Genomic DNA, 72089 nt, shown 5'->3' on the forward strand with positions numbered 1-72089 from the left:
CGGCTACTGTGCACACAATTCACAAACAGATAACATTTTTTTTTTTGTTTCCAGTGTACTTTGGGGGTTACAGCACCCTTTAATGGTCAAGTCAGCCAGCCCTTTACATATGACACAGGCGCATGCTTGGCACTACTTTGTTGATGCACGTGCGGCTACTGCGCACACAATTCACAAACACAGAAAATATTTTTTTAATTTGTTTGGAGTGTACTTTGGGGATTACAGCACCCTTTAATGGTCAATCCAGCCGGCCATTTACTTATGACCAAGACACATGCTTGGCGCTGCTCCTTTGTTGATGCATTTGCGGCTACTGCGCACACAATTCACAAACAAAGAAAATATTTTTTTATTTTGTTTGGAGTGTACTTTGGGGGTTACAGCACCCTTTAATGGTCAAGCCAGCTGGCCCTTTTCTTATGACACAGGCGCACGCTTGGCACTACTTTGTTGATGCACATGCGGATACTGCGCACACAATTCACAAACACAGAAAATATTTTTTTATTTTGTTTGGAGTGTACTTTGGGGGTTACAGCACCCTTTAACGGTCAAGCCAGCCGGCCCTTTACTTATGACACAGGCGCACGCGTGGCACTACTTTGTTGATGCAAGTGCGGCTACTGCTGACACAATTCACAAACACAGAAAATATTTTTAAATTTTATTTGGAGTGTACTTTGGGGGTTACAGCACCCTTTAACGTTCAAGCCAGCCGGGCCTTTACTTATGACACAGGCGCACGCTTGGCACTGCTCCTTTGTTGATGCATTTGCGGCTACCTCGCACACAATTCACAAAAAAAGAAAATATTTTTTTATTTTGTTTGGAGTGTACTTTGGGGGTTACAGCACCCTTTAATGGTCTAGCCAGCCGGCCTTTACTTAAGACACAGGCGCACACTTGGCACTGCTCCTTTGTTGATGCACGTGCGGCTACTGCGCACACAATTCACAAACACTGAAAATATTTTTTTATTTTGTTTGGAGTGTACTTTGGGGGACACAGCACCCTTTAACGGTCAAGTCAGATGGTCCTTTACTTATTACACAGGCGCACGCTTGGCACTGCTCCTTTGTTGATGCACGTGCGGCTACTGTGCACACAATTCACAAACAGAGAAATATTTTTTTTTAGTTTGCAGTGTACTTTGGGGGTTACAGCACCCTTTAATGGTCAAGTCAGCCGGCCCTTTACTTATGACACAGGCACATGCTTGGCACTACTTTGTTGATGCATGTGCGCCTACTGCGCACACAATTCACAAACACAGAAAATATTTTTTTATTTTGTTTGGAGTGTACTTTGGGGATTATAGCACCCTTTAATGGTCAAGCCAGCCGGCCTTTACTTATGACACAGGCACATTGGCGCTGCTCCTTTGTTGATGCACGTGCAGCTACTGCGCACACAATTCACAAACACAGAAAATATTTTTTTATTTTGTTTGGAGTGTACTTTGGGGGTTACAGCACCCTTTAATGGTCAAGCCAGCCGGCCCTTTACTTATGACACAGGAGCACGCTTGGCCCTACATTGTTGATGCACGTGCTGCTACTGCGCACACAATTCACAAACACTGAAAATATTTTTTAATTTTATTTGGAGTGTACTTTGGGGGTTACAGCACCCTTTAACTTTCAAGCCAGCCGGGCTTTTACTTATGACACAGGAGCACGCTTGGCGCTGCTCCTTTGTTGATGCATGTGCGGCTACTGCGCACACAATTCACAAACACAGAAAAAAATGTTTTTTATTTTGTTTGGAGTGTACTTTGGGGTTACAGCACCCTTTAACGGTCTAGCCAGCTGGCCCTTTACTTATGACACAGGCGCATGCTTGGCACTATTTAGTTGATGCACGTGCAGCTACTGCTGACACAATTCACAAACACAGAAAATATTTTTTAATTTTATTTGGAGTGCATTTTGGGGGTTACAGCACCCTTTAACGGTCAAGCCAGCCGGCCCTTTACTTATGACACAGGCACACTCTTGGTGCTGCTCCTTTGTTGATGTACGTGAGGCTACTGCGCACACAATTCACAAACAGAAAATATTTTTTTATTTTGTTTGGAGTGTACTTTGGGGGTTACAGCACCCTTTATCGGTCAAGCCAGCTGGCCCTTTACTTATGACACAGGCGCACGCTTGGCACTACTTTGTTGATGCATGTGTGGCTACTGTGCACACAATTCACAAACACAGAAAATATTTTTTAAATTTGTTTGGAGTGTACTTTGGGGGTTACAGCACCCTTTAACGGTCAAGCCAGATGGTCCTTTACTTATGACACAAAGGGCACGCTTGGCACTGCTCCTTTGTTGATGCACGTGCGGCTACTGCGCAAACAATTCACAAACACAGAAAATATTTTTTTATGTTGTTTGGAGTGTACTTTGGGGGTTACAGCACCCTTTAACGGTCAAGCCAGCTGGCCCTTTACTTATGACACAGGCGCACGCTTGGCACTACTTTGTTGATGCACGTGCGGCTAATGCGCACACAATTCACAAACACAGAAAATATTTTTTTATTTTGTTTGGAGTGTACTTTGGGGGTTACAGCACCCTTTAACGGTCAAGCCAGCCGGCCCTTTACTTATGACACAGGAGCACGCTTGGCACTACATTGTTGATGCACGTGCGGCTACTGCGCACACAATTCACAAACACAGAAAATATTTTTTCATTTTATATGGAGTGTACTTTGGGGGTTACAGCACCCTTTAACGTTCAAGCCAGCCGGGCCTTTACTTATGACATAGGCGCACGCTTGGCGCTGCTCCTTTGTTGATGCATGTGCGGCTACTGCGCACACAATTCACAAACACAGAAAATATTTTTTTATTTTGTTTGGAGTGTACTTTGGTGGTTACAGCACCCTTTAACGGTCAAGCCAGCCGGCCCTTTACTTATGACACAGGCGCACGCTTGGCACTACTTTGTTGATGCACGTGCGGCTACTGCGCACACAATTCACAAACACAGAAAATATTTTTTTAATTTGCTTGGAGTGTACTTTGGGGATTACAGCACCCTTTAATGGTCAAGCCAGCCAGCCTTTACTTATGACACAGGCGCACGCTTGGCGCTGCTCCTTTGTTGATGCAAGTACGGCTACTGCGCACACAATTCACAAACACAGAAAATATTTTTTTATTTTGTTTGGAGTGTACTTTGGGGGTTACAGCACCATTTATCGGTCAAGCCAGATGGTCCTTTACTTATGACACAGGCGCACGCTTGGCGCTTCTCCTTTGTTGATGCACGTGCGGCTACTGTGCACACAATTCACAAACAGATAACATTTTTTTTTTTGTTTCCAGTGTACTTTGGGGGTTACAGCACCCTTTAATGGTCAAGTCAGCCAGCCCTTTACATATGACACAGGCGCATGCTTGGCACTACTTTGTTGATGCACGTGCGGCTACTGCGCACACAATTCACAAACACAGAAAATATTTTTTTAATTTGTTTGGAGTGTACTTTGGGGATTACAGCACCCTTTAATGGTCAATCCAGCCGGCCATTTACTTATGACCAAGACACATGCTTGGCGCTTCTCCTTAGTTGATGCATGTGCGGCTACTGCACACACAATTCACAAACACAGATAATATTTTTTTATTTTGTTTGGAGTGTACTTTGGGGGTTACAGCATACTTTAACGGTCAAGCCAGCCAGCCCTTTACTTATGACACAGGCGCACGCTTGGCACTGCTCCTTTGTTGATGCACGTGCGGCCACTGTGCACACAATTCACAAACAGAGAAAAAAAATTTTTTTTGTTTGCAGTGTACTTTGGGGGTTACAGCACCCTTTAATAGTCAAGTCAGCTGGCCCTTTACTTATGACACAGGCACATGCTTGGCACTACTTTGTTGATGCACGTGCGGCTACTGTGCACACAATTCACAAACAGAGAAAATTTATTTTTTTTTGTTTGCAGTGTACTTTGGGGGCTACAGCACCCTTTAATGGTCAAGCCAGCCAGCCTTTAATTATGACACAGGCACATTGGCGCTGCTCCTTTGTTGATGCACGTGCGGCTACTGCGCACACAATTCACAAACAAAGAAAATATTTTTTTATTTTGTTTGTAGTGTACTTTGGGGGTTACAGCACACTTTAACGGTCAAGCCAGCTGGCCCTTTACTTATAACACAGGCGCACGCTTGGCACTACTTTGTTGATGCATGTGCGGCTACTGCGCACACAATTCACAAACACAGAAAATATTTTTTTATTTTGTTTGGAGTGTACTTTGGGAGTTACAGCATACTTTAATGGTCAAGCCAGCCAGCCCTTTACTTATGACACAGGTGCACGCTTGGCGCTGCTCCTTTGTTGATGCACATGCGGCTACTGCGCACACAATTCACAAACACAGAAAATATTTTTTTATTTTGTTTGGAGTGTACTTTGGGGGTTACAGCACCCTTTAACGGTCAAGCCAGCCGGCCCTTTACTTATGACACAGGAGCACGCTTGGCACTACATTGTTGATGCACGTGCGGCTACTGCGCACACAATTCACAGACACAGAAAATATTTTTTTGCTTAGCTTGGAGTGTACTTTGGGGATTACAGCACCCTTTAACGTTCAAGCCAGCCGCGCCTTTACTTATGACACAGGCGCATGCTTGGCGCTGCTCCTTTGTTGATGCATGTGCGGCTACTGCGCACACAATTCACAAACACAGAAAATATTTTCTTATTTTGTTTGGAGTGTACTTTGGTGGTTACAGCACCCTTTAACAGTCAAGCCAGCCTGTCCTTTACTTATGACACAGCTGCACGCTTGGCACTACTTTGTTGATGCACGTGCGGCTACTGCGCACACAATTCACAAAGACAGAAAATATTTTTTTAATTTGCTTGGAGTGTACTTTGGGGATTACAGCACCCGTTAATGGTCAAGCCAGCCAGCCTTTACTTATGACACAGGCGCACGCTTGGCGCTGCTCCTTTGTAGATGCAAGTACGGCTACTGCGCACACAATTCACAAACACAGAAAATATTTTTTTATTTTGTTTGGAGTGTACTTTGGGGGTTACAGCACCCCTTCATGGTCAAGCCAGCCGGCCCTTTACTTATGACACAGGTGCACGCTTGGCACTACTTTGTTGATGCACTTGCGGCTACTGCGCACACAATTCACAAACACAGAAAATATTTTTTTATTTTGTTTAGAGTGTACATTGGGGGTTACAGCACCCTTTAATGGTCAAGCCAGATGGTCCTTTACTTATGACACAGGCGCACGCTTGGCGCTGCTCCTTTGTTGATGCACGTGCTGCTACTGCGCACACAATTCACAAACACAGAAAATATTTTTTTATGTTGTTTGGAGTGTACTTTGGGGGTTACAGCACACTTTAACAGTCAAGCCAGCTGGCCCTTTACTTATGACACAGGCGCACGCTTGGCACTACTTTGTTGATGCACGTGCGGCTAATGCGCACACAATTCACAAACACAGAAAATATTTTTTAATTTTATTTGGAGTGTACTTTGGGGGTTACAGCACCCTTTAACATTCAAGCCAGCCGGACCTATACTTATGACACAGGCGCACGCTTGGCGCTGCTCCTTTGTTGATGCATGTGCGGCTACTGCGCACACAATTCACAAACACAGAAAAAATTTTTTTATTTTGTTTGGAGTGTACTTTGGAGGTTACAGCACCCTTTAACGGTCAAGCCAGCCAGCCCTTTACTTATGACACAGGCGCACGCTTGGCACTACTTTGTTGATATACGTGTGGCTACTGTGCACACAATTCACAAAGACAGAAAATATTTTTTTAATTTGTTTGGAGTGTACTTTGGGGATTACAGCACCCTTTAATGGTCAAGCCAGCCAATCATTACTTATGACACAGACGCACGCTTGGCGCTGCTCCATTGTTGATGCATGTGCGGCTACTGCGTACACAATTCACAATCACAGAAAATAATTTTTTATTTTGTTTGTAGTGTACTTTGGGGGTTACAGCACCCTTTAACGGTCAAGCCAGATGGTCCTTTACTTATGACACAGGCGCACGCTTGGCACTGCTCCTTTGTTGATGCACGTGCGGCTACTGAGCACACAATTCACAAACAGAGAAAAAAATTTTTTTTTGTATGCAGTGTACTTTGGGGGTTACAGCACACTTTAATAGTCAAGTCAGCCGGCTCTTTACTTATGACACAGGCGCATTGGCGCTGCTCCTTTGTTGATGCACGTGCGGCTACTGCGCACACAATTCACAAACACAGAAAATATTTTTTTATTTTGTTTGGAGTGTACTTTGGGGGTTACAGCACCCTTTAACGGTCAAGCCAGCCGGCCCTTTACTTATGACACAGGCGCACGCTTGGCACTACTTTGTTGATGCATGTGCGGCTACTGCGCACACAATTCACAAACACAGAAAATATTTTTTTATTTTGTTTGGAGTGTACTTTGGGGGTTACAGCATACTTTAACGGTCAAGCCAGCTGGCCCTTTACTTATGACACAGGTGCACGCTTGGCGCTGCTCCTTTGTTGATGCACGTGCGGCTACTGCGCACACAATTCACAAACACAGAAAATATTTTTTTATTTTGCTTGGATTGTACTTTGGAGGTTACAGCACCCTTTAACGGTCAAGCCAGCCAGCCCTTTACTTATGACACAGGAGCACGCTTGGCACTACATTGTTGATGCACGTGCGGCTACTGTGCACACAATTCACAAACACAGAAAATATTTTTTAATTTTATATGGAGTGTACTTTGGGGGTTACAGCACCCTTTAACGTTCAAGCCAGCCGGGCCTTTACTTATGACACAGGCGCACGCTTGGCGCTGCTCCTTTGTTGATGCATGTGCGGCTACTGCGCACACAATTCACAAACACAGAAAATATTTTTTTATTTTGTTTGGAGTGTACTTTGGTGGTTACAGCACCCTTTAATGGTCAAGCCAGCCAGCCTTTACTTATGACACAGGCGCACGCTTGGCACTATTTAGTTGATGCACGTGCAGCTACTGCTGACACAATTCACAAACAGAAAATATTTTTTAATTTTATTTGGAGTGTATTTTGGGGGTTACAGCACCCTTTAACGGTCAAGCCAGCCGGCCCATTACTTATGACACAGTCACACGCTTGGCACTGCTCGTTTGTTGATGCACGTGCGGCTACTGTGCACACAATTCACAAACAGAGACATTTTTTTTTTTTAGTTTGCAGTGTACTTTGGGGGTTACAGCACACTTTAACGGTCAAGCCAGCTGGCCATTTACTTATGACACAGGAGCACGCTTGGCACTACATTGTTGATGCACGTGCGGCTACTGCGCACACAATTCACAAACACAGAAAATATTTTTTTATTTTATTTGGTGTGTACTTTGGGGGTTACAGCACCCTTTAACGTTCAAGCCAGCCGGGCCTTTACTTATGACCCAGGCGCACGCTTGGCGCTGCTCCTTTGTTGATGCATGTGCGGGTACTGCGCACACAATTCAAAAACACAGAAAATATTTTTTATTTTGCTTGGAGTGTACTTTGGGGGTTTCAGCACCCTTTAACGGTCAAGCCAGCTGGCCCTTTACTTATGACACAGGCGCACGCTTGGCACTACTTTGTTGATGCATGTGCGGCTACTGCGCACGCAATTCACAAACACAGAAAATATTTTTTTAATTTGTTTGGAGTGTACTTTGGGGACTACAGCACCCTTTAATGGTCCAGCCAGCCGGCCTTTACTTATGACACCGGCACATTGGCGCTGCTCCTTTGTTGATGCATGTGCGGCTACTGCGCACACAATTCACAAACACAGAAAATATTTTTTTATTTTGTTTGGAGTGTACTTTGGGGGACACAGAACCCTTTAACGGTCAAGTCAGATGGTCCTTTACTTATGATACAGGCGCACGCTTGGCGCTGCTCTTTTGTTGATGCACGTGCGGCTACTGTGCACACAATTCACAAACACAGAAAATATTTTTTTATTTTGTTTGCAGTGTACTTTGGGAGTTACAGCACCCTTTAACGGTCAAGCCAGCTGGCCCTTTACTAATGACACAGGCGCACGCTTGGCACTACTTTGTTGATGCACGTGCGGCTACTGCGCACACAATTCACAAAGACAGAAAATATTTTTTTTAATTTGTTTGGAGTGTACTTTGGGGATTACAGCACACTTTAATGGTCAAGTCAGCCAACCCTTTACTTATGACACAGGTGCATGCTTGGCGTTGCTCCTTTGTTGATGCACGTGCTGCTACTGCGCACACAATTCACAAACACAGAAAATATTTTTTTATTTTGTTTGGTGTGTACTTTGGGGACACAGCACCCTTTAACGTTCAAACCAGATGGTCCTTTACTTATGACACAGGCGCACGCTTGGCGCTGCTCCTTTGTTGATGCATGTGCGGCTACTGCGTACACAATTCACAAACACAGAAAATAATTTTTTATTTTGTTTGTAGTGTACTTTGGGGGTTACAGCACCCTTTAACGGTCAAGCCAGATGGTCCTTTACTTATGACACAGGCGCACGCTTGGCACTGCTCCTTTGTTGATGCACGTGCGGCTACTGAGCACACAATTCACAAACAGAGAAAAATTTTTTTTTTTGTATGCAGTGTACTTAGGGGGTTACAGCACACTTTAATAGTCAAGTCAGCCGGCCCTTTACTTATGACACAGGCGCATGCTTGGCACTACTTTGTTGATGGACGTGCGGCTACTGTGCACACAATTCACAAACAGAGAAAATTTAATTTTTTTTGTTTGCAGTGTACTTTGGGGGTTACAGCACCCTTTAATGGTCAAGCCAGCAGGCCTTTACTTATGACACAGGCACGTTGGCGCTGCTCCTTTGTTGATGCACGTGCGGCTACTGCGCACACAATTCACAAACACAGAAAATATTTTTTTATTTTGTTTGGAGTGTACTTTGGGGGTTACAGCACCCTTTAATGGTCAAGCCAGCCGGCCCTTTACTTATGACACAGGCGCACGCTTGGCACTACTTTGTTGATGCATGTGCGGCTACTGCGCACACAATTCACAAACACAGAAAATATTTTTTTATTTTGTTTGGAGTGTACTTTGGGGGTTACAGCATACTTTAACGGTCAAGCCAGCCAGCCCTTTACTTATGACACAGGTGCACGCTTGGCGCTGCTCCTTTGTTGATGCACGTGCGGCTACTGCGCACACAATTCACAAACACAGAAAATATTTTTTTATTTTGCTTGGAGTGTACTTTGGGGGTTACAGCACCCTTTAACGGTCAAGCCAGCCAGCCCTTTTCTTATGACACAGGAGCACGCTTGGCACTACATTGTTGATGCACGTGCGGCTACTGTGCACACAATTCACAAACACAGAAAATATTTTTTAATTTTATATGGAGTGTACTTTGTGGGTTACAGCACCCTTTAACGTTCAAGCCAGCCGGGCCTTTACTTATGACACAGGCGCACGCTTGGCGCTGCTCCTTTGTTGATGCATGTGCGGCTACTGCGCACACAATTCACAAACACAGAAAATATTTTTTTATTTTGTTTGGAGTGTACTTTGGTGGTTACAGCACCCTTTAACAGTCAAGCCAGCCTGCCCTTTACTTATGACACAGGCGCACGCTTGGCACTACTTTGTTGATGCACGTGCGGCTACTGAACACACTTTTCACAAAGACAGAAAATATTTTTTTAATTTGCTTGGAGTGTACATTGGGGATTACAGCACCCTTTAATGGTCAAGCCAGCCAGCCTTTACTTATGACACAGGCGCACGCTTGGCACTATTTAGTTGATGCACGTGCAGCTACTGCTGACACAATTCACAAACAGAAAATATTTTTTAATTTTATTTGGAGTGTATTTTGGGGGTTACAGCACCCTTTAACGGTCAAGCCAGCCGGCCCTTTACTTATGACACAGTCACACGCTTGGCACTGCTCGTTTGTTGATGCACGTGCGGCTACTGTGCACACAATTCACAAACAGAGACATTTTTTTTTTTTAGTTTGCAGTGTACTTTGGGGGTTACAGCACACTTTAACGGTCAAGCCAGCTGGCCATTTACTTATGACACAGGAGCACGCTTGGCACTACATTGTTGATGCACGTGCGGCTACTGCGCACACAATTCACAAACACAGAAAATATTTTTTTATTTTATTTGGTGTGTACTTTGGGGGTTACAGCACCCTTTAACGTTCAAGCCAGCCGGGCCTTTACTTATGACCCAGGCGCACGCTTGGCGCTGCTCCTTTGTTGATGCATGTGCGGGTACTGTGCACACAATTCAAAAACACAGAAAATATTTTTTATTTTGCTTGGAGTGTACTTTGGGGGTTTCAGCACCCTTTAACGGTCAAGCCAGCTGGCCCTTTACTTATGACACAGGCGCACGCTTGGCACTACTTTGTTGATGCATGTGCGGCTACTGCGCACGCAATTCACAAACACAGAAAATATTTTTTTAATTTGTTTGGAGTGTACTTTGGGGACTACAGCACCCTTTAATGGTCAAGCCAGCCGGCCTTTACTTATGACACCGGCACATTGGCGCTGCTCCTTTGTTGATGCATGTGCGGCTACTGCGCACACAATTCACAAACACAGAAAATATTTTTTTATTTTGTTTGGAGTGTACTTTGGGGGACACAGAACCCTTTAACGGTCAAGTCAGATGGTCCTTTACTTATGATACAGGCGCACGCTTGGCGCTGCTCTTTTGTTGATGCACGTGCGGCTACTGTGCACACAATTCACAAACACAGAAAATATTTTTTTATTTTGTTTGCAGTGTACTTTGGGAGTTACAGCACCCTTTAACGGTCAAGCCAGCTGGCCCTTTACTTATGACACAGGCGCACGCTTGGCACTACTTTGTTGATGCACGTGCGGCTACTGCGCACACAATTCACAAAGACAGAAAATATTTTTTTAATTTGTTTGGAGTGTACTTTGGGGATTACAGCACACTTTAATGGTCAAGTCAGCCAACCCTTTACTTATGACACAGGTGCATGCTTGGCGTTGCTCCTTTGTTGATGCACGTGCTGCTACTGCGCACACAATTCACAAACACAGAAAATATTTTTTTATTTTGTTTGGTGTGTACTTTGGGGACACAGCACCCTTTAACGTTCAAACCAGATGGTCCTTTACTTATGACACAGGCGCACGCTTGGCGCTGCTCCTTTGTTGATGCATGTGCGGCTACTGCGTACACAATTCACAAACACAGAAAATAATTTTTTATTTTGTTTGTAGTGTACTTTGGGGGTTACAGCACCCTTTAACGGTCAAGCCAGATGGTCCTTTACTGATGACACAGGCGCACGCTTGGCACTGCTCCTTTGTTGATGCACGTGCGGCTACTGAGCACACAATTCACAAACAGAGAAATTTTTTTTTTTTTGTATGCAGTGTACTTAGGGGGTTACAGCACACTTTAATAGTCAAGTCAGCCGGCCCTTTACTTATGACACAGGCGCATGCTTGGCACTACTTTGTTGATGGACGTGCGGCTACTGTGCACACAATTCACAAACAGAGAAAATTTAATTTTTTTTGTTTGCAGTGTACTTTGGGGGTTACAGCACCCTTTAATGGTCAAGCCAGCAGGCCTTTACTTATGACACAGGCATGTTGGCGCTGCTCCTTTGTTGATGCACGTGCGGCTACTGCGCACACAATTCACAAACACAGAAAATATTTTTTTATTTTGTTTGGAGTGTACTTTGGGGGTTACAGCACCCTTTAATGGTCAAGCCAGCCGGCCCTTTACTTATGACACAGGCGCACGCTTGGCACTACTTTGTTGATGCATGTGCGGCTACTGCGCACACAATTCACAAACACAGAAAATATTTTTTTATTTTGTTTGGAGTGTACTTTGGGGGTTACAGCATACTTTAACGGTCAAGCCAGCCAGCCCTTTACTTATGACACAGGTGCACGCTTGGCGCTGCTCCTTTGTTGATGCACGTGCGGCTACTGCGCACACAATTCACAAACACAGAAAATATTTTTTTATTTTGCTTGGAGTGTACTTTGGGGGTTACAGCACCCTTTAACGGTCAAGCCAGCCAGCCCTTTTCTTATGACACAGGAGCACGCTTGGCACTACATTGTTGATGCACGTGCGGCTACTGTGCACACAATTCACAAACACAGAAAATATTTTTTAATTTTATATGGAGTGTACTTTGTGGGTTACAGCACCCTTTAACGTTCAAGCCAGCCGGGCCTTTACTTATGACACAGGCGCACGCTTGGCGCTGCTCCTTTGTTGATGCATGTGCGGCTACTGCGCACACAATTCACAAACACAGAAAATATTTTTTTATTTTGTTTGGAGTGTACTTTGGTGGTTACAGCACCCTTTAACAGTCAAGCCAGCCTGCCCTTTACTTATGACACAGGCGCACGCTTGGCACTACTTTGTTGATGCACGTGCGGCTACTGAACACACTTTTCACAAAGACAGAAAATATTTTTTTAATTTGCTTGGAGTGTACATTGGGGATTACAGCACCCTTTAATGGTCAAGCCAGCCAGCCTTTACTTATGACACAGGCGCACGCTTGGCACTATTTAGTTGATGCACGTGCAGCTACTGCTGACACAATTCACAAACAGAAAATATTTTTTAATTTTATTTGGAGTGTATTTTGGGGGTTACAGCACCCTTTAACGGTCAAGCCAGCCGGCCCTTTACTTATGACACAGTCACACGCTTGGCACTGCTCGTTTGTTGATGCACGTGCGGCTACTGTGCACACAATTCACAAACAGAGACATTTTTTTTTTTTAGTTTGCAGTGTACTTTGGGGGTTACAGCACACTTTAACGGTCAAGCCAGCTGGCCATTTACTTATGACACAGGAGCACGCTTGGCACTACATTGTTGATGCACGTGCGGCTACTGCGCACACAATTCACAAACACAGAAAATATTTTTTTATTTTATTTGGTGTGTACTTTGGGGGTTACAGCACCCTTTAACGTTCAAGCCAGTCGGGCCTTTACTTATGACCCAGGCGCACGCTTGGCGCTGCTCCTTTGTTGATGCATGTGCGGGTACTGTGCACACAATTCAAAAACACAGAAAATATTTTTTATTTTGCTTGGAGTGTACTTTGGGGGTTTCAGCACCCTTTAACGGTCAAGCCAGCTGGCCCTTTACTTATGACACAGGCGCACGCTTGGCACTACTTTGTTGATGCATGTGCGGCTACTGCGCACGCAATTCACAAACACAGAAAATATTTTTTTAATTTGTTTGGAGTGTACTTTGGGGACTACAGCACCCTTTAATGGTCAAGCCAGCCGGCCTTTACTTATGACACCGGCACATTGGCGCTGCTCCTTTGTTGATGCATGTGCGGCTACTGCGCACACAATTCACAAACACAGAAAATATTTTTTTATTTTGTTTGGAGTGTACTTTGGGGGACACAGAACCCTTTAACGGTCAAGTCAGATGGTCCTTTACTTATGATACAGGCGCACGCTTGGCGCTGCTCTTTTGTTGATGCACGTGCGGCTACTGTGCACACAATTCACAAACACAGAAAATATTTTTTTATTTTGTTTGCAGTGTACTTTGGGAGTTACAGCACCCTTTAACGGTCAAGCCAGCTGGCCCTTTACTTATGACACAGGCGCACGCTTGGCACTACTTTGTTGATGCACGTGCGGCTACTGCGCACACAATTCACAAAGACAGAAAATATTTTTTTAATTTGTTTGGAGTGTACTTTGGGGATTACAGCACACTTTAATGGTCAAGTCAGCCAACCCTTTACTTATGACACAGGTGCATGCTTGGCGTTGCTCCTTTGTTGATGCACGTGCTGCTACTGCGCACACAATTCACAAACACAGAAAATATTTTTTTATTTTGTTTGGTGTGTACTTTGGGGACACAGCACCCTTTAACGTTCAAACCAGATGGTCCTTTACTTATGACACAGGCGCACGCTTGGCGCTGCTCCTTTGTTGATGCATGTGCGGCTACTGCGTACACAATTCACAAACACAGAAAATAATTTTTTATTTTGTTTGTAGTGTACTTTGGGGGTTACAGCACCCTTTAACGGTCAAGCCAGATGGTCCTTTACTGATGACACAGGCGCACGCTTGGCACTGCTCCTTTGTTGATGCACGTGCGGCTACTGAGCACACAATTCACAAACAGAGAAATTTTTTTTTTTTTGTATGCAGTGTACTTAGGGGGTTACAGCACACTTTAATAGTCAAGTCAGCCGGCCCTTTACTTATGACACAGGCGCATGCTTGGCACTACTTTGTTGATGGACGTGCGGCTACTGTGCACACAATTCACAAACAGAGAAAATTTAATTTTTTTTGTTTGCAGTGTACTTTGGGGGTTACAGCACCCTTTAATGGTCAAGCCAGCAGGCCTTTACTTATGACACAGGCACGTTGGCGCTGCTCCTTTGTTGATGCATGTGCGGCTACTGCGCACACAATTCACAAACACAGAAAATATTTTTTTATTTTGTTTGGAGTGTACTTTGGGGGTTACAGCACCCTTTAACGGTCAAGCCAGCCGGCCCTTTACTTATGACACAGGCGCACGCTTGGCACTACTTTGTTGATGCATGTGCGGCTACTGCGCACACAATTCACAAACACAGAAAATATTTTTTTATTTTGTTTGGAGTGTACTTTGGGGGTTACAGCATACCTTAACGGTCAAGCCAGCCAGCCCTTTACTTATGACACAGGTGCACGCTTGGCGCTGCTCCTTTGTTGATGCACGTGCGGCTACTGCGCACACAATTCACAAACACAGAAAATATTTTTTTATTTTGCTTGGAGTGTACTTTGGGGGTTACAGCACCCTTTAACGGTCAAGCCAGCCAGCCCTTTACTTATGACACAGGAGCACGCTTGGCACTACATTGTTAATGCACGTGCGGCTACTGTGCACACAATTCACAAACACAGAAAATATTTTTTAATTTTATATGGAGTGTACTTTGGGGGTTACAGCACCCTTTAACGTTCAAGCCAGCCGGGCCTTTACTTATGACACAGGCGCACGCTTGGCGCTGCTCCTTTGTTGATGCATGTGCGGCTACTGCGCACACAATTCACAAACACAGAAAATATTTTTTTATTTTGTTTGGAGTGTACTTTGGTGGTTACAGCACCCTTTAACAGTCAAGCCAGCCTGCCCTTTACTTATGACACAGGCGCACGCTTGGCACTACTTTGTTGATGCACGTGCGGCTACTGAACACACTTTTCACAAAGACAGAAAATATTTTTTTAATTTGCTTGGAGTGTACATTGGGGATTACAGCACCCTTTAATGGTCAAGCCAGCCAGCCTTTACTTATGACACAGGCGCACGCTTGGCACTATTTAGTTGATGCACGTGCAGCTACTGCTGACACAATTCACAAACAGAAAATATTTTTTAATTTTATTTGGAGTGTATTTTGGGGGTTACAGCACCCTTTAACGGTCAAGCCAGCCGGCCCTTTACTTATGACACAGTCACACGCTTGGCACTGCTCGTTTGTTGATGCACGTGCTGCTACTGTGCACACAATTCACAAACAGAGACATTTTTTTTTTTTAGTTTGCAGTGTACTTTGGGGGTTTCAGCACCCTTTAACGGTCAAGCCAGCTGGCCCTTTACTTATGACACAGGCGCACGCTTGGCACTACTTTGTTGATGCATGTGCGGCTACTGCGCACACAATTCACAAACACAGAAAATATTTTTTTATTTTGTTTGAAGTGTACTTTGGGGGACACAGCACCCTTTAACGGTCAAGTCAGATGGTCCTTTACTTATGATACAGGCGCACGCTTGGCGCTGCTCTTTTGTTGATGCACGTGCGGCTACTGTGCACACAATTCACAAACACAGAAAATATTTTTTTATTTTGTTTGCAGTGTAGTTTGGGAGTTACAGCACCCTTTAACGGTCAAGCCAGCTGGCCCTTTACTTATGACACAGGCGCACGCTTGGCACTACTTTGTTGATGCACGTGCGGCTACTGCGCACACAATTCACAAAGACAGAAAATATTTTTTTAATTTGTTTGGAGTGTACTTTGGGGATTACAGCACACTTTAATGGTCAAGTCAGCCAACCCTTTACTTATGACACAGGTGCATGCTTGGCGTTGCTCCTTTGTTGATGCACGTGCGGCTACTGCGCACACAATTCACAAACACAGAAAATATTTTTTTATTTTGTTTGGTGTGTACTTTGGGGACACAGCACCCTTTAACGTTCAAACCAGATGGTCCTTTACTTATGACACAGGCGCACGCTTGGCGCTGCTCCTTTGTTGATGCACGTGCGGCTACTGTGCACACAATTCACAAACACAGAAAAAAAATTTTTATTTTGTTTGCAGTGTCCTTTGGGGGTTACAGCACCCTTTAACGGTCAAGTCAGCCGGCCCTTTACTTATGACACAGGCGCATGCTTGGCACTACTTTGTTGATGCACGTGCGGCTACTGCGCACACAATTCACAAACACAGAAAATATTTTTTTATTTTGCTTGGAGTGTACGTTGTGGATTACAGCACCCTTTATCGGTCAAGCCAGCTGGCCCTTTACTTATGACACAGGCGCACGCTTGGCACTACTTTGTTGTTGCATGTGCGGCTACTGCGCACACAATTCACAAACACAGAAAATATTTTTTTAATTTGTTTAGAGTGTACTTTGGGGATTACAGCACCCTTTAATGGTCAAGCCAGCTGGCCTTTACTGATGACACAGGCACATTGGCGCTGCTCCTTTGTTGATGCACGTGCGGCTACTGTGCACACAATTCACAAACAGAGAAAAAATTATTTTTTTGCTTGCAGTGTACTTTGGGGGTTACAGCACCCTTTAACGGTCAAGTCAGCCGGCCCTTTACTTATGACACAGGCGCATGCTTGTCACTATTTTGTTGATGCACGTGAGGCTACTGCGCACACAATTCACAAACACAGAAAATATTTTTTTATTTTGTTTGGAGTGTACTTTGGCGGTTACAGCTTACTTTAATGGTCAAGCCAGCCAGCAAATTACTTATGAAACAGGTGCACGCTTGGCGCTGCTCCTTTGTTGATGCACGTGCGGCTACTGTGCACACAATTCACAAACGCAGAAAATATTTTTTTATTTTGCTTGGAGTGTACTTTGGGGGTTACAGCACCCTTTAACGGTCAAGCAAGCCGGCCCTTTACTTATGACACAGGAGCACGCTTGGCACTACATTGTTGATGCACGTGCGGCAACTGTGCACACAATTCACAAACACAGAAAATATTTTTTAATTTTATATGGAGTGTACTTTGGGGGTTACAGCACCCTTTAACGTTCAAGCCAGCCAGGCCTTTACTTATGACACAGGCGCACGCTTGGCGCTGCTCCTTTGTTGATGCATGTGCGGCTACTGCGCACACAATTCACAAACACAGAAAATATTTTTTTATTTTGTTTGGAGTGTACTTTGGTGGTTACAGCACCCTTTAACAGTCAAGCCAGCCTGCCCTTTACTTATGACACATGCGCACGCTTGGCACTACTTTGTTGATGCACGTGCGGCTACTGCACACACTATTCACAAAGACAGAAAATATTTTTTTTAATTTGCTTGGAGTATACCTTGGGGATTACAGCACCCTTTAATGGTCAAGCCAGCCAGCCATTACTTATGACACAGGCGCATGCTTGGCGCTGCTCCTTTGTTGATGCAAGTACGGCTACTGCGCACACAATTCACAAACACAGAAAATATATATTTTTTTTGTTTGGAGAGTACTTTGGGTATTACAGCACCCTTTAACGGACAAGCCAGCCGGCCCATTACTTATGACACAGGCGCACGCTTGGCACTACTTTGTTGATGTACGTGCGGCTACTGTGCACACAATTCACAAACACAGAAAAAAAAAAAAAAATATTTTGTTTGGAGTGTACTTTGGGGGTTACAGCACCATTTAACGGTCAAGCCAGATGGTCCTTTACTTATAACACAAGTGCACGCTTGGCGCTGCTCCTTTGTTGATGCACGTGCGGCTACTGTGCACACAATTCACAAACAGATAACATTTTTTTTTTGTTTGCAGTGTACTTTGGGGTTTACAGCACCCTTTAACGGTCAAGTCAGCCGGCCCTTTACTTATGACACAGGCGCATGCTTGGCACTACTTTGTTGATGCTCGTGCAGCTACTGCGCACACAATTCACAAACACTGAAAATATTTTTTTATTTTGTTTGGAGTGTACTTTGGGGGTTACAGCACCCTTTAACGGTCAAGCCAGCCGGCCCTTTACTCATGACACAGGCGCACGCTTGGCACTACTTTGTTGATGCACGTGCAGCTACTGCTGACACAATTCACAAACACAGAAAATATTTTTTAATTTTATTTGGAGTGTACTTTGGGGGTTACAGCACCCCTTAACATTCAAGCCAGCCAGGCCTTTACTTATGACACAGGCGCACGCTTGGCGCTGCTCCTTTGTTGATGCATTTGCGGCTACTGTGCACACAATTCACAAACAAAGAAAATATTTTTTTATTTTGTTTGGAGTGTACTTTGGGGATTACAGCACCCTTTAATGGTCAAGCCAGCCGGCCCTTTTATTATGACACAGGCGCACGCTTGGCACTACTTTGTTGATGCACATGCGGTTACAGCGCACACAATTCACAAACATAGAAAAAAAATTTTTTATTTTGTTTGGAGTGTACTTTGGGGGTTACAGCACCCTTTAATGGTCAAGCCAGCCGGCCTTTACTTATGACACAGGCACATTGGCGCTGCTCCTTTGTTGATGCACGTGCGGCTACTGCGCACACAATTCACAAACACAGAAAATATTTTTTTATTTTGTTTGTAGTGTACTTTGGGGGACACAGCACCCTTTAACGGTCAAGTCAGATGGTCATTTACTTATGACACAGGCGCACGCTTGGCACTGCTCCTTTGTTGATGCACGTGCGGCTACTGTGCACACAATTCACAAACACAGAAAATATTTTTTTATTTTGTTTGCAGTGTACTTTGGGGGTTACAGCACCCTTTAACGGTCAAGCCAGCTGGCCCTTTACTTATGACAGGCGCACGCTTGGCACTACTTTGTTGATGCACGTGCGGCTACTGCGCACACAATTCACAAAGACAGAAAATATTTTTTTAATTTGTTTGGAGTGTACTTTGGGGATTACAGCACACTTTAATGGTAAAGTCAGCCAACCCTTTACTTATGACACAGGTGCATGCTTGGCGTTGCTCCTTTGTTGATGCACGTGCGGCTACTGCGCACACAATTCACAAACACAGAAAATATTTTTTTATTTTGTTTGGTGTGTACTTTGGGGACACAGCACCCTTTAAAGTTCAAACCAGATGGTCCTTTACTTATGACACAGGCGCACGCTTGGCGCTGCTCCTTTGTTGATGCACGTGCGGCTACTGTGCACACAATTCACAAACACAGAAAATTTTTTTTTATTTATTTTGTTTGCAGTGTACTTTGGGGGTTACAGCACCCTTTAACGGTCAAGTCAGCCGGCCCTTTACTTATGACACAGGCGCATGCTTGGCACTACTTTGTTGATGCACGTGCGGCTACTGCGCACACAATTCACAAACACAGAAAATATTTTTTTATTTTGCTTGGAGTGTACGTTGGGGATTACAGCACCCTTTATCGGTCAAGCCAGCTGGCCCTTTACTTATGACACAGGCGCACGCTTGGCACTACTTTGTTGTTGCATGTGCGGCTACTGCGCACACAATTCACAAACACAGCAAATATTTTTTTAATTTGTTTAGAGTGTACTTTGGGGATTACAGCACCCTTTAATGGTCAAGCCAGCTGGCCTTTACTGATGCCACAGGCACAATGGCGCTGCTCCTTTGTTGATGCACGTGCGGCTACTGTGCACACAATTCACAAACAGAGAAAAAATTATTTTTTTGCTTGCAGTGTACTTTGGGGGTTACAGCACCCTTTAACGGTCAAGTCAGCCGGCCCTTTACTTATGACACCGGCGCATGCTTGTCACTACTTTGTTGATGCACGTGCGGCTACTGCGCACACAATTCACAAACACAGAAAATATTTTTTTAATTTGTTTGGAGTGTACTTTGGGGATTACAGCACCCTTTAATGGTCAAGCCAGCCAGTCTTTACTTATGACACAGACGCACGCTTGGCGCTGCTCCTTTGTTGATGCATGTGCGGCTACTGCGCACACAATTCACAAACACAGAAAATATTTTTTTATTTTGTTTGGAGTGTACTTTGGGGGTTACAGCTTACTTTAATGGTCAAGCCAGCCAGCCCTTTACTTATGAAACAGGTGCACGCTTGGCGCTGCTCCTTTGTTGATGCACGTGCGGCTACTGTGCACACAATTCACAAACACAGAAAATATTTTTTTATTTTGCTTGGAGTGTACTTTGGGGATTACAGCACCCTTTAACGGTCAAGCAAGCCGGCCCTTTACTTATGACACAGGAGCACGCTTGGCACTACATTGTTGATGCACATGCGGCTACTGTGCACACAATTCACAAACGCAGAAAATATTTTTTAATTTTATATGGAGTGTACTTTGGGGGTTACAGCACCCTTTAACGTTCAAGCCAGCCGGGCCTTTACTTATGACACAGGCGCACGCTTGGCGCTGCTCCTTTGTTGATGTATGTGCGGCTACTGCGCACACAATTCACAAACACAGAAAATATTTTTTTATTTTGTTTGGAGTGTACTTTGGTGGTTACAGCACCCTTTAACAGTCAAGCCAGCCTGCCCTTTACTTATGACACAGGCGCACGCTTGGCACTACTTTGTTGATACACGTGCGGCAACTGCACACACTATTCACAAAGACAGAAAATATTTTTTTAATTTGCTTGGAGTATACCTTGGGGATTACAGCACCCTTTAATGGTCAAGCCAGCCAGCCATTACTTATGACACAGGCGCATGCTTGGCGCTGCTCCTTTGTTGATGCAAGTACGGCTACTGCGCACACAATTCACAAACACAGAAAATATTTTTTTATTTTGTTTGGAGTGTACTTTGGGTATTACAGCACCCTTTAACGGACAAGCCTGCCGGCCCATTACTTATGACACAGGCGCACGCTTGGCACTACTTTGTTGATGTACGTGCGGCTACTGTGCACACAATTCACAAACACAGAAATTTTTTTTTTTTTTATTTTGTTTGGAGTGTACTTTGGGGGTTACAGCACCATTTAACAGTCAAGCCAGATGGTCCTTTACTTATAACACAGGCGCACGCTTGCCGCTGCTCCTTTGTTGATGCACGTGCGGCTACTGTGCACACAATTCACAAACAGATAACATTTTTTTTTTGTTTGCAGTGTACTTTGGGGTTTACAGCACCCTTTAACGGTCAAGTCAGCCGGCCCTTTACTTATGACACAGGCGCATGCTTGGCACTACTTTGTTGATGCACGTGCAGCTACTGCGCACACAATTCACAAACACTGAAAATATTTTTTTATTTTGTTTGGAGTGTACTTTGGGGGTTACAGCACCCTTTAACGGTCAAGCCAGCCGGCCCTTTACTTATTACACAGGCGCACGCTTGGCACTACTTTGTTGATGCACGTGCAGCTACTACGCACACAATTCACAAACACAGAAAATATTTTTTTAATTTGTTTAGAGTGTACTTTGTGGATTACAGCACCCTTTAATGGTCAAGCCAGCCGGCCCTTTTCTTTTGACACAGGCGCACGCTTGGCACTACTTTGTTGATGCACGTGCGATTACTGCGGACACAATTCACAAACATAGAAAATATTTTTTTATTTTGTTTGGAGTGTACTTTGGGGGTTACAGCACCCTTTAACGTTCAAGCCAGCCGGGCCTTTACTTATGACCCAGGCGCACGCTTGGCGCTGCTCCTTTGTTGATGCATGTGCGGCTACTGCGCACACAATTCACAAACACAGAAAATATTTTTTATTTTGCTTGGAGTGTACTTTGGGGGTTTCAGCACCCTTTAACGGTCAAGCCAGCTGGCCCTTTACTTATGACACAGGCGCACACTTGGCACTACTTTGTTGATGCATGTGCAGCTACTGCGCACACGAATTCACAAACACAGAAAATAATTTTTTCATTTGTTTGGAGTGTACTTTGGGGACTACAGCACCCTTTAATGGTCAAGCCAGCTGGCTTTTACTTATGACACCGGCACATTGGCGCTGCTCCTTTGTTGATGCATGTGCGGCAACTGCGCACACAATTCACAAACACAGAAAATATTTTTTTATTTTGTTTGGAGTGTACTTTGGGGGACACAGCACCCTTTAACGGTCAAGTCAGATGGTCCTTTACTTATGACACAGGCGCACGCTTGGCGCTGCTCTTTTGTTGATGCACGTGCGGCTACTGTGCACACAATTCACAAACAGAGAAATTTTTTTTTTATAGTTTGCAGTGTACTTTGGGGGTTACAGCACCCTTTAACGGTCAAGTCAGCTGGCCCTTTACTTATGACACAGGCACAAGCTTGGCACTACTTTGTTGATGCACGTGCGGCTACTGCGCACACAATTCACAAACACAGAAAATATTTTTTTATTTTGTTTGGAGTGTAATTTGGGGATTACAGCACCCTTTAATGGTCAAGCCAGCCGGCCTTTACTTATGACACCGGCACATTGGCGCTGCTCCTTTGTTGATGCACGTGCGGCTACTGCGCACACAATTCACAAACACAGAAAATATTATTTTATTTTGTTTGTAGTGTACTTTGGGGGTTACAGTACCCTTTAACGGTCAAGCCAGCCGGCCCATTACTTATGACACAGGCGCACGCTTGGCACTACTTTGTTGATGCACGTGCTGCTACTACGCACACAATTCACAAACACAGAAAATATTTTTTTAATTTGTTTGGAGTGTACTTTGTGGATTACAGCACCCTTTAATGGTCAAGCCAGCTGGCCATTTACTTATGACCCAGGCGCATGCTTGGCGCTTCTCCTTTGTTGATGCACGTGCGGCTACTGCACACACAATTCACAAACACAGAAAATATTTTTTTATTTTGTTTGGAGTGTACTTTGGGGGTTACAGCACCCTTTAACGGTCAAGCCAGCCGGCCCTTTACTTATGACACAGGAGCACGCTTGGCACTACATTGTTGATGCACGTGCGGCTACTGCGCACACAATTCACAAACACAGAAAATATTTTTTTATTTTATTTGGTGTGTACTTTGGGGGTTACAGCACACTTTAACGTTCAAGCCAGCCGGGCCTTTACTTATGACCCAGGCGCACGCTTGGCGCTGCTCCTTTGTTGATGCATGTGCGGCTACTGCGCACACAATTCACAAACACAAAAAATATTTTTTATTTTGCTTGGAGTGTACTTTGGGGGTTTCAGCACCCTTTAACGGTCAAGCCAGCTGGCCCTTTACTTATGACACAGGCGCACGCTTGGCACTACTTTGTTGATGCATGTGCAGCTACTGCGCACGCAATTCACAAACACAGAAAATATTTTTTTATTTTGTTTGGAGTGTACTTTGGGGGACACAGCACCCTTTAACGGTCCAGTCAGATGGTCCTTTACTTATGACACAGGCGCACGCTTGGCGCTGCTCTTTTGTTGATACACGTGCGGCTACTGTGCACACAATTCACAAACACTGAAAATATTTTTTATTTTGTTTGCAGTGTACTTTGGGGGTTACAGCACCCTTTAACGGTCAAGCCAGCTGGCCCTTTACTTATGACACAGGCGCACGCTTGGCACTACTTTGTTGATGCACGTGCGGCTACTGCGCACACAATTCACAAAGACAGAAAATATTTTATTAATTTGTTTGGAGTGTACTTTTGGGATTACAGCACACTTTAATGGTCAAGTCAGCCAACCCTTTACTTATGACACAGGTGCATGCTTGGCGCTGCTCCTTTGTTGATGCACGTGCGGCTACTGCGCACACAATTCACAAACACAGAAAATATTTTTTTATTTTGTTTGGTGTGTACTTTGGGGACACAGCACCCTTTAACGTTCAAGCCAGATGGTCCTTTACTTATGACACAGGCGCACCCTGGCGCTGCTCCTTTGTTGATGCACGTGCGGCTACTGTGCACACAATTCACAAACACAGAAAAATTTTTTTTTTTTTGTTTGCAGTGTACTTTGGGGGTTACAGCACCCTTTAACGGTCAAGTCAGCCGGTCCTTTACTTATGACACAGGCGCATGCTTGCCACTACTTTGATGATGCACGTGCGGCTACTGCGCACACAATTCACAAACACAGAAAATATTTTTTTATTTTGCTTGAAGTGTACATTGGGGATTACAGCACCCTTTATCGGTCAAGCCAGCTGGCCCTTTACTTATGACACAGGCGCACGCTTGGCACTACTTTGTTGTTGCATGTGCGGCTACTGCGCACACAATTCACAAACACAGAAAATATTTTTTTAATTTGTTTAGAGTGTACTTTGGGGATTACAGCACCCTTTAATGGTCAAGCCAGCTGGCCTTTACTGATGACACAGGCACATTGGCGCTGCCCCTTTGTTGATGCACGTGCGGCTACTGTGCACACAATTCACAAACAGAGAAAAATTATTTTTTTGCTTGCAGTGTACTTTGGGGGTTACAGCACCCTTTAACGGTCAAGTCAGCCGGCCCTTTACTTATGACACAGGCTCATGCTTGGCACTACTTTGTTGATGCACGTGCGGCTACTGCGCACACAATTCACAAACACAGAAAATATTTTTTTAATTTGTTTGGAGTGTACTTTGGGGATTACAGCACCCTTTAATGGTCAAGCCAGCCAGTCTTTACTTATGACACAGACGCACGCTTGGCACTGCTCCTTTGTTGATGCATGTGCGGCTACTGCGTACACAATTCACAAACACAGAAAATATTTTTTTATTTTGTTTGGAGTGTACTTTGGGGGTTACAGCACCCATTAACGGTCAAGCCAGATGGTCCTTTACTTATGACACAGGCGCACGCTTGGCACTGCTCCTTTGTTGATGCACGTGCGGCTACTGTGCACACAATTCACAAACAGAGAAAAAAATTTTTTGTTTGTTTGCAGTGTACTTTGGGGGTTACAGCACCCTTTAATGGTCAAGCCAGCCGGCCTTTACTTATAACACAGGCACATTGGCGCTGCTCCTTTGTTGATGCACGTGCAGCTACTGCGCACACAATTCACAAACACAGAAAATATTTTTTTATTTTGTTTGTAGTGTACTTTGGGGGTTACAGTACCCTTTAACGGTCAAGCCAGCCGGCCCTTTACTTATGACACAGGCGCACGCTTGGCACTACTTTGTTGATGCACGTGCTGCTACTACGCACACAATTCACAAACACTGAAAATATTTTTTTAATTTGTTTGGAGTGTACTTTGTGGATTACAGCACCCTTTAAAGGTCAAGCCAGCTGGCCATTTACTTATGATCCAGGCGCATGCTTGGCGCTTCTCCTTTGTTGATGCACGTGCGGCTACTGCACACACAATTCACAAACACAGAAAATATTTTTTTATTTTGTTTGGAGTGTACTTTGGGGGTTACACCACCCTTTAATGGTCAAGCCAGCCGGCCCTTTACTTATGACACAGGAGCACGTTTGGCACTACTTTGTTGATGCATGTGCAGCTACTGCGCACGCAATTCACAAACACAGAAAATAATTTTTTAATTTGTTTGGAGTGTACTTTGGGGACTACAGCACCCTTTAATGGTCAAGCCAGCCGGCCTTTACTTATGACACCGGCACATTGGCGCTGCTTCTTTTTTCGATGCATGTGCGGCTACTGCGCACACAATTCACAAACACAGAAAATATTTTTTTATTTTGTTTGGAGTGTACTTTGGGGGACACAGCACCCTTTAACGGTCCAGTCAGATGGTCCTTTACTTATGACACAGGCGCACGCTTGGCGCTGCTCTTTTGTTGATGCACGTGCGGCTACTGTGCACACAATTCACAAACACAGAAAATATTTTTTATTTTGTTTGCAGTGTACTTTGGGGGTTACAGCACCCTTTAACGGTCAAGCCAGCTGGCCCTTTACTTATGACACAGGCGCACGCTTGGCACTACTTTGTTGATGCACGTGCGGCTACTGCGCACACAATTCACAAAGACAGAAAATATTTTTTTAATTTGTTTGGAGTGTACTTTTGGGATTACAGCACACTTTAATGGTCAAGTCAGCCAACCCTTTACTTATGACACAGGTGCATGCTTGGCGCTGCTCCTTTGTTGATGCACGTGCGGCTACTGCGCACACAATTCACAAACACAGAAAATATTTTTTTATTTTGTTTGGTGTGTACTTTGGGGACACAGCACCCTTTAACGTTCAAGCCAGATGGTCATTTACTTATGACACAGGCGCACGCTTGGCGCTGCTCCTTTGTTGATGCACGTGCGGCTACTGTGCACACAATTCACAAACACAGAAATTTTTTTTTTATTTTGTTTGCAGTGTACTTTGGGGGTTACAGCACCCTTTAACGGTCAAGTCAGCCGGTCCTTTACTTATGACACAGGCGCATGCTTGGCACTACTTTGATGATGCACGTGCGGCTACTGCGCACACAATTCACAAACACAGAAAATATTTTTTTATTTTGCTTGAAGTGTACGTTGGGGATTACAGCACCCTTTATCGGTCAAGCCAGCTGGCCCTTTACTTATGACACAGGCGCACGCTTGGCACTACTTTGTTGTTGCATGTGCGGCTACTGCGCACACAATTCACAAACACAGAAAATATTTTTTTAATTTGTTTAGAGTGTACTTTGGGGATTACAGCACCCTTTAATGGTCAAGCCAGCTGGCCTTTACTGATGACACAGGCACATTGGCGCTGCCCCTTTGTTGATGCACGTGCGGCTACTGTGCACACAATTCACAAACAGAGAAAAATTATTTTTTTGCTTGCAGTGTACTTTGGGGGTTACAGCACCCTTTAACGGTCAAGTCAGCCGGCCCTTTACTTATGACACAGGCTCATGCTTGGCACTACTTTGTTGATGCCCGTGCGGCTACTGCGCACACAATTCACAAACACAGAAAATATTTTTTTAATTTGTTTGGAGTGTACTTTGGGGATTACAGCACCCTTTAATGGTCAAGCCAGCCAGTCTTTACTTATGACACAGACGCACGTTTGGCAATGCTCCTTTGTTGATGCATGTGCGGCTACTGCGTACACAATTCACAAACACAGAAAATATTTTTTTATTTTGTTTGGAGTGTACTTTGGGGGTTACAGCACCCATTAACGGTCAAGCCAGATGGTCCTTTACTTATGACACAGGCGCACGCTTGGCACTGCTCCTTTGTTGATGCACGTGCGGCTACTGTGCACACAATTCACAAACAGAGAAAAAAATTTTTTGTTTGTTTGCAGTGTACTTTGGGGGTTACAGCACCCTTTAATGGTCAAGTCAGCCGGCCCTTTACTTATGACACAGGCGCATGCTTGGCACTACTTTGTTGATGCACGTGCGGCTACTGTGCACACAATTCACAAACAGAGAAAATTTATTTTTTTTTGTTTGCAGTGTACTTTGGGGGTTACAGCACCCTTTAATGGTCAAGCCAGCCAGCCTTTACTTATGACACAGGCACATTGGCGCTGCTCCTTTGTTGATGCACGTGCGGCTACTGCGCACACAATTCACAAACACAGAAAATATTTTTTTATTTTGTTTGTAGTGTACTTTGGGGGACACAGCACCCTTTAACGGTCAAGTCAGATGGTCCTTTACTTATGACACAGGCGTACGCTTGGCACTGCTCCTTTGTTGATGCACGTGCTGCTACTGTGCACACAATTCACAAACAGAGAAAATTTTTTTTTTTAGTTTGCAGTGTACTTTGGGGGTTACAGCACCCTTTAACGGTCCAGTCAGCCGGCCCATTACTTATGACACAGGCACATGCTTGGCACTACTTTGTTGATGCACGTGCGGCTACTGCGCACACAATTCACAAACACAGAAAATATTTTTTTATTTTGTTTGGAGTGTACTTTGGGGATTACAGCACCCTTTAATGGTCAAGCCAGCCGGCCTTTACTTATGACACAGGCACATTGGCGCTGCTCCTTTGTTGATGCACGTGCGGCTACTGTGCACACAATTCACAAACACAGAAAATATTTTTTTATTTTGTTTGTAGTGTACTTTGGGGGTTACAGTACCCTTTAACGGTCAAGCCAGCCGGCCCTTTACTTATGACACAGGCGCACGCTTGGCACTACTTTGTTGATGCACGTGCTGCTACTACGCACACAATTCACAAACACTGAAAATATTTTTTTAATTTGTTTGGAGTGTACTTTGTGGATTACAGCACCCTTTAATGGTCAAGCCAGCTGGCCATTTACTTATGACCCAGGCGCAAGCTTGGCGCTTCTCCTTTGTTGATGCACGTGCGGCTACTGCACACACAATTCACAAACACAGAAAATATTTTTTTATTTTGTTTGGAGTGTACTTTGGGGGTTACAGCACCCTTTAACGGTCAAGCCAGCCAGCCCTTTACTTATGACACAGGAGCACGCTTGGCAATACATTGTTGATGCACGTGCGGCTACTGCGCACACAATTCACAAACACAGAAAATATTTTTTTATTTTATTTGGTGTGTACTTTGGGGGTTACAGCACCCTTTAACGTTCAAGCCAGCTGGGCCTTTACTTATGACCCAGGCGCACGCTTGGCGCTGCTCCTTTGTTGATGCATGTGCGGCTACTGCGCACACAATTCACAAACACAGAAAATATTTTTTATTTTGCTGGGAGTGTACTTTGGGGGTTACTGCACCCTTTAACGGTCAAGCCAGCTGGCCCTTTACTTATGACACAGGCGCACGCTTGGCACTACTTTGTTGATGCATGTGCGGCTACTGCGCACGCAATTCACAAACAGAGAAAATTTATTTTTTTTTGTTTGCAGTGTACTTTGGGGGTTACAGCACCCTTTAATGGTCAAGTCAGCCGGCCCTTTACTTATGACACAGGCGCTTGCTTGGCACTACTTTGTTGATGCACGTGCGGCTACTGTGCACACAATTCACAAACAGAGAAAAAATTATTTTTTTTGTTTTCAGTGTACTTTGGGGGTTACAGCACCCTTTAATGGTCAAGCCAGCCAGCCTTTACTTAGTAACAATTAGCAGCAATGGACTCAATGGTAATATCAATCATGTTGTTATTGACATGATCCAATGATTAGATTACAGAACGCAAAAATGTAAATAAATTACACAATTATTAAGTATAACAACAGTCTAAATAAATGATGAGGGGGACCACGGTAATTAAAGACAAGACAGTCCGCATATATCTATCTATCCTAATAATATTATCGTGTGGTTTTAATGAAACATCATCCCCTTAGATAGACAAATTGAAGAAAGGTTACTTATGATAGATATACAAAAGTAAGACACTTCAAGTGTTCATCACTTCTGCTTTCACCAGTTATTCGATTCCTACATATTTAACTGGCAATGAGAGAGTGAGGAATCTAGTGGCTATGGGAAGTATAGTACAGTGGTATTCTGTTAAGGGTCTTTATAATGGGTGTTAGGTAATCCCTGGTGCCAATTTGGTATTGCAAGGGTTAAATTCACCCAGACCAGTCAGAAATGCCACCAGAAATGACAGAGTAATACTCAATGTAACCTGTAGACAGTGTTGTTATAAAAAAACACAATAACTGAATTCTCATATTGATTTCTTTCTATAAACATTCACATCCCCCATATGTGCAATGAAATAAAATGATATGACACAGGGCGCTGCTCCTGTTTACCATGTCTTTGTAAGGCACTCGTATGTGACCATCAACATCGGGATAGAAGTCAGCCTGCACCAGAGGGATCCGACAGCCTGTCTGTCTATTAGCCCATATGTGTGAGGCTAAATGGCCGCGCACTACTGAGCACCGACCTAGGAACACTAGACCACATGCAGGAGGGATTCTGTCAGCGTGCTGCCGGTATAAGGTTGTAAAGCCACGCACAGCTGAGCACCGGCCCCGGAACACACGTCAACTGCATGAAGGAGTCTGTCAGCGTGCTGCCGGTATAAGATTGTAAAGCCGGGCACAGCTGAGCACCAGACCCGGAGCACACATCCTCTGCAGGAAGGAGTCTGTCAGTGTGCTGATGATCAGCTGATCAGGCCGACGTCAGGAGAAGAAGAATAGTATGAAATGGGGTTAACTGTGTTTGTAAGCTGATAATGGGTAAGACATTTGTACCACCTGCCCCACACTGCACATTTATCAGTTTTACACCCCAACAACCTAACCACACTCACACACACTCCTCATTAATAATCCCCCCTGCTCACTGATATTCCCTTTCTCTTTTTCCTAACTTCAAAATGGCTGAGATGGCCCTTACAAAATTCAACACTACTCATTTAAAAAACTCTTACCCAACCACACTCTTTAAGACTCATTTCCAATCTTGCCAACATACACTTCCTAAACTCATGCATCCATCATCTTAGTTTTTTGTACTCCAGCCCCCATACAGTTTTTTTAAAATACATTGGATATAACTTCCGATTGTAAGGTCAAATTCAATGTGAATATACTTTGAACACCCTTTTTGGTCTGCTTACTGAGGAAATGGCATGCCAGCAGCCTTCCAAGTAACCTTCTTCTACTGAAGGTTCAGGATCATCCTATAGTCCCTTGGAAGAACATGAAGAACAAAGACAGCAAAAGAAGAAGAAATCATTGAAGAAAAAAAAGCAAACCAGTGTTAAAGGTAAAAAAAAAAGCAGGCACATGATGATGATGTTGATCTTGAAGCACCTAGTGCGTAAGCAGGTGGAAAATCCATACGTTTCACCAACACTGAAAACCTGTGTCTTGTGGAAGAAGTTTTAAAAAACTATGAAAAGATCATAGGCAGCAAGGGCCAGACAACAGCTCCCCGAGAGAAGATTCATATTTCGAAAAAAGTCAGCGCTGTAGGTCATGCACCCAGAGCTGTGGATGTTTGCAAACATTGCTACAGATAAAGTGGTTGGACTGGGAGGAGCGACTGCATGATAAATTACAACCTCAACTGGTTGAAGGGGTTGGTGGAACAATTGACTCAATTAATTCTTCATTAAGAGGGGAGCAGGTATTTTCTTTTAAAACTGTTATTATTAGTTTATTTTTATTTTGGTACTTCAATAAACAATTTTCATTGGTTACATATCAATCACTCCTAAGTCACAGCTTCACACAGACATCTGCAGGACTGCGTAAATCCAGTGTTAAAGCAGGTTAATATCTACTGTTTGTGATTCTTGATCCTGAATGTCAAAGCTGCAAGGTTTTGGGTAAAGTGTTATTTAGGTTTTGGCCTGTGTGTTTTCCAAGTTGTTAATTGCAAAGTTTTATGTGTAGTCTCCCTAATCATGTGTGTTGTACGTATGTGTTTTTTTTATTTTAGATGTTACTCTTTTTTTATATATATTTTTAACACTACATTTGTTTAAAGGCCCAGCAAGTAAGAAGTCAAAGACAACCAGCAGGAAGAGAAAGGCAAATGGTAATTTTGTCGACATTTGTTGTTATTTGTTCATAAATTTGTTGCTGCCTCCTTACAATCTTCAAACAAGTCTACAACCATTGGCCAGATAGGTATTTTTTGGGGTGGTTTTTCCATGTTGCTCTGTTGTGCTTTTATTGTTTTATTTAAATTTTCAAATATTTTACCTGTTTTTTTTTTAGATTTTAATTTACACTTTTTAACTTTTAAAAATTTGTTTAACTATTTTTAAAAGTTGAGCTTGAGATAAGGAGCATATCAAATTAGCCCTGTTGTTTCTCCCACATCTAATTGCCAGCCCAAAGTCCAGCAGTGCAGGGGCAAGCAATTCATTTTATTTGCTTTTTCATCTCATTGTTAAATGTGTAATTGGATGTGTGAAAAATATAAATCAGCATAAACTGCGGTATCAGTGCATTTATTCCTCTTGTGTAAGGCCAAATTGGACATTTACAAGCAGATTTTACCTTGCACCTCCAGGAAGTGTAAGGTAAATTCCCACTGCGGGACCTTGCGTGCAGGGTTTTGGGGGCTCCGGCACAAGGAATCCCCGCAAATTGAATTGTAGCAGCACAACAATTAGCTGCAGTGAAAACACTGTGGCTAATTGGACATGCCCCTAAGTGCTTTAATTTAAGGCATTTGAGGTTGCACTTTATGTTTTTTGACTAAATTTAGTTGTTAAAATTGTTTTGGTGTCTGTTAGCCTTTTTTTTAAATCAACTTGTGAAAGGTGTTAAGTTTTCTCTTTTTTTGGTGTGGTGTTAGTGAAATTTAAAGAATTCCACCCAAAAAATTTTGGCCTACCAAAATAGGGGTCAGCAAGTTTGTAATTGTGTGAAGTGAATGTAGACAAACATCTGGATGGTAACATGTTTGTTTTTTTATAGACTATATTGTTTTGCAAATCTCTTTTTTATTTCCTTTTTTTTTGCTTAGAAATTACCATAAACATGACAATGGTAGAAATGTCTGGATAAAGTTTAACCCAAACTGTGGATTTTATTTAGTTGTTTGGTACAGTATATGTGTGTTTCTTGTGTTAAACATTGTATGGCATTGCATTTGTGGCTCTAAATTTATTTGTGGGCCTTTTTTACAAATTCACAAGTAAATTGACTGTACATTATTTAACATACTTTTGAAAAATAACACAAATGTAAAAACCAAAACATCTTCAAATTTCATTGAATTTGTAAATATTTACAGTATGTTAATTTAATTTTGTGGTCAAGTTTTAAATTGTGAAACACTGTTTTATGTTGTTTTTTAATTTTTTGGTAATATAAAAAAACAAAGGTTTATTATAAATTGAGTCGCTGCATGATTACCCCATTGTAAGCACTTTTTGGGCATAATCACTGTACCTTGACTTTTGATGAAAGAGTGGAAGGCTGAATTTTTTAAAATTATTTACATGCTAAATGGGAGTGTGCAGACATGCAATATTTGTAAATTTTGTTCCATGGGTGTGTTAATGTTGTAATGTGTGTAATTCTTCTTTCAAAGTTGTGTTTGGTGTTTTTCATTTTTAAAAAAATACTAGGCAACATGTATTCCTCACATTTCAACAAGTCCAGTCTCTATCTCCGTTATTCTCTCTCTGTCAATGTGGCCCATTTGAATTAGTGTTTTTGAGGAGCTATCCCCTAGGGCAAATTTTTAGAGGTGTTTACTGCCAATCTTATGTATCATCCCCTTTTTAATTTAAATGGGACTATGCTGGTTTATTATAAATCTGCATTGAACACTCCATTCACGATGTCAACAAACTCCCCATAAGCATCCTATGGTGGATGCATTGTGGCAAAATGTTTGTGGAATTGGTTTGTAATGCATTCCTGATATTTGTCACCATAGATATCAGCATCTGAAGATGGCATTATTCCCTGTTGGCTTTGGGTGAAACAGTGCACTATTACCCTGCATTGGCAAAAGTATGTTTCCTCAATGGTTATGACAGATGTGCATGTGCAGACCAGGAGACTGCTCATGTGCCCCACCTTCTCTAGTGGTTGTCAACTCTACTGAGTGATTGCAGGTTTGGTCTCCTTTCAGAGCCAGTGACCCTGTATGTGCCGGATTATACATCCATCAAAATATTTAGTTTATTGATAAGTGCTCATGGCCATTACTGCCATGCCATCATTAGGGCTTTACGTGTTTTTACATTTATTTCTACATTACTGCTAAATTTTAAAAATGTCCACCTAGGTGAAGTGCCACCACAGTTGATCCTTGAATCAGAGGATCAAGTTGAAGTTGATGGTCATCCACCAAATATAGAATTTGAGAATGATGTGGTTTTGGAAGGACTTGAAGGTATACTTTAGACATATTTTGCATTCAAAATTAGACATCTGCATCATTCCTAATCCTCTAGGTCTGTTGTCTGTGTTTTGGTTTATAAAATTATTGTCTCTATTCTCTCAATGTTGTTTTTTGTTTGGCTGTGTGTCTCTTGTCTCTGTCTTTTTTTTTTTTTTTAGGTTGGTGGTGTGGGTTATTTTATTAAATTGTGTTATAACAGATTTGGCCCAAAATAAAAATATATGTATTTTTTTCTTCATATCACTGTAGACCAACCAATGACCAGTGGTGTTACTTCTTTGGGACTTAGTTTTTTTCAGCCAGATCTTGTATTACATGGTAATTTAAACAAACACAATTTGGGTGTCTGTGTATTTTTGATAATGTGGGTTAATAATGGATTTGTTTTTAACCATGAATCCAAATTCAGATTCAGATGGGGAGAATGATGTGCAAGTCGACTTGTCAATAACAGACAGTTGTAATTGTTTTGTTTTTCACAAATACAATGTTGCAAACCCACCACTTTGGGTTATTAATTTCCAATTTTCAAATTGTGTTTATTAGAAAGGCCAGCAGTTCACCTATCAGTGCATCAATAGCTGGGAGCCAACAAACACCTGTCCCACCAACAGAAGCATCTGAGGCAACATCATCAAACAGAATAGCCATCATAAAAGAATATGGTAATCTGATGGAGCACCAGCAACAAAATCTAAAAGTGGCTGTGGAAATTGGTTTTAGAAAATTTGATAGTAAGCTAGACAAGATTAGCATCAGTCTGAAGAAGATTGTAGCCAAAATGGAGTATAACTGTAGAAGGCAAGATGTGATGATAGACTGCATGTGGAAGTTTTTTATCAGCATGGAATGTCAAGAAAACAGCAAAGCTCAAATGGCTTCAAGTTTCCAGCAGTCTTCCACAAATTCGACACTAATTGCCACCAACTTGGAATTGCTGGTAAATTTACAACTCCGCATAATAAATGTACCAAAAACTAATACACCAGCTGGTAGGATGGAACCTCCTTTCCCTGAAGCCAGTCGAATGGTACCAAGTGATGCAGTTGACCTCTCATGTACTCTGGGAACCAGCCAAGAATCTGCTACCTTGGGTACTCGTGAATTACAACACAAGAAAGAAGATGAGCCCATGGACATACAGCGGCGCAGGCATTGATGTTGTTTAGTGTGTTTGGATTCATATATTAAAAGCCAAGTAAGTATGCATATGTATTGTAATAAAAAGGAGAAAAGTACTGTTTAAATAGTCACTATTTGCACACAATTATACACATTCCTTCCGTCTCTTGTAACCTTGATTATGGTGGGCTATCTGGGTGTGTCTTTTGAGTGTGTGTGTATGTGTGTGTCTCTCCGTGAATGTGTTTGCATTAAGGTGCATCTCTTCTGTGTGCTGTGACAAGGCCTTTCGTTTTTTGCCTTATTTTTCATTTAGGTTTTCAAGTTTTTATAAAAATTTTTCTATTTTGTGGGGTTAAGTCTACCTTTTTTAGTAGGCATTTGCTAGTTTTAAAATTTTTCCAACGTCATTATTTACATAAGTAGTTACGTAGTACATTTGCCTAAAGCAATACTCATTTTATAACTGTCCCACTTTAGGACGACTGTACATTCATATTCTTGAAGTTTGTTTTATGTACAAAGCAATAAAGGTTTGGTTTTGGTTGTTTTGTAGCCTAAAACCATACACTAGTTTACTTCCAGGGAGACAATACTGATACATTGGCAAACCATGGCACAGACCTAAAACTCCATCCCCTATGCATAATCTGTAAAAACAATAAAACACATCAATACATCCACACACCTTCCTTACCTCATACACAGATTAATAAACCACAGTTGCCATCAAAAGTATTTTGCCATGCTATCACTGCAAATTCCATCAATGGTGTTAAAATTTATATATTACGTTCATGATAATAACATCCAAATAATTGTCATTGAATTTATAGGCTACAACTGCTTCAATTAGTAAGGACCTTGGTGGGAAAGTGGCTAATTTCCGAGCCAATAAGCCGACATACCACAGTCTACATGGCTAATCTCTGGAAATATACACTTTGGATTGTATTGTATTGTTGTTTTAAAAAAAAAACAAGTCAGAATTCACAATTTTGACAGCTAATTTACCTAGCAAAGGATGGGTAATTAATCATCTCCAAAAAAAATACCTTGTTGTTTTGTCTCTGGGAATAAATACTTAATGTTTGACTCCTTTTGGTAGTGTCTGTTGACATGGCTGTTTTTTTTTACATTTTAACCTCCAAACAATAAAGGGGTGGAAGAGGCATGTTACCAAAGTAAAATTATTTTTAAAAAGTGTGCTTGAAACACAAATGAAAAAAAAATCACACCACATAATAATGTGAGGAATTGCAGAGATAGTTAACCATATCTTATTATATTAGTGTTTTTTAAACAAAATAAAGGGCCAAGTTTCATACAGAAATTAGAATAGTCACCTTCCTTTTTATTGTCCTCATGCTTCTATTGATAAATAAACATGGTAAAAAAAACGTGTATTGGGAGTAGTTGACTCATAGAAGTTGCATATAAGGAAAATGAGAATGGCAACTGAAGCAGCCCCAAACAAACAAATGCAGTGTACATGTAATGCCAGTCCCTAGCTTCATTCTTACATGGTAGGTTCAAGGCTAGTCATTTCCAAATTGTTTTTGTGTTCCAAAAACCAATATATTTTGCCCTTCAACTGTAGATGTGTGTTTTCAAGGGAAAAACCTTATCTCGTTTTTGAAACACCACTTTAACAAAATAGTTTATTCCATGCAAGTTAAAAATGTTTGGCCAAGGTCATTGAGAGAATGATTTTCATTCTAAATGAAGCAAACATAAGCATTAATGATATTGCAAGCATACAAAATGTAGGAGTAGTGTGTTACCTATGCTTGTTAGTTGTTGCCTGGCTAAATGTTTAAAAATTGTTAATTTCAAATAAACCAAAAAAAATAAGGATACTATAGACACTGATGCTACAGCAAGGTACCTTTTGAAGGGTGGTCCTTGAACAGGTATGTTAACAATAACATGTCCAATTATTATATTTGTGCAAGAGTTGCTTTAGTTTATAGTTTGATTCAGGGCTTTTATTTATTTTTTTTATGTTTTTTTTAAATAAAGCACATTTTTGCCAATTACAAAAGCACAGAGAAAACAAACAAACCATTTATTGTGTTTGGTATAACTATAAATTACTGTTGGACATGCTTTTGCCAGCAAAATAAATAACACAAATATTCAGATTTATGATGAGACCACAAGGGCAGTTAAGTGGGCTAGCCCTAGACCTCAACGCACCCTTTCCAGCCCTTAGGGGTGCATAAGCCTAACCACCCCTTCCCCAAACATGATCCTAGCCCTCACGGGCATGGGACCAATACAATGTTCTACATGAGAATCCAAAAACATAACCATCAACCCCCCTGTCAGTTCAGTAATGACAAATGGATTTGCTTCATAAGTGATTGGGGCCATGGTGATTTTGGTGCTTCGATAATGCCAATAACTAGATTAATGGAACATAACATTAGTCCACTGCAGGTAAGTCACAGGGGCCCATTAAACATTAGTTTTGAGTGTTAGAAACATGGCATGCCAGTAATGGGCCAATTTAATGAACAAATTTAACACTACTGTTTATGGCTGGATGTAGCATACAGGACATGCAGGTTCTGCCCCTACAAAAGGTGGCCCTGCTTGCCATGTCTCTGAAGAGTGGCCGGACACTACTGGAAGTGATGTGCATGTGCAGTGTGGTGGAGTGCACATGCACATCCACCATAGAGGGGTAGGGTTCAAACCCTATACACCCATAACATCAACCCTCTTTAGGGGTGCCTAAACATAAACTCAAACTCTATTGCCTAACCCTAACCTCCATCCATAAGTGGCTAAGGCAACCATTTTATTGGAAATTATTTTTGGGACACAATCAGGGCATGTAAGTACTGGCCATGATTGGAACACAAAATGCAAACATAGCGGATGAATGTATTATCATGCACATGCAGAGAGACGGCCTCCAAAAGGAGCCCCTCACTGCAATGTGGCCAGAGTGCACTTGTGTATGCTGCACATGCAGAGTCCAGCATCATGCACCTCAGCAAACCACATCTTGAGATGACATTAGATGGGTGGCCCAATATTGGGAATGCTTCACAACATTTGACAGCTTGGCCTCCCCAAAAGAAACAAAAGGGGTAGGCGGATGCTAGTGGGACTGGAGGATCACAGCAGGTATTGGAGATGGACTCTCCTTGAAACATCCTAGGTAACATTATATTTGTGTTAAACCCATTAAAACATGTGTATGTCTGGATTTTTAACTACAAAAAATTCTTAATGGTACTATAGACATCACTACCCCTTCCCACACCATAATCTACCCAGGGGGGACTAACCATAACCACCCCCTTGGGGAGCATAACCCTAAAACCACCTTTTCCTAGCCTCATCCTACCCATCCCGGGGTGGGGCCTAACTCTAAGCCCCCCAGGCAACCCTAACCTAACCCTAAACCGGTGCAACTGCCCACTCAATGTGTCCAGCTTACTTTGGCTTGGTATGCCGGATGTTGGTATCCCATCATATGGCTAATGAGAGACATTGAAATTAATACACCTTACATAAGTCCCCAGATGGGTTTACAAAGTCGGAAAGCTATAGGTATACATTTTGATCATCTACTTCCACAATACATCCATGTGGTGGGTGTGGTACAAACAATGTTAGGGTAGCTAGTTGACATTACACATAAAAACTTCTGGAGAAAGAAGGAGTCGTGTGATGATCCTGGGTAGCCTACCAAACTGTTGCAGATATTAAGATGTGAATCATAGACCATCTGGATATTGATGGAGTAAAAATTTTTACAATTGCAAAAACACTCCTCACTACTCTGTGGTGGTGTCAGGGCAATCAATTTCCCCTATGACATTTGGAATGCCGGCAATTTGATAAAAATCATGCTTAATCTCCCTCCATTCAATTTCAGCAGGCCACTTAACAAAATTGGGAGTTTGTTTCCAGAAAGCTTTTAAAGCCTGCCATAAAATCTTTGAAAAAGAAGCCTATGAAAAACCAGCTAATACAGAAAGTGTGGGTTGAAAGGTTCCCGATGCCAAAAAATGTAGGGCTGCCAAAAATTTGGATAAACCAGGGACGGCATTATTGGTGTGTGCCCTAGGTTCAAGGTCAGGCATTAATACAGCATACAATTCTAAAATTGCTGCAGACAATGTTCTATACAATCTAATTACTTCCGACTCTGAGATGTCTTATAGCAAACGTCGAGTACGATATATACGTGGACGTGGGATTGCTACCACATCAGCTACTGAAGGGATCCCAGCAGCAACATTTGGAGCCACTGGAGCAGTGCCTTCATTTTCACCTTCCTCCATAACCTCAGCAATCAGGCACAACCATCACATCCTCCAAATGCAGCCATCACAGGTTCAAAGACTGAAATCTGCTATGAGAACCAGACTGCTACTGCAAATTTACAGGTACAAACGGGAATAAAGCAGTTTAGAATGTCCCATTGTGTTTTGATACAGAAATTAAGGGGAGTATTGGAATCTAACACTTGATTTTGTGGGGGTTGAAGGTTTTTGGACAATGGCCATGTAAAACCACGCACCTCCTTGACATGTGTGAAAAAAACACGTACTTTACACCAAAATCACTTCACAAATTCCGACGTGAGTGCAATTGGATAGCTAGACCTCTATACTTTATATTAGGAAAGTTCACATTAATCCATGTGCGTCCATGTTTTTATGCGCACTAAAACTTGTAAAATCACACGCAACAAAACAACATTTGGATTGGAGTTATTGTGATACTAAAAAAATGGCAAAAAATGCCCTATGCAAACTAAAATAAAAAATATGCATACAACTGAATATGCCCCTGGGCCATCTCTTCCATTGGGCTTTTTGGGCAGTTGCCCAAGGGCCCGAAGATTGCAGGGGCCCACCAACCTGCCCCCCTGCAGCAGCCGCCAGTTGATAAATGTGTAATATTTTTATAAGACGGCAGTCGGTGCACTGTATTCTGATCTAACCTGCCCCACCTCATCCCCCCATGATGAGTACTCATCTCAGTCCAGTTTCATTTCATCTGCTGCCTTCAGAATAGTCAGACAGCGTCTCTTTGCATGTGTGGGAGCTCTGATGGGCATGCAGGAGGGTTAAATTTTATTGACCATTTAGATTTTTTTCCTGTGAATGTGTGGGTAGGGGCCCCAGTGCATTGCTTTGCCCAGGGCCCACACTGCTGTTAAGACAACCCTGATATGCCCCATAGGCCTGATTCAGTGGTGGATGCAGAAGTGCATGGAGCAGCATGTTTTGGTAGTCGCCCATCTGCATCTATATGCAAATAGTGCTTTAAGCACTTTCACTTGTGTACATCCATGCAGCCAAATGTGCAAGGTCTGAGATGCCCAATTAAAGTGTCTCTGCAGTACAGGGTGTAATGGTAAGTATTACTGCCTCAGAGGTGTTGGGATCAATTCCCACTACAGCCCTAACTGTGTAGAGTTTGTATATTCTCCCTGTGCTTGCATGGGTTTCCTTTGGGTGGTCCGGTTATCTCCCACACTCCAAAATTATACTGATAGGTTAATTGGCTCCCCAAAAAAGTAACCCCAGTGTGTAGGTGTGTGTGCATGTGATAGGCAATATACAGTAGAATGTAAGCTTCACTGTGGCAGGGACTGATGTGAATGGCCAAATATTCTCTCTGTAAAGTGATGTGGAATATGTTTGCACTTTATAAATAACTGGTAATAAATAAAATAATAAGTTTTTATATATATATATATATATATATAAAACAAAAAGTGGAGAATGAGCGCCTCCTTGTGCAATAACATTTAACCATTTTTTGGATCCTTCACCAATTTCAATCACCTATGTGGTTGCTTGCGGGGCTTTGCTCTGCTTCCGGTTCTCCTTTTCACATTTCCTGTGTGTTTGAACCTGAGTACGTGCTGGTCAGCAAGCCAGGTGCATCAGGGTGGTCGAAGAAAAGGATTTAATAGATATTGCTGAGACTGGATTGTATAAGACTGGGTCTCCTTATTTGGATGAGGAAGGAAGAATGCTGAATGAACAGTGATTCTCTTATGCTGATATAATTGTGGATTATTCCACTGTCAAAGGTACACCTCCACCACATAGGTGATTGAAATTGGTGAAGGGTCCAAAAAAGGTTAAATGTTATTGCACTAGGAGGCGCTCCTTCTCCACTTTTTGTTTTATAGGTTTTAACTGTTTGAATGACAGCTTTTGGGAGACGGAGCTGCCACCCTGAAGATCTGGGGAGTGCTGCATCACTTGTTTTCTTATAAGACTCTAAGTGACATTATCAAGGACTAGTGCCATATACCACTACTTCTCTGCTTAATATATATTATATATATACAAATATATATATATATATATATATATATATATATATATATATATATATATTAGGGTTGTGCACCGGCCACTTTTCGTGTTTTGTGTTTTGGTTTTGGATCTGGATCTTTCTTCGTGTTTTGGATCTAGATTGGTTTTGCCAAAAACATCCTTCCATATTTTGGGTTCTGGGGTTTGTGTTTTGGATCTGCATTTTTTTGGATAAAAGCATAAAAACAGCTAAAATCACAGAATTTGTGGGTTTTTCTGCTCCTACTCTATTATTAACCTCAACAACATTAATTTTCACTAATTTCCAGTCTATTCTGAACACCTCACACCTCACAATATTGTTTTAGGCCAAAAGGTTGCACCGAGGTAGGTGGATGACTATGCTAAGCGACACAAGTGGGCGGCACAAACACGTGGCCCATCTAATAGTGACACTGCAGTGGCAGACAGGATTGCAGTTTGAAAAACTAGGCCCCAAACAGTACATAATGCAAAGAAAAAAAAGAGGTGCCAGATGGAATTGTGCTTGGGCCCTCCCACAAACCCTTATGTTGTATAAACTGGACATGCACTCTTTAACAAACCAATCATTTCAGTGCCAGGGTCAGCCACATGACTGTTGCTGAAATAAATGGTTTGTGTGGGTGGCACAAACACGTGGCCCATCTAGTAGTGACACTGCAGTGGCAGACAGGATGGCAGTTTGAAAAATTAGGCCCTAAACAGTACATAATGCAAAGAAAAAAAAGAGGTGCAAGTTGAATTGTCCTTGGGCCCTCCCACCCACCCTTATGTTGTATAAACAGGACATGCACACTTTGACAAACCAATCATTTCAGCGGCAGGGTCTGCCACATGACTGTGGCTGAAATAATTGGTTAATTTGGGCCCCCACAAAACAAGCTGGTAATTAATCTGTCCCTGCACAAACTGGCTCTATGGAGGCAAGATATTGTCCTCATCCTCCTCATCCACCGATTCCTCACCCTCTTCAGTGTTGTGTACATCCTCATCTTTACAGAGTATTAATTTGTCTCTGCTGGAATCCACCACAGGTTCCTCTGTACGTTGTGGATGCTAGTCTCCCTGGAAGAATTGCTAATTCATTTTAATGAACATCATCTTCTCCACATTCTGTGGAAGCAACCTCCTATGGCTTTTGCTGACAAGGTTCCCAGCTGCACTAAACACTCTTTCGGAGTACACACTGGAGGGGGGGCAACTTAGGTAAAATAGAGCCAGTTTGTACAGGGACCTCCAAATTGCCTCTTTTTCCTGCCAGTACAGGTACGGACTATCTGACATTCCTACTTGGATGCTGTCACTGATGTAATCCTCCACCAGTCTGTCAATGGTGACAGTATCACATGCAGTGACAGTAGACATGTCAGAATTATTGCCAGGTCCTTCAGTCCAGACCAGATGTCCAAACTTGGTCCTGCCTGCCCTGCATCACTACCAGCAGTTTGCTTAGGATACCTAAGTTGTTTCTTGGCAGCCCCAGTTGCGGGAGAAAATGAAGAAGGAGCTGTTGACATGTCACGTTCCACTTCAGCTGACAGTGTTTTCATCAGCAGGTCTTTGCACCTCTGCAGGCTTATGTCAGCTGGAAAGAGAGACACCACTTAGGCTTTAAACCTAGGAGGGAGCACAGTGGCCAAAATGTAGTGGTCTGATATCAGCAGATTGACCAACCTCGAATCCTGGCAAAGCGAATGAAGGGCTTCACCCACAAGTCCCACATGCCGAGCGGAATTGCTCCATCTTAGCTCCTTCGTCACTTTCTCCAGCTGCTTCTGCAAAAGCCTGATGAGGGGAATGACCTGACTCAAGCTGGCAGTGTCTGAAATGACTTCACGTGTGGCAAGTTCGAAGGGCTGGAGAACCTTGCACAACACAGAAATCATTCTCCACTGTGCTTGTCAGGTGCATACCCCCTCCTTTGCCTATGTCATAGGTGGATGTATAGTCTTGAATGGCCTATTGCTGCTCCTCCAGCCTCTGAAGGATATAGAGGGTTGAGTTCCACCACGTCACAACCTCTTGCATCAGGTGATGGCAGGGCAGGTTCAAGACAGTTTGCTCATGCTCCAGTCTTCAGCATGCAGTCGCTGTATGGTGAAAGTGGCCAGAAATTTTTATGGACACCCAAAGCATCTCCTGCATGTCCTTGTTGTGTTTCAGAAAATTATTCACTACCAAATTTATTGTGTGAGCAAAACATGGGACGTGCTGGAATTTGCCCAGATGTAATGCCTGCACAATATTGGTGGCATTGTCAGATATCACAAATCCCCAGTAGAGTCTAAGTGGGGTAAGCCATTTGGTGATAATTTCCCTCAGTTTCTCTAAGAGGTTGTCAGCAGTGTGCCTCTTACTGAAACCAGTAATACACAGTGTAGACTGCCTTGGAACAAGCTGGAATTTCTGAGCTGCTGCTTCTGGTGGCGCTGCTGTTGCTGCTGTGTAAGGCGATACATCTACCCAGTGGCTTTCACAGTCATATAGTCCTTTGTCTGCCCTGTTCCACTTGTCCACATGTCTGTGTGGTTAAGTGGACATTGGGTACAACCTCATTTTTAAGGACACTGAGGACACTTTTTCTGATGTCTCTGTACATTCTTGGTATCGCCTGCCTAGTGAAGTGGAATCTAGATGGGATTTGGTTCCCGGGGACACACTACCAGATGCACGTCTAACACCAACATAGCAGTCATAGCCTCAGTTATCTGCTTTGCTTCAGGATGACTGCTGTCGTACTTCATCCTCCTCGCTAAGGACTGTTGGATGGTCAATTGCTTAGTAAAAGAAGTAGTGGTGTTCCTACTTCCTCTCTGGGATGATGAACGACTCCCAGCAGCAACAGCAGCAGTGGCAGCAGTAGCCGTAGCAATGCAGGATCCTTCGGAGGACTTCCGGATAGGAGAGGAGTCAGTCATGCCAGTGACATGGCCTGCAGGACTACTTCCGATCCTGACTAAGGAGGAAATTGATGAGGAGGGAGTTAACGGTGTGGTTTGCAGGCACTTGGATACAACAGGACAAAAGGGTTTAGGTGTCCCTGGACTGCTTATGGTCTTAGCCAAAGTTTCTGAACATGACAGTAACTTATGAATGCGCTGCAGGTGATGTATAAGGGAGGATGTTCCTCTGTGTTTAATGCCCCTACCCCAACTTATTCCACCTTTACATATGGTACATATGGCAAGACAGTTGTCCGGATTTGGATAGAAATATTGCCAGACCAAAGAGGTGGAATGTTTAGTCTTTTGCCCAGGCATGACCGTGATGGGCTTTTTCATCCAACAGACAACAACTGTCTCCCCTGGTGCTTGATTTAAACAAACCAAATCACCATCAGAATCCTCCTCATCAACTTCCTCCTCAGCGCCAGCTACAACAATATCCTCATCCTGTTGTACTTCAACAGTGACATCTTCAATTTGAATATCAGCAACTGGACTGTGGGTGCTCCTTCCAGCACTTGAAGAGGGCATGCAAATGGTGGAAAGAGACACCTCTTCCAGTCCAGTGTTGGGAAGGTCAGGCATTGCATCCCCCGCCACACTTGGAACTCGCCTTGTGGATTTGTGATATCTTCTTAGAATGCACAGTTCTTTGCTGTGCTTTTGCCAGCTTAACTTGTTTGATTTTTGTAGTGGGAGGAGGGCTTCCATCCAGGCATGTTCCACCTGAGCGGCCACACAAGGGGCGCCACCTAGAGCGGTCATGCTGATATTCTACAGATATTTTACTCAGTGCTGCTCTGTCCGTTGTGTCTCTGTTTAGCATGGCCAAAATGATAGCAGGAGAGTAATTCCTGATTGACAGTTGAGCCACCTCTGCTAAGGGAATGCACTGAAGCTGCATAGCATGGAGGGGGTGCACTTGATCTCCAATGCTATAGGCACTGTATAATGATTGGCTGCACTTGGGCATCATCATTCAAAGGGGTGGTCCAAAATGTGCATAGTAGAGAACCCCAGTGGAGTGACAGCAGCACATGCTACATACAGCCAGAATGGAGTTAAGGATGACAGCAGCTGTGAGGACAGAAAGGTACAGGGGTGTTCTGAGGCTTAAGGTGGCACGCTGGCAGATTAAAAGCCCTTGCACCGCTCATTGTAAAAAGTGTAATCGGATATGTGTGTGCAGATGTCTGAGGGGATGTCAGAGAATTCACTGCAGGGAGAACTGAAGTCGGTAAATTCAAAAGTGCAGTATGTGCCCCTGTGATTGAAGCAGAGACACAGGCAGCCTGTATTCCTCACCCTTCACTGCTCCGAGTCCCATTCAGTTTGGCAAAATGACTTGTGTATGATTAACTCCTTGGATGCAAGAAGTAGTTATTCGTACTTCACAGCATAGAGAGGTGTGAGCTGTAGTGTGTGACAGCCTGTGTGTATGTGCTGGTGTGTGTGACAGCCTGTGTGTGTGCTGGTGTGTGTGACAGGGTGTACACTGCTGTTTGTGACAGTGTGCATGTCTGCTGCTGTGTGTGACACTGTGTGCTGCTTCTGTGTGTGACAGGGTGCGTGTGTGCTGCTGTGTGGTGCTTCTGTGTGTGACAGGGTGCGTGTGTGCTTCTGTGTGCTGCTTCTGTGTGTGACAGGGTGTGTTTGTGTGCTACTGTGTGTGTGACACTGTGTGCTGCTTCTGTGTGTGACAGGGTGCATGTGTGCTGCTGTGTGCTGCTTCTGTGTGTGACAGGGTGTGTGTGTGATATGGTGTGTGCTGCTGCTGTATGTGTTGGGGAAAGGTATGAACAGGGTATATAAATGCTTAGTTTTCTTGCTGCAGTTTATGTGCTGTAAAACCCTTCTATGTCCCATTCATCTATGTGATTGTAAATACAAACTGGTACCTTCCATTGGGCACAATTCTATTCGACGTGAAGTGAATAGCATCAGGAATCAGCTCCCAGAGCTATTCAATTAATTTTCCTGACTACAGATTTCTTCTCACATCGCTCTGGGGTGCGAGCAAAAATCCGACAAAAGTCCAGGCACGATGCTGTTTTCTGCCCTTAGCGCCGGGAAAACAGCATTGTGCCAGGAAGTTTAGTCAGAGAATGCCCGTTCTTGCGACTAAACACCCTGTTTAAAATGCGAGAATGAGCTTTCCCCGACCTAACTTTGCTCAGAATTGAATAGCTCCAGGAGCTCATTCCCAGCACTATTCACTTCGCATTTAATTGAATCATGCCCATTGTGTAATGCCTTATGTTGGTAGTACTTTTTGGCATAAACTTCTCCTTCCAAGCATTATTTGTAGAATAACATTGCTTTAAAGGTATTTTTCTACAAATGAGTGAATAATCTTTGATCTGCAGCAGTAGTCCGATAAATCATTAAATATATTCACCATTAATTAACAAAATTGTGAGAAAAAACCCGTGTATCACATTGGCAATGGATAAGAAGAATAAAAGGGACAAAAATTCTATTGGGGTGTGCTACAAAACATGATAAAAGAATCCAGAATATAATTTTTTTTTTAAAAATGTGTCCGCTGTCACTGGTCGCACGAGCCAATAACAGTTCACGGACAGGCAGCCAACCCTACTTGGCTGTCGGTCCTCATGGCCGGCACCATATATTCAGAATACTGCTGGGGACCCAGATGGGAGGGGAGCGTTGCTCAGCGTGCCGTGCACGGTAATGCTAAATAAGTGATGAGAGGCAGGACTATGTGTGTATACATACCAATGAAGGGGCTACTGTGTCCAGATAGTGAAGGGGCTGTGTGTGTGTACAGGTGGAGAAAGGGCTGTGTGTGTATAAGTGGTGAAGGGGCTGTGGGTCTGATTCAGAGCCGGATGCTAGTTGCGGAGGGTCGTTCTGATAAAGGGGCCGGATATTTAAATTAAGCATTCGCTCTTTGTGGTCTGTTGACGCCTCTATGTCTGAACGAGCGAACAAAACATGCGGTCGCTATTTTGAAAAAAACGCCTCCTGGCCGCTCGCACCATGTCATCTCCGCTATTTATTAGATGAATCGAGTACATCGAACTGCGTCTGAACTGCTCGCTATTTTTGTGGTAGCATTTTCCTACCGCAATCATGCCGGCAGTTCATCCTAAAAGACAACCATGTGATGTGGTCAATGACGCTTCATTGTTAATTATGCAGACCCTTAAAATGCCCGTTTTGACCATTTGGCACGCCTGCGTTCGGATCTCCACTCCCCATTTTCAAGCACCTTCCCCTGTTACCACCCACAAACGCCTCACACTGTCACTCAAAATAGCTGGCATTCGCTATTTTGCGAGCACACGAATTCCGTCCGCACTGTCTGGTTCGCACATGCATATTACAACCCATACGCATGCGCAAATGTGCGAACATCGCTCGGAGCAAGCGAGCGTCTGCTTACGAGCAGCTCTGAATCAGGCCCTGTGTGTGTGTACAGGTGGTGAAGGGGCTGTGTGTGTATAGGTGGTGAAGGGGCTGTGTGTGTACAGGTGGTGAAGGGGCTGTGTGTGTATAGGTGGTGAAGGGGCTGTGTGTGTGTACAGGTGGTGAAGGGGCTGCGTGTGTACAGGTGGTGAAGGGGCTGTGTGTGTGTACAGGTGGTGAAGGGGCTGTGTATGTACAGGTGGAGAAAGGGCTGTGTGTGTATACAGGTGGAGAAAGGGCTGTGTGTGTACAGGTGGAGAAAGAGCTGTGTGTGTACAGGTGGTGAAGGGGCTGTGTGTGTACAGGTGGAGAAAGGGCTGTGTGTGTACAGGTGGTGAAGGGGCTGTGTGTGTATAGGTGGTGAAGGGGCTGTGTGTGTACAGGTGGTGAAGGGGCTGTGTGTGTATAGGTGGTGAAGGAGCTGTGTGTGTGTACAGGTGGTGAAGGGGCTGCGTGTGTACAGGTGGTGATGGGGCTGTGTGTGTGTACAGGTGATGAAGGGGCTGTGTGTGTGTACAGGTGGAGAAATGGCTGTGTTTGTACAGGTGGTGAAGGGGCTGTGTGTGTACAGGTGGAGAAAGGGCTGTGTGTGTATACAGGTGGAGAAAGGGGTGTGTGTGTACAGGTGGTGAAGGGTCTGTGTGTGTAGAGGTAGAGAAAGGTCTGTGTGTGTATAGGTGGTGAAGGGGCTGTGTGTTTACAGGTGGTGAAGGGGCTGTGTGTGTAAAGGTGGTGAAGGGGCTGTGTGTGTGTACAGGTGGTGAAGGGGCTGTGTGTGTACAGGTGGTGAAGGGGCTGTTTGTGTATAGGTGGTGAAGGGGCTGTGTGTGTGTACAGGTGGTGAAGGGACTGTGTGTGTACTGGTGTTGAAGGGGCTGTGTGTGTGTACAGGTGGTGAAGGGGCTGTGTGTGTGTACAGTTGGTGAAGTGGCTGTGTGTGTGTATAGGTGGTGAATGGGCTGTGTGTGTGTACATGTGTTGAAGGGGCTGTGTATGTGTACAGGTGGTGAAGGGGCTGTGTGTTTGTACAGGTGGAGAAAGGGCTGTGTGTGTACAGGTGGTGAAGGGGCTGTGTTTGTCATTTACTGAACTGAGTGGGGGTGGCTGAAGGGGGTGTAGTCAGCATCCCGGGATGTGGTTAGGTTTAGAAACTCAGGGGTGGGGGCTCCAATGTTTCACACACAGGGTGCCGGAACACCTGGAGCCGGCCGTGCTTCCATCATCATGTGAAGCTGAACCACTAGACATGAACATAGGGAAATACCTTAGCCATTCTCTGCCACTCCGTGTCGTAAATTGCATATTGGCAAGTTTCCGTTTCTCCTTAGACGATTTAAATGTATTTTTTAAGGTAATTTTCCTGAACCTTGGCCATGATTATACTAAAAACCTCTATTGATTGCAAAATTGTATTGCATTATGTATTTATATATAATTAGTCATTTGGAGTTGTGCACTTGTGATTTGTTTGTTTCTGTGCCTGCAATAAAGTGTCAACAGGTAGCACCTCCCATTATATATTGTGACACAGTCAGATTAGGGGTCCCTCTCCTGGGTACACACACACACAGCAGCAGGGAAGCAGCACACCAGTCTGGATGCGAGTACAAGCTGGTCGGCGCCAGTCTTTATTGTACAATGTCATAAATAACATAAAGAAAACATAAACATAAATACTTGCCCTGTCGGGGCACTAACTTTTCAGGTAGTTCCCTCACTACCAGAATCTGGCAGGGCCTAATGCCCTCACCAGCAACAAAGGCACAGCACAACACTCACAGTTAGGTTTTCAAGTGTCTCTGAGCAAACTCCCTGCCTGCTCTCCCAGGTGAGACACTCAGCCCTAAACACACTAGGCTTATATTGGCCACTCTCAGGTGGGAACCCTAACAAGCCTGTTACCAGGCTGCGAGAACCAAAACCTGGAGTGGCCGTGGGTGGAGCCCTCCCTTTCCTCTCACCCACAACCCCCAGGTCCCAAACTGGCTTTTCAAAAAGCCGAGACTCAAGCCTGCTACACTGCAGACTTTCTCCTGGGGGTTTAGAACACATAAGACAGGAATCTGGGACAAATGTACCTGCCACAGACCACTTTACCAGTGATCCTATCACATATCCCCCCCCTTCGTTTCGACCTGTGGGGCGGAACAACTGAAGCCCCCAAACAGTGAACGCGTGACAACGCGTCTGCATTGGCCAGCTGGCTTCCTGGCCTGTGTTCCACTGCAAATTTAAAAGTTTGTAATGCCAAGAACCATCTCATAATTCTCGCATTACTGTCCTTTTTTTCGGACATCCACTTCAAAGGGGCATGGTCAGTGATCAATTTGAACATTCTTCCGACCAAGTAGTACCTGAGAGCCTCTAACGCCCACTTTATGGCCAACGCCTCCTTCTCCACTGTGGCATAGTTTCTCTCATGTACATTCAACTTTCTGCTAAGATAGAAAATAGGGTGTTCCTCACCCTCCTTGTTCTGGGACAGGACCGGTCCTATACCTACTTCTGATGCATCGGTTTGTACTATGAATTCCCTTTCAAAATTAGGAGTCATCAGGACTGGTTGGGAACACAATGCTACTTTCAACTCCTGAAAAGCTTTCTCTGCCTCAGGACTCCATTCTACCATGACTTTTTGTTTGCCTTTGGTCAGGTCAGTCAGTGGGACTGCCATGGTGGCAAAGTTGGGTATAAACCTCCTGTAGTACCCTGTAATTCCCAAGAAGGCTCTCACCTGCTTCTTATTCAGAGGCCGTGGCCAGTTTTGTATGGCATCAACTTTATTGAGCTGAGGCTTTATCAGGCCTCTGCCAATGGTGTATCCCAGATATTTTACTTCCTCCATGCCTAGACAACACTTTTTTGGGTTGGCTGTCAAACCTGCCTTATAGATGGAGTCCAACACTGCTTGTACCCTGGGTAAGTGAGACTGCCAATCAGGACTATGAATGACCACGTCATCCAGATAAGCTGCCGCATACCGTCTATGGGGCCTTAGAATCCTGTCCATCATTCTTTGGAAGGTAGCAGGTGCCCCATGTAGCCCGAAGGGCAACATCTTGTACTGAAACAAGCCCTCTGGCGCTGAAAAAGCTGTCTTTTGTTTGGCGCTCTCGGTTAACGTTACTTTCCAATACCCTTTGGTTAGGTCAAGAGTGGTTAAATACCTTGCCGTCCCTAGTCTCTCAATCAGTTCATCCACTCTTGGCATCGGGTAGGCATCGAATTTTGAAACACTGTTCAACTTTCGGAAGTCATTGCAGAAACGCACACTCCCATCGGGCTTTGGAATCAACACAATGGGACTTGACCATTCACTATATGATTCTTCAATAACCCCTAACTCTAGCATATTTTTAATTTCTTTCGACACCGATTCTCTTTGTGCTTCTGGTAACCTATAGGGCTTTAGATTAACTTTAACCCCTGGGTCAGTGATGATGTCATGTTTAAAGACCGAGGTTTTCCCAGGTACGTCAGAGAACAGCACCCTATTTCTGATCAGAAACTCCTTGACCTCTTGTTGTTAACTTGCCGACAGGGTTTTTGCCACTGTCACTTCGGGAACTAAGGGCCCTGGATTTACTGGAGGGGCTCGGACGGCCGACAGTACTGTTCTATCTTTCCAGGGCTTTAACAGATTTATATGGTATATCTGTTCCGGCTTTCTTTTCCCTGGCTGGTAAACTTTGTAATTGACCTGCCCCACTCTTTCTAAGACTTCAAAGGGCCCTTGCCATTTAGCCAAAAGTTTATTTTCCACAGTGGGAACCAATACTAACACTCTGTCCCCAGGAGCAAAGCTGCGTAACCGAGCATTGCAGTTGTATACCCTCTGCTGTGCCTGTTGAGCCTGTTCCAGGTGCTCTCTCACTATCGGCACTACCGCAGCAATTCTCTCCTGCATTTGAGAAACATACTCAATCACCGTTTTGTAAGGACTAGACTGCCCCTCCCATTTCTCTTTGGCAATGTCTAGTAACCCCCTTGGGTGTCTCCCATACAACAAGTCGAAGGGTGAAAACCCGGTGGAGGACTGGGGAACTTCTCTTATGGCCAACAATAAATACGGCAATAAGTAATCCCAATCCCTACCATCCTTGTCGACCACTTTCCTAAGCATGTGTTTTAACGTCTTGTTAAACCTCTCGACCAGCCCATCGGTTTGGGGGTGATAAACCGAAGTTCTTAACTGTTCGATTTTGAACAGGTGGCATAACTCTTTCATGACTTTTGACATAAACGGTGTACCCTGGTCAGTTAGTATCTCCTTAGGTATACCCAGCCTGCTAAAGACATGAACTAGCTCTCTGGCAATGGTCTTGGTTGACGTATTGCGCAACGGGATTGCTTCCGGGTACCTGGTAGCGTAATCCATTATGACAAGAATATACTGGTGTCCCCTGGCAGACTTCATTAAGGGTCCAACCAAATCCATCACTATTCTTTCAAATGGCACCTCTATAATAGGCAATGGAACTAGTGGACCCTTAAAATGTGGTCTGGGAGCATGATACTGACACTCAGGGCAGGATGCGCAAAAGTCAGATACCTCTTTATGCAGCCTGGGCCAGAAAAACCTCTGCATTATTTGCTCAGTGGTTTTCTCTACCCCTAGATGGCCTGCCGTTATATGACCATTGGCCAGATCCAACACTGTTCTTCTGTAGGCTTTGGGAACTATTAGTTGTTCCACAACATCTTCCCCCTTCTTAGTCACCTGATATAACAAATCCTGCCACATTGCCATGTGGGGATAGGACAAAGGACTATCAGTGTCTACAGGTTTACCATCAACTACTTTTACATTCTCCCTGGCTTTTACCAAAGTAGGGTCATTCAACTGCTCCACGGCAAAGACCTCTCTTCTGACCTCTAAATCAGGCAGATGATCACCTGGCCCAACAACACTTCCCACCTCAATGGGAGGCACATCAGTTGGCGGGCCACCGTCATGCTCCGCATTCTCTAGTTCGCCAATCATAGTAGAAAAAGGGAATAACTATGACTCAGAAGAAACTCCCTTCTCCACTACATCGACAACCTTCTCAAAAGGATCGGGGATGTTCACCTCTGGAACAAAACGGCTTTCCCACAACTTCCAGAAGTGAGCATAGTCTCTCCCCAATATTGCATCGTACATCAGACCATGCACCAAACCCACAGAAACTATAGCAGAACCACATGGTGTCTCGATGTTCACCTCGGCAGTAACATAATATCGAGTATCACCATTTATGCAGGTCACACCAACAGTTTTCCCCTCACGCCGCAAGGGGTTCACCAGCTCAGCTTTTATAAGTGTCACCAAGCTACCAGAGTCTAACAGTGCCTCTACTCGGTTGCCATCTACAGTGAGTACACACATGTGCTTTTCAGTCTCAGCCTGCCGGTCAGCCATACAGGCAATCTGTGCAAAGAAAGACCCCCTGCGGTAGACATGAGCAGTATCACATTGCATAGGTTCAGTTGTAAGTGAACAATTAGCGGCAATATGGCCGAAGCCACCACATCGGAAACACTGTGTCATATTAATGTCTAGTTGTTTACGGGGCAAGAACCTTCCCGGCCTGGCAGGCCTGTCTCCAGGTTCTACACCCTCAGTCTTAGGTACATTCCACCGCCCAGCACCCTTCTCCCCTGGAACAGTCTTACCAGTGTCTGTGGGAGTTCGCCGGTGCGCCATCGGGGCTCGGTCGGGCATACTCATTAGCTCCTCAGCCACCACGTACCTCTCCACCAGCTCGACCAACTGGTCCATGGACTTAAGGTCTGCATGGCTCACCCACTTGCACAGAGTCACAGGTAATGATCGCAGGTACCGGTCCATCACGACCCTTTCCACGATCTGTGGTCCCATCAGCGTCTCAGGCTGTAGCCATTTTGAGGACAGATGGACGAGGTCATGCATCTGTGAATGGGGAGGCTTATCCATATGGAACTCCCAGCGGTGGACCCGTTGGGCACGAACAAAGGTGGTGACTCCCAAGCGAGTTAGGATCTCCTGTTTTAGTATTTTATAGTCCTTGGCATCAGCCAGGCATTAGTCGAAATAGGCCTTTTGTGGCTCCCCCGACAGAAAAGGTGCCACCAGACTTGCCCACTGCTCCTTGGGCCAACTCTCCCTTTCGGCCGTTCTTTCAAATGCGGTGAGGTAGGCCTCCACATCATCACTCGAAGTCATCTTTTGGAGGAAGTGACTGGCTCATATGGAGTGAGTGGTGGTGGGAGGACCAGTAGTAACATCTCTGGGCTGGGCGACCAGGTGCTGTACCACCTCTTTTATGGCCTGGCTGTTTTCCGCTAAGGCCTGGCTGTTTTCCGCTACGGCCTGGCGGGTTTCCTCGATGATGACCTGTTGTTGCCTCTGGGCTGTCTCCAAGGCCAACAGTTGCACCCTGGTGGATTCCTGCTGAGCCCAGGTAGATTCCTGCTGAAGTTTGTTCGTCTCCTGCTGAGCTCTGGTAGATTCCTGCTGAGCTGATGTAGCTTGGAGCAAGGCTTTAATAATTTCCTCCATTTTGTCCTGGGGTGTAGGTTGGAAGCTGAACCTTGCCTCTCTGAGCATTGGCTGACGCCTCCTCTATGGGACTCCAAGGACACAGTGTTATTTCCACACTCACAAATTGGGTGTCTGTCCCTTTATTTTTAAACGGAAAGTTTTCTTCTCGCTGCAACTTCAGTGTGTGTGGGTGCCCGCATTCTCCACCATATTGTGACACAGTCAGATTAGGGGTCCCTCTCCTGGGTAGAGGTCTCCATCCTTACACACACACACACAGCAGCAGGGAAACAGCACACCAGTCTGGATGTGAGTACAAGCTGGTCGGCGCCAGTCTTTATTGTACAATGTCAGAAATAACATAAAGAAAACATAAACATAAATCCTAGCCCTGTCGAGGCACTAACTTCACAGGTAGTTCCCTCACTACCAGAACCTGGCAGGGCCTAATGCCCTCACCAGCAACAAAGGCACAGCACAACACTCATAGTTAGGTTTTCAATTGTCTCTGAGCAAACTCCCTGCCTGCTCTCCCAGGTGAGACACTCAGCTCTAAACACACAAGGCTTATATTGGCCACTCTCAGGTGGGAACCCTAACAAGCCTGTTACCAGGCTGCGAGAACCAAAACCTGGAGTGGCCATGGGTGGAGCCCTCCCTCTCCTCTCACCCACAACCCCCAGGTCTCAAACCGGCTTTTCAAAAAGCCGAGACTCAAGCCTGCTACACTGCAGACTTTCTCCTGGGGGTTTAGATCACATAAGACAGGAATCTGGGACAAATGTACCTGCCACAGACCACTTTACCTGTGATCCTATCACAATATATATATATATATATATATATATATATATATAATTATATATATATATATATATTCAGGCTGTGCAGTCTAGGATTCTCTCCTATACACTCCAGATTTCACTTAGTACATAGTGGGGATATTTTCATTAAAAATTTAAATAAACTCCTTGATACGGATACGTAATAATTGTGGCAGATCCTTGATAATTAATACATGCCCTTTATCAACAAATTTCTAAAAAATATTGATCATCATTTATTATTTTATAGAAAATTACAATGATAAAAAAATATAGCAATACATACAGTATATGTGGATACATGCTTCACAACAAAATACGCAATTACATCATTCTGCAAGCCCATGTAAAATACATACAGTACATATATTATCCTCATAAAAACAACAACTTCACATCAGATTATCACTGAAGTAACTGAAGTCTGAGCAATGGTGTAATTAGGGGGGCTCGAGCGGGGCCCATGTCCTGGGCCACCTGGCAGGCCCAGCAGATGGGGGTGCCACTGGCCAGGGCATCATACCTGCACACTGCCACAATTGCACCCTAACCAAAGATTTTGATGTCACTTTCATGAACAGGCAAGTGTGCCTGCTGGTGCTTGCTGGGCTGTCTTCCTATATTGTATCCTGACAGCTGCCACCAGGTTACAGATTCTTCCTTCCCCGGCACTCTCTCCACTCAAAAACAGGTGTGTGTTAGATTTCTTTGCTGTTGGTGGGGGTTGTGGACTGCTGCAGGGGGAGGAGGGGCTGGACTGCAGAGGAGGGGGAGGGGGTGTTGAAATGTTGTTGCAGAGGGAGGGGGGCTACAGAATTGTATTTTTTGGCTGGCTGTATTTGTGTGAAAAAGGAGAGTGTATATGTGTAGGCTTTGTCAGTGTGTGTATGTGTCAGTGTGTGTGTGTCTGTGTCAGTGTGTGTATTTGTGTCAGTGTGTGTGTCAGTGTGTATCTTTGTTGCTGTGTGTCTGTGTGCATGTCTGTTTCCATCAAATAGACATGAGGAAATATGACAAGCCCACAAAAATTTACAAATTCAGCCACTCATTCACATGTCGTTATGGTGTGCTGAGAGATGACGCAGGGGGAGGTGATAGTGTGGCTGAGAGATGACATGGTGGAGAGGGGATGGTGTACTGAGAGACGATGCAGTTGGAAAGGTAATAGTGTGCTAGAGATGACATGGTGGGGAGGTGATGGTGTGCTAAGAGATGATGTGGTAGGGAGCTGATTGTGTGCTGAGAGATGAGTTGGTGGGGAGGTGGTGTGCTAGAGATGACATGGTAGGGAGGTGATGGTGTATTGAGAGATGATGTGGTGTTGAGGTGATGGTGTTCGGGGAGACTACATGGTGGGGAGGTGATGGTGTTGCTGAGAGATGATGTGGTGGGGAGGTGATGGTGTGCTGAGAGATGACATGGTGGGGAGGTGATGATGTGCTGAGAGATGATGTGGTGTGGAGATGGTGTGCTGGGAGACAATGCATTGCGGAGGTGATTGTGTGGCTGTGAGACTACATGGTGGGGAGGTGATGGTGTTGCTGAGAGATGACACAGGGGGAGGTGATGTGTGCTGAGATATGACATGGTGGGGAGGTGATGATGTGCTGAGAGATGATGTGGTGTTGAGGTGATGGTGTGCTGGGAGACAATGCATTGGGGAGGTGATTGTGTGGCAGTGAGACTACATGGTGGGGAGGTGATGGTGTTGCTGAGAGATGACACAGGGGGAGGTGATGTGTGGCTGAGAAATGATGCAGGGGTGAGGTGATGGTGTGCAGAGAGATGACAAAGTGGGGGGAGATTGTGTGCTGATAGAATATGCATGGGAAGGTGATGTTGTGCTAAGAGGTGATGCAGGGGAAGAGTGATGGGGTGGCTGAGAGATAACACAGGGTTGGGGGTCGATGGTGTGCTGAGAGACAATGCAGGGAGCGAGGCAATGGTGTGGCTGAGAAATGATGCAATGGGGTAGGAAATGGTGTGGCTGAGAGAAAACCTAGTGGGGAGGTGATGGCGTGCTAAGAAACAGGGGGAGATTGTGTGGCTGATAGATGCAGAGGGAAGGAAGTTACACAGCGGGAAGGAGTCTGGTTGAACCGCTGTTGTATGATGATGACCTTGTTAATATTCCTACACAAACTGACATCTTTTTGACGATGTGACCTAATAGTGAATACTGACTGAAGATGCTATCTTCTCATGGAGGATACATTTGTTCAGAGGTTCCACATTGTGAGAAACCACCATATAGGTAAGGTTCATATGGAATGGAAAGGAATTTTTCCAGAGTGATGAGAAATGGGTGGCATTTCATGTTGTCTCACACCATTTTCACTGGCCATGCCCCTTTGGTATGTGACCTTACCCATTTTTTTGCAATGTACCTTCTGTGTGCATATATATTTTGCTATGTGTGTGTGGGGGGGCACCATTCTTTAACTTGCCCTGGGCTCCAAAGACCCTAGTTATGCCTCTGGTCCTTCTAAGTTGTTTATGATCCTGTTTGTATCAACAGTTACTGCCACTGCATAATCATCAGATCAGTAGCATATCAATGGGGGGGTTTGAGCAGGGCTCATGCCCTGGGTGCCATTGAACCAGCAGCGTGGAGGCTGCCACCAACCGTGGTCCAGGACACTTGTCAGTGTAGTGTGGACCACACAGAGTGTGGTCCACACTACACAGTAACAAACACCACCGCTGGCTAGTACACTCATCCTACCCAGCAGAAGTGTGTTTATTTTGGTAGCTAATGACAGTCAGATACTCTCATTGACTGCTGCACCCACTGCTGGAGTCAGGCTGGAGCTCACTCATGAGCTCCATTTTCTGGCTCATGCAGTTAGTGATGGAAGAGACATCCAAATGTCTCTCCCATAGTGCAGAGCAGGTCGGCCTGGGAGGATGGAGGAGCATATGACGGCAGGTGCAGGCGTAAGAGTGGGGATTCAGGTGAGTGGGGTTTTTTTGTGTTTGTCTGTCTGGCACTGCAGGGTGACAGGATGGGGGACTACTACTGTGGGCACTGCATAGGGAGGAACACTACTGTGGGGACTACTACTGGGGGCATTATATAAGGGGCGCTGCATAGGGGAACCACTGCATAGGGGAGACTATTAATGGGGGCATTGCATAGGAGGGACTACTACTAGGGGCATTGTATAAGGGCACTGCATATGTGGGACCACTACTGGGGGAACTGCATAGGGGAGACTACTACTGGGGCATTATTTAAGGTGCACTGCATAGGGGGGACCACTACTGGGGACACTGCATAGGGGGCCATTATATAAGGGACACTGATTAAGGGGGACTACTACTAGGGGCACTATATAAGGGGCACTGCTGAGGACACTGTATATGGGGGACCAGTACTGGGGAGCACTGTATAAGAGGCACTGCATAGGGTGAACCACTACATAGGGGGACAACTACTGGGGCACTATATAAGGGGAACTATTGGGGGCACTGTATAAAGGTGCACTACTTGAGGAACAGTATAAGGGGTACTAATGGGGGCACTGTACAGGGGCACTACTACAGGGGGCACTGCTACTGGGAACATTGCTGGAGGGGCACTACTACAGTGGGAATTGCAAGGGGGGCACTACTACTTGGGGCACTAAGATGCATATGGAATGGAAAGGAATGTTCCAAGAGTGATAAAAAATGGTGGTTGTCATGTTGCCACACCCACAATTTCCAGTGGCTACACCCCTTGTGGCATGTGACCACACCCACTTTTCCACAGCATGCCTTCAGCGCGAGCACCTACTTGGGAGGGCTCTGTTTCTTAATTTGCTCTGTGCTCCAAATACCCTAGTTATGCCACTGCATCAGATACATAATGTATTCTGTGTGACATATATAGCAATAAATAACAGCTGAAGAATCTACTGTATACGATTGATCTTATTTGCAAATAACCATTGTCCATTAATGGTAGTATTCATGATTCAGTGGGTTTCAAAGTAACCTAGTGGGAAGGTAATGTGGCTTCTGATAGTATGATCATTAACAATTATTTCATAAGCATTTGCATAGTATAGTGCTTGACCCTATGTATGTGTTTAGTAGAGTCATTTGAACAGATATTTGTAACCACAGTAGTAATGACCATTAACATAGATAGCATTAGTGGCTTAATGTAATAGCAGTGCTCATTTATTATAATGCCTGCTTATGATTGCCACACTGTCCGCATAACATTTAGGACATTGCGGCCATAGTCGGCAAAATTAAGTAATAACGAGTGTATGAGAGCCCCCAATGTGCACTTTGCCTATTACTTATTCATGGAATCAACCTGATCGGTGGGTTGATAGGATTTAAATACCTTCACCTTTCTGCTCATTAGCGGTCTGGCCAATTAGACCACCGGGATCATGGAGATTCTCAAGATAGGAGTGCTGGGCGCTTGCTAAGTAATGTATCAGGCATAACAAATTGATAACAGTTACCCTGATTCTGTATACAACCGTATAGTCAGTGATATCAGATATACAATGGTTGTATAAGGAATCTATTATGATAATAACATGTAATGTTTTACCTGTGTGATGTTCATCACCAATTCAACAGGGAGTTATATATAGAAGTTGATTTAAAAGGTTTCATCCTATTAATATAGATCATGATCACAATATTGCCAATAAATTATTAAATAGATATGAAATATATCTTTGTATAAAAACAAGAGCAGGACCCAATAAAAAAAAATCTGTCTGAAGATCACCAAATGAAGATAAGTCAACAAATTAATCCTAAATGCGAAAATACGCTAATGAATGCAAATGCACAGCAACCACAGCACTATATGAAGCTGCCCACTTCCCAAGTCAGCAAAAACATCAGTAACATCGAATAACATCAAACCCATACGCACAATTGTGGTTGACCATGACCTGCCACACACGCTGCTAAACTTCCTGTCACCAACTAGATCTCTTGCTACATATACAATCGGAGATGCTTAATTATGCACGCCCCTGTAACAGCGTTCAAATGCACAAGCATGCCTGCGTTTGCCCGACCACCACCCCTCTCCGTCCTCCAAACTGTCACTTCCTGTTAATCACTGTGTAATGGGACTGCATGCTTACAGCGATCAATTCTCGATTGGAGCGGACAATTCGTGCACGTGCACTGCTATGCATGCGCATGCACAGAATACAAACATTTTCTGGATGCATGCGAATGCAGCCTTGCGAATCTACCTGAATCATGCCCTTAAAGTGAACAGTGAACAAGCTATGACCCATAGCTATCTACAGTAAATACCAATACTACTGCATATTTAAAGCTCCTGCTTTCTATACTTTTTGATACACCATCGCCATCTAGTGGATATGCTGGATATTACATGTTCCTATAGTTCAGCTCTGCTTGATTTTTGCTGATCTCGTACAACTACCCATGTTCTAGGTCTCTTATCTCCTGCTCACCCGGAATATCTCTCTATACCCGCACTCTATTTATTTGATTATCTCATATATCATGCCTCAAATAGAGGCAGAAGAAGAAAAAGTACCGAACAGGGCATCATGCAACACGTCTCTCACTCTGACTCCCGGGAACCATCCAAATATCCTCCAGCTTCCCCTATGGGCTCACACTATCGTGCACTTTCCCCTGGACACACTGTTGCCAATTAAAGTGACATAGAAACCAAGATTGTTGGCCTTAGTAAATCACAAAATTCCTCCAACTATCTTTGGACCATTAGACCAAGATTGCTACACATAATGAATCTAACACCAGAGGGCTGTGGGAAGTCTCTCAGGACACATATTTTCTATATAAAGAGATTGCTTTTCTTTGCAATAAAAATTATGACCTGGAAAACAAAACAATGAAGAAATAACCTTAGGATTAACGATGTTCCTGAGTCCGTGTCCTCCTAGCAATTGGAACACTATTTGCAAAGATTCTTTATTATGTTGGTCTCTACCCTTACAGAGCAGTCTCTCATTGAAAGGGCTCACAGAGTCTTGCATCACAAACCTAAAGATTCTGATCTGCCTAGAGATGCTGTTTGAAAATTTTTATCCTTTAAAACTAAGGAGCTGATTGTTAATGCTAGTCATACGGTACTTGTCAACTCTCCCTCATTGTCAGGGAGACTCCCTGAAATAGTAGCAATCTCCCTGTCTCCCTGAAGAGTCTACCAATCTCCCTCATTTCATCCTAACCACCATTATGAGGCTGGTATATTAAAAAAAACAGAGGTATATACATTCAAATGAGATAACTAGTATCAATTCACCGCATTGGTTATAAATCACTATGATCCCTATGGCTACATGCATTTTCTGAAAAGTATCAGTGTGTTTTCATCAACAAGTAGATCTTACTAACTGCTTTGGGGCTCATTTACATTTAGATGTAAGTATATTTTATGACACGCCTCTAAGATGTAGCAGTACACTTCCACTTTACCGCCGCGCTCATAGGTGCTGCTATCACAATCTCCCTGAAATGTTTTTTCGAAAGTAGGCAAGTATGATGCTAGTAGGAAGTCTCCTCGTATTTTCTTTGAAAATTGCCATCTGCAGATTTTTCAAGACTTAGCACCCAATACCATTCTTAAAAGCAGAGACCTTTGAGAAGTTGCCTAGAGCCTTACTGACAATGGCTATATATACATCTGGGGTTTCATCTGATTATGTTAGTCAGAGATTGCTCAGTGTCAGTGTGTGACCCTGAAGAATACAAAGAACTTTTACATAGGTTGAAGATTGGTGCTACTGCGTTGCATCACTCCTCCCGCAACACCGAAATTTCTCCTACTTGAATTCTGTTAACACTGTTACATTATTAGAACTGCCCTTTCAGGGGCTTACCACTGACAAGTTTTGATCTCCTTGCTGTCTATAGCTGCCTTGCCCCATAATGTTTCATAATTACCTTTGGAGTCTAGTTTGTGGTTCAATCTATACTCATTTTTCCTTTTGATGGGGTTTGGGCCTGGTGGTGGGTACCTTGATTACACACTGTTATATGTTGTTTGGACATGTTTACATTTAGCATAATTTCTTAAATATAATGGATGCTGGTATTTGAACCTTTAATTGATGTGTCTTGCTTTTCAGTTCTCTTCCATTACGTGGTCTCGATATTTTGCATGGGTTTTTTGGTCACCTTTATTTTGGCTTCCTTGATAACTTCTGAGACTTGCGATAATTGTGGAGACCGGAACCTTACTCTTTCTTTGGTTATGTTGGTATTACTTTTTATTATTATTAAACCACCTAAAGGGAGAGTATTACCACTTTTGTGACAAAAACACCTAAGGGGTTAGTATTATCACCCCTTTTAAAAAAAAAAAACACCAAAGAATAGTACTACCACTTTTGTGACAAAAATGCCTAAGGGGTGAGTATTATCACCCCTTTTTATTAAAAACAGTACTACCACTTTTTGTGACAAAAATGCCTAAGGGAGGAGTATTACTACTCTTCCGTTTAAAACAAATAAGGGGGAAGTATTACCTCTTTTGTGCCAAAAACACATTAGGGGGTAGTATTATCACCCCTTTTATGATAAAAACTAATGGGGGAGTATTACTACTCTTATGTTTAAAAAATCTAAGGGGTGAGTATTACCACTTATGTGACAAAAACACCTAAGGGGGAGTATTACCACTTTTACGACAAAAATACCTAAAGGGGGATTATTACCACTTTTGTGACAAAAACACATAAGGGGGGAGTATTTTCACTCTTGTGATTAAAACACCTAAGGGGGGAAGTATCATCACCACTTTTGAAACAAAAACACCTAAGAGGGTATTATTCCCACTTTTGTGTTAAAAACAATTCTGATCAATTTGAAAAAAAAAAAAAAAAAATATATAAATATATATATATATATATATATATATATATATATATATATATATGTAAAACCAAATTGATGGTGTGCACAAAACATGGGATATGTTCAAATTCTTCCAGTTGTAATGATCTCACAATTTACAGATGTAGCCATGTTCATCTATCCCACAATGCAAATGCATGGCAGCATGGATGCATGACTAGTGTGCCCGCATGTATGGCATACATGTATGCATGCAGACACACCATAGACTTCAACGGGGTACTCGTTGGCTGTGAGTGCTCATAGCGTGTTGACTTCTGCACATTTCTGCAATGCGTGCACATGTGCAGGCGCATCGAGGCAAAGATGAGCGTGGCTACATCTGTATGTTGAATTATCAGAAATGCCAAATCTTGAGAAGAGTCTGAGCGGGGTAAGCCACTTTGCTATGACATCCCTTAGCTTTTCTACCAGGTTGACACCGGTATGCCTCTTAGTGAAGCTGGTAATACAGAGATTAGCTTGCCTGGGAATGAGCTGGCATTTTGTGCTACCTAATGCTGCTAAAGGCAATACACCCACCCAGTGGGCATTCATAGTTAAGTAATCTTAAGTTTTACCACTATTACTTATCCACATAACTGTGGTTAAGTGGACAGTGGGTACAATGGCATTTTGTTGGCCAAGAATTAGGTTTTTTTTTAAATGTCCTGGAAAAGATGAGGAATTTATTTTCTGATAAATTGCAACCAATATGGAATTTGGTAGCAGGGACACAGGAGCTCAATTAGCAGTCTAAAACCAGATGCATTAATGGCAGATATTGGATGCAGATCTCATACTAGCATAGCAGTCATGGCTTTAGTAATCTGCTATGCAACTAGATAGCAGCTGTCATACTTGCTTCCTCTTGCAAATGATTGATTCATAGGTCTAGTGCTCAAGGATTCATCTAAGGAATCCTGGATAGGGGAGGAGTAAGTTAGCCTTAGCAATTAAGATGCAGGACTACCTCCGATCCTTAATTAGGAGATTGATGATGAAGGTGTTGCTGGAGGAGATTGCAGTCGCAGGGATCTAGTTTAGAGAAGGAAGCTAGCTGATGCTAGACTGCTTGTTGTTGGAATCAGTATGATTTACCATCGGACCCCTGGCTGGCAGTTGAAATCCCGACAATCGCTGCCCGAACAGGCTGAAAATCCTGATCGTCCCAGGTAAGTACTTACTAACCTAATTCTACCCCCTAAACATAATCCTCCCTTAGGAGTACCTAACCCTAACCTTCACCCCCAGTGCCTAACCCTAATCCCCCCTCTAAGTGCCTAAACCTAACCTCCCCTTCCCTGCCACCTAAACCTAAGTCCCCCGGGGGGTGCCTAACCCTATGTCCAACCTGGGGGTGCCTAACCCTCCCTCCCCCCAGCCTAACCCTAGCCTCCTGGGGGGTGTCTAACCCTAAGTCCCCCCCCGGGAGCCCTAAACCTAAACCTCCCCCCTGAGGCTGTCCGCAGTAGCACCCGGCATCACTTTGATCAGGATGCCGGGCACCTGTTTCCCGGCATCAGTAAAATTACAGGCGTCTAGATGTAGAAACCGGTCATTTAACCCTCACCAGGATTAAGCAGTTGGGAAGCGGGCTGTCGGGATTAAGTCTGCCGGCTTCCCGACTGCATACCCTTGTTGTTATTACTTTAGCTTTCTTTTGTAATGTTGCCAAAACTTTACATGAACTCACTGCAAAAGAAGTCACAGCAATGAGAATGTTGCTAAATGGTTAACATCTGACCTATACTTACTTTGGATTTACAAACACTACAGATGGATTGACAGGATTTGGGTAAAATAATTCCACCAATAAGATGTGGATTTTCTGGTTTTAGGACCAGGCATAACAATGGCCTTCTTCATATTATGGGCAAGAACTGCTCCAACTCTTTCCTAACTTACACAAGAACATCCTCATCATCAACATACTTATTAGCACCAGCATCAGGTACACAAATATACCCCTCATCCTGTAGCACTTCCTCAGTAGCATCCTCAATTTCTATGTCACTATAAATTTATTTGCTGCTCTTCCCCAGAGGTTACAGAAATGGTGGAAGGAGGCTTCACAACAATTGTAGTATCAGGTATGTCAGGCTCACACACCACACTTGTGGACACCCTTAGACTCTCCTAAGGGATTTGTGACATTTCTAAACACACAGTTTGTTCTTCAGTCTGTTTTATTTCTGCACTGATTTGCCTGTTTTATATTTTATTACCTCTTCTAGATTCCGAGGGGTAAATTTACTAAGATTCAATTCTGATCAAGTTTTTTTTTTTTAACTCGATTTGCAACGCCGAAACTCAGGTGATTTGATACTTCTGAACTTGCAAATTTTCAAAGAAGTGAGTTTATCTGAGAGTGAGTTGGCCGATGGTGAAGCAGACCAAGATTTCTCCCCGAGTTGCAAGTTTTGAAGTTTTCTCACCCAAGTTTGCAGTGTATTCTCTCTGCCTAACTCTCCCGAACAAGCAGCCTGCACATATCAGTGAGATATGTGAAGACTGCTTGAGTGTTATACCTGTAAATAAAGGGTTAATTTAAAAAATAAATGATATAGGGTCCCCCACAAAAGCATAACCAGCCCCAGGCTGCTCAGCCAGTCTTGTTCCCTACAAATATGGTGGAAAAAATGAATAGGGCTCCCCCATATTTTAGAAACCAGCTCCTTGCTGCTGAGCCAGTCCTTGTTTTAAAAATAGGAGGAAAACATTTTGTAGGGGTCCCCCTATATTTAAAGCCAGCACCATACTCAATCCGGCCAGGGTGTAATGTCATAGCCAGTGGACCCTATCACCAGGTCACCCTAGCCAAAGCATTCACACCCCAAGCCAGTAAGCCCAAATTGGCGATATCAGGGGATTTGGGGACCCCCCAATAAAGGGATTCCTACCCTCCCAAACACCCCAGGCTTAGTCTTAAGCCCAGGGCTCTTCCCTGCACCCCTGTGTTGTGGGTACAAAGATAATAATATTGTAAATAGTAAAAAACTATTGTTTTTTCCCTGGAACTACAGGTGCCAGCATTCCTGCCCTTTGGCACTTATGGAATTACAAGTGCCAGCAGGCGGCCGGCACCCGTACCCCCGCTGAAAAAAATTGTTAAAAAACTACAACACACAGCATGTCAAGTATAACTTTATTACATACACCTAAATCTAACATACTTACCAGGTGTCTGTCGCTCGGTCCGCTTCTCCAAGTAGAAATGCACTGGGAGTACCTGAAAAAAAACAATACTCACCTCCTTCATGGTGCTTGTGTCCGTAGCATCCCCGTGTCTTGGCGCTAAAACAAACCAGCACCTGGGTCAGACACTTACATTAGCAATGTATGTGTGTGACCACATACACTACTAAATGGCTCCTGACTGACTAACACACGTGGGAACTGTCAGGAGCCGGAGACAATCAGTGGCCACTTTACAGTTAATGGCCACTAATTGGCTGTCGGCTCCAGACAGTTCACATGTGTGCAGAGCTGGTAAGTGGTGTATGTGGTCACTAGCATACACCATTAGTGTAAATGTCTGGTCCAGGTGCTGGTTTATTTTTTTGCCAAAACATGAGGATGCTACGGAGACCAGCTCCTGGAAGGAGGTGCGGATTGTTTTTTTTTTTAGGTACTCCCAGTGGATTTCTACTTGGAGAAGTGGACCGACCTGTGGGAAGTATTTGTGAGTGAGGTAGGTGTATGTAATAAAGTTATACTTGACAGGGTGTGTGTTTTGGTTTTATGACTTTTATTTTATTTTTTTTTAAATACATTTTATTAGATTTTCAGATTGTACAGTAGACAAAAACTCATTCAGATAACCAAAAAATAATACAGTGGTACCAATAGAGGTGGGTTACAAAACAAGAAATTACATACATATACATATTGTACAATTATGAGGTGAAGAACTCGGCAACAATAAAAAAATAACAGCATCCATGAGATGAAAGAAATATCCATTGACTGCTTACTGGACATATAAGAAGATAATAGTTATCTTTCATTCATAATAGGTAAAAATTGACAAAGTGGAGAGGTCAATAATACAAATTGCTCAGTCAATAAGGCTTTTTTTAGCCCACTATAGACAAATCTCAGGTGCACAACTCCAAATTAATAATAATATATAAATGCAATAAAATTTTGCAATCAATATTCGTTTTTAGCATAATCTTGGCCAAGGTTATGGGCCTACACACCATATCCAGGTAACCTTTGCAGAGTAGGTCCCTAACATAGTACAATTCAAATCCAGAGTGCAGGACACCCCCAAACTAGCCCAGCTAAGCTGCCCCAGGGCACCACCATAGTAACAAAAGTGCAGTGTGAAAGAGATAGTTAGGAGCAGCTACTGCTGCATATAAAGAATGAAAATAAAAAGTGAGGTACATATATAATAAACAAACAGTGAAGGGTTAAAACATGTTATAAAAGAATAATGTGTTATAATGCGGTACCCTGAAACAGATCAACAAAAGCAATCGTTCTATTCTGGAATGGATATCAGGGATAGTAGATCTTCTATCAAGATATAGCAACTGGAACATTTTCTGATGAACCTCGGCTAAACATAGTGATGAGCATAATACCCAATGAATCAACATAATCTTCTTGGCCACAGACACAAAGAGTGTAAGCAAAGGTATTAGCTGTTTCCTCCAGCCACCAAGGTCCCATCCTGAAAAGTTAGCCAAAAGACAAGCCAACTTGTCCGGATACAGAGACAGAGAAAATGTAGTATATAAATATGTTGTTAACTTATACCAGAATTTTTTCATTTTGCCGCATTCCCAAAAGCAGTGTAAAAATTTGGCTGTTGAGATGCAACACTAGGAACAAGAACCTGACTCTGATGTAATCATATGCTTACGTTGTGCTGGTGAGATATACATTCGACAGGTAGTGCGTATATGTACCTCCTGTAAATAGGAAGATTGTAAAATTTGAAGAGTAGAACTATATCGTATGAAGAGCAATGCAGCTGAATCAAGAGTAGGTATATCTTCTTTCCAGGAATTGAATAGCTGTTGTTTATATAGTTTGGAAGGGTCATTGACCAAATCAGAGTATATGTGTTTTAAATGAAATGGGTTATGTGAAAGGAAATTAAACAGAGGGATTAATGGGTCAAATTGGGATGCCAAGGGCATTGCCGAGGGTAAGGAAGTAATGTAGTGATGTAGTTGTAGAAACAAATAAAATTGATGGTTAGGTAATTGATAAGTATGTTGTAAGGTCAAAAACTGCATAATAGATCCCCCATGGTCATAAACTTTTGCTGTGATCTTTATTCCTTTTTCTCTCCATGATGAAAATAGCACGTTAGATAATGATGGAGGGAATGCCGGGTTTCTCCAAATAGGAATAAAGGGAGATGGAAGATGGTTTCATTCCATTTTTTAGTTTATCTTAAGCCAAGATAAATAGGTATCTCGGACACATATATTTGATAATAAATGCAGTGGAATATCCAATGTTTTAGTGTGGAAAAGAGCTCCCGGGGAATAAGGGGCAAATATAGCTGAATCCAATTGAGATTCCGAGTACTGAGAAAAATCCATTAGCCAATCTAAAATGTATCGAAAGAAAATTGATAAGGAATAAGAGGTAAGATCTGGGATACCCCTGCCTCCACTATCGCATTGTGTCATTAATCTTTTGGTAGCAACCCTGGGCCTTTTATTTTGCCAGAGAAAACAAGACATGAGAGAGTGAAGGTGCTGAATATCTGACAAAGAGAGTGCAACTGGCACCATTTGCATGACATAAAATATTTTAGGAAATACCACACTCTTGAGAGCTGCTACATGACCCAGTAAAGACAGAGGCAGGAGCTTCCAGCAAAGGAAGACCCAGAAGGACACTGTGGCTATGGAGCTCCCACCTACAGAGGATGTAAGGAGACAGATGGTGAGAGAGCAGCAGGTGAGTCCCTTTCAAAAGAGAAAAACACGGATGTGGGAGCGCTAAGATAGGTCAGTGAGACAGGCAGTGTAGTTATAAAGATAAATTTGAATTAACTTGTATTTATTAATATTGAGACCATGTAATGCAAAAAGAAATTGATAAAGAATGATCTGTATAAGATCAGCAGATAAAGGATACCATTAAAAAATATATAATAAAAATATATAATAAAAATAACATACAATAAAAATTATCAATAAATGAAAATAACAAAGGTAAATACGCTGTGCTCTAATAGAATCATATATGAAGACTCATGGCGATTACCCCTAATAGATCTGGGATGCAGAAAAAATTGATAATAATATATAGTCTTGCACTAGTATGTCCTTAAGTCCTCAAAATTAGATAAGAGGTAACTGCATGCAGTAAAAAATATTTATATATGTGTATTGTCTCAAGATTCCAGTAGTAAATGGTTATAACTGAAAAAATGTTAGAATGGACATGGGTAGAAAACTTCACTGGCTTACCCGTTTTGTGAGAAATACAGCTCGGATGCTGAATGATAAATGAGCCGAGGTGATGTGTCTGCTCGCGGGTCCCGGCCGGGAAAGTAGCATGCCACTATAATAGCGGCAACAGTATGGTGCTGGATGTGAGACGGCTATTGTATCTGAAAGCCATGCCTGGCTCAAGCGATGTCTCGCTGGTGAGTGCTGACCACTGGTGATACCCTCTCAGTGGGCTGTAAGCGGCTGTGTAGCTGGAGTCAGCGGAGTTGATCGGACAACCTGTCAGGACCAGCCTCTCCGTGGTAAGTGGTGACTGCCAGTGACAGCCTCTCAGTTGGCTGTTTGTGGCTGTATAGTTGGAGTCAGTGGAGTATACCGGAGCACCTGCCGGGGACAGCCTCTCCGTGGGCTGATAGTTGCTAAGTAGCTGAGGTCAACAAGTCCTGTATTGGGCAATGCGGTGAGAGCACCTAGCTGATCGCCGGAGGTAGCTACTCAGTAGGTGGAAGACTGCTGAGTGTCCGGAATCAGCGTGTCTGGGTCAGAGCACCTGCCAGGGAGAGCTCAACGTAAGCTCAATAGAGTCAAGGGAGTATGCGCTAGGGATTTTTTTGAGAATCCCAGACCGCACTATCCCCTCCCCAGGCAGCGGCAACACAGTCCGTCACTTGGCACCTGGCGGATAGCTGGCTGATAACCACTTGGCACCTGGCGGATAGCTGGCTGATAACCACTTACCCCCGACGGTCAGACATGGACCTTGATGCCCGGCAGAGGATCTCCCTTAAAGTTGTCAGCTTCTTCTCTCCTCTCCCAATATACCCTGTAAAGAAGACCAAGGCAAGATTCCTGAACTAGTGTTAATCACCATCACACCCAGATACCAGACACTGCGGGACACCGCAATCCGGGTATCTAATCTTAATTAAGATCTATACCAACTCTATTGACTATGGATAATTTTATGATACACCTATAAGGAAGCAATTTACACTAATCACTGTATCAAGACTATTCATTCATCTTTTTAATATATTAATTTACTGAAGAAGCCACTGTTTACTAATGTCTGCTGGAACACCAGTGTTCAAAATAGAGTCAATTAGTCCAACTCATTTCCAACATCAGTGGGTACACTTGGCATTGCTTTAAATTCAGCATTCATTATTTACAATTTGTTGTTTATGCATATTAGTTATTATTGTATCATTATTGTATCGTTTTAATCCTGCATCACACACTATGATATGAAAAAAGTAAAGTGAATCTTGTAATCAAAACATAGGTTTTGCTTTGATTTTTCTGATAAACATTAAATTGGGCAATACAAAAGGGTTGAGCTCAATCAACCCAGATAAGTCTGGGATACCCTGCTCTTTACAGTTATAGTTACAGAGGGGGACAAAACACTGAGATTTGAAGCTCCCCCGCACATGACCTTAGGGCCTGATTCATACCCGTTCCAAGCACTATGCGCTCGCAAGCGGGTCAATGGTGGGGCATTGCACACGCACGGCATGCGCAATCCCTGGAGCGAGAGAGGAATTTTCTCGCTCCGGGGCTCACTACAAACTGGGCGGCTGTCGATGTTGATCGACAGCTCGCCCCATTTTGTAGGTGGGGTGGGGGGTGGCTAGACAAACTGAGGTGTTCCTAAAGGCCCTACTGACATCACGATGTGATGTTAGTAGTCAGCTTCCGGCTCTATTAGAGCTGGAAGCTCACTGGGGCTTGCAGCAGATGAGACCCCACCACAAGGGTCTCGTCGCAAGCCCGATGGTATATATATATATATATATATATATATACATGTATATAAACACAGGTTCGTAATTGTAGCTATTGCAGTAGTATGGAGATAGGACACCTGGGTACTAAATAATTGGTAAAGCTCCGATATATTGGTTAAGTCCAGTGGAAAATAATTATCCAGCAAGTTATAATGTTACTACCGGTTATATGCAATGATGATAAGGATCCTAATTAGCAATGATTCCAGTCTGCTTGGGAGTCCAACGCAATTACTTGAATCCTTGGCCTTTGGTTCCGATGTTAAAAGGTGCTAGTGTTTCCAATCCAGATAATTTCCTGAATGAATTGGGAAATTCCCAATGAAGTAACCCAGTGTACAAAGAATAGCCACCTAATGCATTTACAGTGCCTTGCAAAAGTATTCATTCCTTTGCATTTTTCATGTTTTGTTGCCTCACAACCTGGAATTAAAATGGATTATTTGAAGGTGTGCACCATTTCATTCACAGAACATGCCTACAAATGTGAAGTTGTATTTTTTTAATATTGTGCATCAAACAACATTTAGGACAGAAAACAGAAAACTTCAGTGTTCATAACTATTCACCCCCCTAAAATCAGTACTTTGTCGAGCCACCTTTTGCGGCAATTACAGCTGCAAGTCACTTTGGATATGTCACGGCCAGGGTTTCCCGGCATGGTAGTCACAGTGTATTACCTGTGAGGTCGTTATAGAGGAGGGTCTCTGGCAGCGGTGCTGGTGTTTGGCGAGGGGCATTGGCTGCATGTGGTTCTGTGTGGGCACATTGCCACTAGGCTTGGTGAGGTCTGGCGGTGTTTCCATTCCGTTGGCATGGGCGCCGCCATCTTGCCTGCAGCCATGTGATTCCAGCTGTCCAATCCTGGTAGGTCATGT

The sequence above is a fragment of the Taudactylus pleione genome, unplaced genomic scaffold (assembly GCF_031769625.1).
Source record: "Taudactylus pleione unplaced genomic scaffold, aTauple2 ptg000406l, whole genome shotgun sequence".
In the NCBI taxonomy this organism is placed as follows: Eukaryota; Metazoa; Chordata; class Amphibia; order Anura; family Myobatrachidae; genus Taudactylus; species Taudactylus pleione.